Here is a 72,089-nt window from a genome sequence, read left to right as displayed (position 1 = left end):
GCAACAGTGATGGTTGATCCTGGAATGCTGTATGTCACCAATTTAGTCCAGAATACCTATATGTCACTGCTTTCTATGAGTACCTTAAAGTACCTTAAACATACACGAATTAGAATTATTTCAGTGGTAGGAAATTCTTTTGGTTTGTTGATGTGTAAGTACTACAAATACTGGTGAAAAGCCTGAATGCTCAAGTGTGAACATTGATTTGAAGGTTCTCTGCATTTGGTGCTGCTTGGGGCCATCACAGTATACAGAAATGTGTTCTACCTTTTTTTTTTTTTGCGATTTCTTTTTCCTTGCAACCTTTGCCTTTTTGGGCACAGGAAAGTGTTCTATTGGATTGGCAAGTGCAGCACGTACATGAGTGCCTAGTTCTGAGCTCCCCTAGCTTGTTTCCTGCAGTACAATAGGAAATGTTTACTCTCTTTGCTTCCTTACATCTACAGTGGATAGAGAACCTGGCTGCTACCAGGTTTAATACACAGGCTTAGGCAATTGAGTGTACTTTAGCTTTCTTCAATGCTTGGGATTAGCTTGGGGTTGCCTGAATCTGTTGCTTTGAAGAAAGTCTTCTCTGTGTACTTTCTACATTCTATTGAGTGAATTGCAATGTTTCCAATTTTAATGTGTAATACAAATAATCATTGTATCTTCCAACAGTACTTGCAGATATTTCTGACACCCTGGTGAGGAGCCAGGTTCGATGATGTTAGGGCTAAAATGAGTAGAAACAAGTTGGATTTGTGGCTCTGGTGCCTGGAGGTAGCACCATAGCTTGGACTGAGTATTGTAAAAGGAAAGATATGAAGATCAATGCCCAGAAGGTGATGTGAAGCATCCACTTTGCTTATTTCAGGTTCAAAGGTGATAGTTTCAGAGGACTTCCTGATGTACAAATAAATATCTACATATCTACAACTCTCCCTTCCTGAACTACAAAGAAACATCTTTCCACGTACTTCAGATGTTTTTTTAATAAGGATTTAATTTTATTGTCTGTGTTTTAGTGCTACAGCTGGTTCTTATGGCTGAGAATTTTTTTCTTCTCCCACTGAGTCTAATTTCCCCAATACTGCAACAGATCATATAACTCTCTCTATGATCATGCTGCAAGGATGTTGTCATATTTATTTTTATCTTTTCTTGTACAAGCCATATTAAATAGTGACTATTGTAAGGTTATTTAATTTAAACTTAATGGGCAATCCAAAACCTACCATTTTTTTGCCATTCATCGTAATGATTTTAAGGTGTACTCTGCCTAAATTCTGGGTCTAGTAAATAAGGAACAGAGTATAGATATAGAAAAAGAAGGAGACCTAAGGAAGAAAATAAAACATTTAGGTAGAACCTGTTTGAGATCCAACCGTGTTCCTGCAGTGAGGCAAGGCTGGGAATTTTGTTCCCCGGTGATAAATTGCAATGCTCAGTTCTAAAAAAATCTCTGGTGGACAGATGCGCTGGACAGACATGGTAAATGTTTGGGAGAATTTGTGGCATGTATCGAGAATGGACAAGAAACACGCTGCTGTGCAGGACCTTAGGGAAACCATATGTTCTCAATGTGTCTTGCTGTTTTCTTTGGTGAATGGGTTTATCTGTTTTCATAACTTAGTTACACTCAAGAGAGAGTATTTATGCCAGCTGAGCTAGGAACACTATATACAGGCTAGTAGTGCCATACCAGTACTCACTAGAAAAAAACATCAAACAGGATACAAATTCCTCTTCGGAAAATTTCTGTTTCTGAACTGTGCTTGAGCTCTTTTTTTCCAGAATTGCCCCTTTCTTGCTTTTCTGACTCCTCACCAGAGCTGAATTCTGTGCTTCCCATGCCAGCTCCTACTTGGCTCATAAGCCTTTGACTCTTGAGCTTCCATTCTGATTCTCTCTACATAAAATTAAATGCAGAGCTCAAGGCCAATCTGAAAAGCAATCAGGCTTGCATCTTGGATGGGCACATCTTCTTCTTTAAAAGTTCAAGACATTGTATAAACATGCATTGCCTGAAATATACGTATATATGTAATTTTTTAAATGTTTTACTATTTGGCCACAAGGCTCAGATCCTTCTTTACAGGCTCCTTATAGACTTTTTCAGCAAGCAGATTTTGCATTAGTTTGCTCAAAACCTGAAAGCAGCATCAAGGGCTAAAGAAATCTGAAATTTATCATCTACAGGCTCCTCAAGTGTGAATTTAATATGAGAGAAAGCTAACAGTATTATTGCTGCCAGGGTATATGGCTCTGAAACCATTCAGCAGGGCCAGAATGAATTAGGTTTCTATCTGAAAAGGATGCCTATTGACAAAAATGCATCAGCCCATTTCTCAAGGGAAAATCAAAACCATTCTTTTCCAGAATTCACATAGAGAACTTTGGAAAGCATTTATTTTACAAACAAAATGAGGCATACTGCTTCCTCTCTGTGCTGCACTCATCAACTCAGTATTCTAATAGATTCAACAAGAGGCACTAGTAAAAATCATGGTTTGAGCTGAGAAATTTATTTCTAATGAATACTTACAAATTAGATTTATTTAGTCTCATTTCTCTTAAAGCAATTGGTTTCCCTATGGAGGTGTTTCACCTGACCTTGTAAGCAGTCCCATTGCTAACCACAGAAAAGCTACTTTTGAGGACGGCTATGACTGACCAGCTCCATCAGAGTCACATTCAGATAGAGTTGTTCATCGCACTGCCTCCTCCTTCCTCCTATTGCTGTTGGAGTAGTTGCTGTAAAGTACTTGAGATTTTATTATATGAACTATGGGATCAGTTATAATTAATGTGAAATTGTTTGTTTCCTGGCAGAGTGATGCCACGTCTGGGGATGTGGCTAAACTGATCATGACGGCCATTTCTCCCTTTGGATGAGGAAAACTTGGAAGAAAAGTGGAGGAGGCCACATATGCTTTTATTTCCTCAGTAAATTCTAGCAATTTAAAGCCAGGTAGCAGAGAGAGTTACAGATCTTAAACCAATAATATTGCTTTTCCTTTCTGGAACACACAGCCCCTCTCCAAAGCGTTGTTCTGAGAAAAATATTATGCATCTGTTCCTATAGCTGTGCTTAGCAGAAGTATTAATGTTACTCTTAGACTGAATTAAGCAGGATGACATATAGTAAATACATAGGAATAATATGGTTTCCTGATTTGCATCATCACTACAGTGATTATTCTTCTAATTTTATACATACTGAAATTACAGAGATTTTACAGAGTCCTTAATATTGTCTCTTAAGATTTTAGAAGCTACTCTTGCAAATCTCAGAGTGTTTGCTTACACAGTGGTTTTATGTATGTTCCTGTCCATATTTTTGTAGATAAAAGTATTTTTATGCGTTTTTAAGAAACTGGATGGAAAAAAAAGAGTGTAGTAAAAGAGGACCCAATTTCTTTCTCCATTTGAGGGAACAGGGACAGGACCTACTGAGCTGTAATATGGGAAAGGATAACTACTGATCAAAGCAGCTGCAAAATTGCATGTAATCCAGAAAACACAGTTTCAAGGTCTCTGATATTTTTCATCTTCTTTTATCCTCTTTGGATAAGCTGAGGAGTACACAGAAGGGCATAGTCTCAAGAGCACCCTCAGCCAGTTTGCTGATGACACAAGCTGTGAAGAGTGGCAGACCCATCAGAAGGTCATGTTGCCATCCAGAGGGATCTGGATAGGCTGGAGAAATGGGCTGACAGGAATTTCAACACGGGTCCTGCACCCAGTGAGGAGCAACCCCAGGCACCACTATATGCTGAGCAATGCCCACTTGGAAAGCAGTTTTGCAGAACAAGACCTGGGTTGAACACAAGCCAGCAGTGCACCCTGGCCACTAAGGCAGCTAATTGTGTCCTGGGCTGCATTAGGCATCCTGGGCCATGTTGTCAAAAGGTCAAGGGAGGGATCCTTCCTCTCTGCTTGGCACTGGTGAGGCCACACCTTGAGTGCTGTGTCCAGGTCTGGGGATCCTCAGTACAAGAGTTTCTTAGACCTACTGGAGATAATCTAATGAAGGGCCACAAATATGATGAAGGGACTGGACTATCTCTCCTATGAGGAAGAGCTGAGAGAGCTGGAACTATTCATCCTGGTAAACAGAAGGCTCAGGTGGATTTTACCAACGTTGTGAGTACCCGAATGGAGGGTGCAAAGAGAATAGAGCCAGACTATCTCTTCAGTGGTGGCCAGCGACAGAACCAGAGGCAATGGGCACATACTAAAATACATGAGGTTCCCTCTGAACATCAGGAAACAGCTCTTCACTGTGAGGGTGACCAAGCACTGGCACAGACTGCCCAGGGGGGATGTGGAGTCTCCATTCTTGGAGATGTTCAAAAGCCATCTGGACCCAGTGATGAGCAACTGGGTGTCCCTGCTGGAGCATCAGGGGTTGGACCAAATGACCTCCAGAAGACCCTTCCAACCTTAGCCATTCAGTAATTCTGTGAGGATCACAGGACAGACTGGCCTAGTAAGGATGCCAAAACAGCCCCTTGTTACCATCTCATTTGAGCATGTGACTTCTGCTTCAGGGCCTATGGGTGGAGGCAGAATGGGAGGGAGGAGGAGATTGAAGACTGCATGAACATCTTTGTGTTCAAGACATTAAATGACCTGCTCTTGGAGTGAGAATGAAAATTGTAGGAACCTGGAAGAAATCCCAATTACTGCCAGCAACTCAAAAGAGTAGAGAAAAAGAACTGGGCAGAGCCTGCCCATAAGGCCTATTGCAAAACCACATTCTCTCATGCAGGTTGTTCTGTGAGATCAGGCACCACTTCTCTACACCTTCCCAAACAACATTGTCTGAAAGCTTGAGTGATCTCCTGGGGCTCACTGCCCTTAGACTGGCCATTTCTTCACTATATTCTCCACTAAGTAATCATAACAAAGGGAGTGGCAAGTGCCAGAGCAAAGAAAGACTTGTACTAAAGGAGAAGGTGGCAGCAACTCATAGCCCTTGAACACATTATGAGGGAGACACAAGATTTTCTTTGGATTAAAAAACACCGAGTGTTTGCCTAGGAAAACCCTTCATGATGATCTGAAACCATATTTAACAACAGATTTCAAAGGGGTTTCATGAAAAAGGTTCTGCAAACATGTGAGAAGATCTGTTTCAGTGGGATGATTAAGAGGAGTAAAATGAGAGGAGAAAAACAAAGTTTTTTTAATTTTGTCAGGAATATGAAAAGAAATTTTGCTGCAGATTTTCAGTGCTGCACAGCTTTTTCTGCTCAGGTTAGGCTTAGATGACTGGTAAAAGCATTTGATTTTCATTTTCATACTAATTTCCAGTTATCCTGCAACTGGGAGGAAACCTCTCTGGTGAAAGAGCTATGAGTGCAGCATATAGACCAAGCTTATCTCAGTCTTTACTGCCCATGTAAAATGCTGACATTGCAGAATGGTAGATTTTATATTCAATTCTTTTGATATAAGTGTGCCAAATGTGAAGAATTAATCCTTGAACTTTTACATACTAGAATCCACATATCAATTAGGATGTAATTTGACAGTAGAACATTCTTTTAGCATTAATAATTGTTGTACCTTTGGTGTTACGTGAGATGATACTGCTAGTCACAACATGAAGGTTCTGCAAGTCTTTCTCTAATGGGCAGAAGAGAAAACATGCCAGATTTTGAAGTCCATGACTTTTTGGGAAAGAAGTGAAGGGAATTGGAGAGGGCCTGTGAACTGCCTTTGGCAATTATAAGATTAAATGGAGACACATGTCTTAGTTCTGTACAGATTTTATCAGGGTACACAATAGCCTATCAGACTGCATTTTCCACCTTTTCACCAATCTTACACATCTTTTTGCAATTAACACATGGTTCAAAGACTGGAATAAAAAATCATTGATATTTTATGTCTATGTCATCTGGCATTCATCCATTATTTCTCGCAGAATTATTCCATGTTGTCTGGGAACAACGTTTGACAACAGCAGTTTTCAAAGGTTTAGTACTGCGGGAGCTGTGTAAAGGAGATTCTACAAACACTTACATGGATAGTCCTCTTTTAGTCAGATGATTAACAAGGAAAGCTGATCCAAAATGATTAAAGTCATGTAATGTCTTCTAATGATTTCAGGCTACTAGGCTGAAATACATAATGTTTTTAAACTCAGTGGTTTAATGCCTAAGAGGTAGGGGTTAATCAAACAACACAGGTTCTACAGCGTTCCAGGCAGCCATGTAACATATGTGCAGGTAAGCCTCTTCTATCTATAAGGGACCTTTCCAAAAAACTACGGTGTCTAAGAATGCAGGAGCAATGAAAGCTGCAATTTTTCTTAAGGTCAGTCACATTTAGATTTTCAGTGTATATTAGCTTTAGAGAGATTCTATATTAATACCAATTCTTGGTTGATATTTTTTCTAATGAATTTAGATTTCTTACCAACTATAGCAATCCAGGTTCTGATATTCCTAAGCCTGTTGAGTCAAATTTTATCTGTCAGTATTACCTAAAAAATAATGAAAAAAAACCAAAGGGGACCATTCTTAGAGAAATATCTACTCATTGAAATAGCAGAGATTTGGCTTTTCAAAAAGAAATAAAGATTGTTTATGCATTATTGAATGTTGTTACAATTATAATTCCTCTGGATTCTTACAGGAAGGAAGGAATTTCTGCCATGTAGAATTTTGATATTATGTTGCTGTTTTGCTAGTACTTTAGCTAAAAGCTATGGCAAATATGGACAGGACCAGTTCTACATCTGCCACATATAGCCATAATTCAAAATTTATGACAGTACATCGATTGATATCTGCCTCTGGCAGAACATTACTGATGTCAATGACTGTCTCACATAGCCTGGCACAGCAGCAAAACACTGGGTTAAGGCTTGGCCCACAGTCCATTATACAACTCTGCTGAAAATATTTGCACAAAATGATAATATGCATCAGCACAGTTACTTTTTTGTGCACCACCTTAGCATTGCAAGACAGTGTATTTCCAGAGGATTTACAGATATTTGTGCAACTGTGTGATACATTGCTTGTGTTTAATCTAAATGTACAATGAAGTCAAGATAGAAAAAATGCAAAAACTACACCCTCATAGATGTGGCAAACCTATGTGTTACAAGCAAAAGCTATGTCTGTATCTGAGGGTGTCTGCACTCTGTAGCTGACACAAGACTTCTAACCAGCTGGGCCACGCTGTATAAAGCAAACAGTGGTTGCATCACCTGCCTGGTGATGACAATGTGAAGCAAGTATGCAAGGGGAACTTCACAGGAGTAGCCTGATTCCCTATCAGGATAAGCCATGGGTCATATCTTTCCCATCCTGTATGTTTGCAAAGGCCCAGGAGTGCAACTAGGAAGGCAGATGCCACAACACCTCAGTCTGAACAAACGCTTGGACCAAGAACTGTGAGACAAAAGAGTAAGAAATCCAAACAATGAGATTGAAAAATTAGGGACAATTTTAGCCAATACTATGGCATTTGCCATCAGGTGTGCACTTAGGTCTCTTGAAAGGTTGAACAAACACAACACAAAGCATGTTCTCTCCTTGCCAGTCTGGGGTAAAGTAACAGTAACTCTGTCAGACGTAAGTCATGCCTTGTTACTCACAGTGTATGAGGTTTAAATTATGTCAGTGAAAGTAACAGGCAGAAGGTTTAAAATTAAACAAAAAGAAATACTTTTTTACACATGACTACACTGCAAATTTCAATAATTCTGCTTGGTGTCAGCTCCAATCTTCAAGTAGGTTGATGAGAGCCTTGGAAAAATCCATGAGTGACTTAGAAGCTGTCAGCTCTAGATGTAACCTCCAGCCTGAGAAACCCTTAGACAGGCCTTAAACAGCTCCCAGAAATTGGGAAACTGCAACGGAAGCATATACAAGGACTATGCATTAGTTTATATATGCCTTTTTTCTTAAGGTTAGACTGAGAGCATAAACCTAAATGAATCTTTAAGATTGTTGGAGATGCATTTGCCCACGACCCTGAGTACCAAACCAGCCAGTTAAAATGGATGTTAAGAGAGTTTACAATACTCAGCTACTTATCCATGGTTTTTTCAACATGCTTTTTTCCTAGTTTGCTATTTAAAACCTCAGTTAATGAGAATGTCATTGGTCCAAGAGGCATTTAGTATCTTTATTCTTACCCTTGGCAGGAAAGATTTCCCAAGGAACTAATTTGCAGTGTCTTGCAGCAGAATACCACTTGAATACCACTGGACCCTCATGGAACCATCCAAAACAAACATCCACATTCGCTATGTCTCTCAGAAGCCTCTGTCTCTGAGAATTGCTTTTCCAGTGTGGGTTATGACTGTTCTCATCTAGACTCATCTACATCATGTTTTCTATTTTGCTAAGAATTCCATGAACAACAGCATCAAAAGCCTTTCTAAAGTCAAAAAATACAATAGCAATTCCTTTTCCTTTGTCTGCAGCATCTGTTACCCATAATAGAATAAAAGTGGATTATTCTGATAAAATCTATCTCACCAAAAAAATTACATTGTTTTTTACTCACTCCTTGTTATCCTTCAGGAAGCCTGCTGGTTATTTGTTCCATTACTTCTGTTTCCAGAAACAGAGGTTTTGCTGACTGATCACATTTTCTTCCTGTCTTTTTAAAGCTCTCAAAATATTCACTGTTCCCATTAGCTGAAATGCCACCCATTCTCCATAAATTGTCAAAAAGATTTTTTAACAGCTCTGAAATTCGATCAGCTAGTTCAGTACATGTCCTAGGACAAACAGGTGCTATCCTTGTTGTGTGGCCCTGACCACTCCACTAACAAAACTAATTAATAGTAGTAAGTCAATCAACTGTCTGATGATGGAGGAGGTCTATAGAGCTACACTGAGGTTCATTTACTCACAGACTGGGGCATATCAAACAGAGGGTGATTTGGGAACACCACCATTGCACCTTTAACTTCCAAAATGCGCGCTCTACTATTCTGATCATTTGTGCTCTGTACAACATCTGTAGTTGTAAGTGACACTTTCCATATGGTGAAAGTTCTGGAAATTGACAGGCTAATTTGTACAAGCAGAAAGTACTCATGTAAATAATATTATACTAGGATCTTGGGGGCAAGGGAAATTTGCAATGCAATGTGTTAATTTCTGTGCCAGGTATAATGATTTTAATGAATAACCCACTGCAATTGTATGTGCTTTGTGCAGGAAAACGATACTCTTGATATTCTTTCTGCTGCATTTCTGAACTTCTCAGACAAAGAGAATGCGAATCTGTACTTGAATAAAATCTCCTCTATTATGTTAGTCTCCACGCTTGCTTGATTGATTACTTAGCATGCCACAACACCAGCTCTTGTACTGTTTGCTCTTTACTGACATTTGCCAAAGAGGATAATGCCAATTTAATAATTTAAGGGGGGGTTTTGGTATAACTGTTGGTAGAAGACAATCATAGTTTTGTGTATCTTGAATAATTTTTGGAAGGAAAGGAAAAAAACACGGCCGACAAATCAGCTGGCTGCAAACAGTAATGAGTTGTGCTTTTCACATAAAAAAATGCAACCTGTAAAATCTACCAAAAACAGAAGACAAGTAAAATAAGGGGTTCAGTGCCCTTCTTATTTTAATTTCATACTTGTTTCTTCTGCTGGGGAGTGGGAACTGTTCAGTAGGTAAGGTCTGTGTCTGCCCACCAGCTGCTGGTGAAGTTGTCTCTCCTACAGAGCTGGAGATGGTTCCAGACTCTGACCAGGCTACAGAAGTGGTAGCTGAGCAGTGAGCTACAAAGTTAGTATCAGTTAGACACTTGCAGAGAGGCTTGTATTAACAAAGCTCTCGTGCTTACATAGGGATCATCATCAAAGCTGATGTCCAGAACTGTGGTACAGCTCAGTGTCAGCACACATTTAGAATCATTGCTAATAAGCGTGAAGAAAATCCCACTCCTCCACAGCCAACATAGCTCCCACTCTTTACATTCTTGTCTTGTTCAGTGTCATCCTCTGGCACATTTCTACCAGTCTCATGTTTTCATCTCAGTAACAGTTTCTGGAAGATGCACCACCACGTAGAATGGCTGGAACTGTGGATTGCAAAATACCTGTATAAACAAAGAAACAGTTCCTCCTCAGAAGACATGAAAACATAAAAATATACAAACTAAGAATCCTATAGCTCTTTTGGCTAAATAAAACAAAACCAAACAAACAAACAAAGAAAAAAAAAAGAAACAAAAAACCCTCAATCAGTCAATCAACCAAAACAATCAACACAACTCCTACTCACCTTAAAGGATAACTCTAATGGGAATAGAAGTTTTATATTGAAATTTCCAGTCAGTTTCTAGTCCAAGCACTTTCCCACAGCCATTTTTCATGTATAAATGCAAATTCAAGAGGTATTAGTGTGGCCATGCTGTACAGTTTATACAACAAAGACTCAATTTTTTTGTTATAATGACGAATTGTGAAGGTGCAAGCAAGGTACTGTGAGAGCTTTTTGGACTCAGTATGTTAGATAGAGGAAGACAATTCTTTGATTCCATGAAGTTCTCACCATTAGCCCTCCCTGACAGCTGAGTATATGTGTACAGATATAAGGTTTGACAGGAAAGGAAATGCAGACTGACTCCTGTACTCTACGAGTACTGAGTATAACATAATTTTGGACACTGTCAGTGTCCCTGTTAAACATTTGAAAGTATTATTGAAGTCAAAGTAGGATATGTGATTCATTTTCCATGAAACACACAGATGAAGAAGTCTTCACAAAGTCAGTTTTGACAGTGAGTGTAAAAGCATCTGAAGAGAAGATTGTCAAGATGACTGAGACCCCCTGTAAATCATTGGTTTGCACACCTTCCTCTCCAGCTGGACACCTTCCAAAATTCCTCAGCTGGAAAGAATTATTTGATCAACTTGTTGTTTCCAGACTTGATTTCTTTTTTCAATGTAGCTGCAAATACAATAAATTCAAGTAGACTGAAATGAACTGGCACTTGAGATTAATGTCAACATCTGTGTGAAAATACTTCCCATCATTGGATAACACTATCAGCTATATCTAGTTTATTTATATAGCCATGTTTAGTACTGCAAATTTCTCTGCATTGCAGCTGCAGGCTATTAACCTAGAACATGACCTCTTTTAGTTATTACTTAAGGCAATAATAGTAGTGATACAGATTACAATGAAGATCCCATGAGAAAGAGTATAGTAATTAAAATCTATGTCACTAGCATGTCACTATGTCCTATAATGAAGCCAGTGTATTAATGAAAACTAAATAAATAAATATAGGAAAATCATGTGAAAACACTTAGTTGAAGGAATCTCATTTTTTGGATTGACTTTTCTCCTAAGTATCAAAGATGAGATTAAAGAATGGGTGGTTGAGAGCAATAAGAAGAGCAAACTCATATTAGAATGATTTCAGAAAGCAAATCTAATGCTTTAGGGTGCGAGCTGATCACCACTGTGACTAGCATTCAAACATATATTTCGGATAGGCTGGACCCAGTATGGAAATACACCACTTCAGTTTTCTTTGAAACATAATTAAAGACCATTGCCAGAGGCAGGACATTTCATCATTTAGACTCTTGATCCTTTCTGGCTTGTTGAAACATACATTCCTACGAATATCTGAAGTTACCACAGGCTCCTGTTCACATAGATGCCTTGTAATACCCTAGAGATTTTTATGCCGCGGTTTCATGTTTATTCATAATGCAATATCAAAATTGATAAAAATTCAATAATGGCAATTGGATAAGAATATATGCATGATAATTTTTGTTTGATTTGAAAGTTAATAGTGAATGTATATGGGTATGAGCAGATAAAGTACATAAACAGGCAGAAAGATCAGTTAGCCGGACTACTGAATTTTGTTCCCAGGATCTACAGCTTTAAAGTGCTAGTTAAGGTTAGCTGGTAATTTCTCGTAGCTTCATCAGCTGTGTAACTGGTAATGATTGCAAATTGGGTATACATCACAAGGGAACGTTTCTTATTAAAGATGCTAAAAGTCCTTTTCCCTGTGATTCAGATGAACGTGGCCCAGACACAAAAAGATAAAAAACACTGGGTATTACTATTTGCTCTGGACGAAATCATCCAACTCACTCTACACTCTGAATGACTCACTGCAATATTATCAAGAGAGAACTGGGAATGCTTATTATAAATAAGCAAGGATAGACCAATTTCAGAAGAGGTGATTCTATCAGGAGAGGCATCTATGAGAAGAAAATAGATACAGGGATGAAATTTAAGGTGGCATATTCAAATATCTTCCTTCAGGTTTTAATTAACACTCAGGCTTTCTATCTTTCAAGTAGTGCTATGCTTCCAGCACTTGGCTAAAAAGATATAGGAGGCTCTGGTACATGCAGAATTTGAAAAGCTTACAGCCAGTCATGGAAGCTTTATAAAAGCTGCCCTATTTCAGCTGTACATGCATTTTAATTCAATACGATAGCAATTAATTTATTGTATGCACAAATTAGGGATGCTTCCTTTTCTGTCTTGAGTGTATAAGGTACATCCTTACTGTAAATTATGAAAAAACCCTTTTGGTTAATCCTAAGACATCCTACAGATTGATTGCTTTGTAAGTATCCCTCATCTATTACAGCAGGTGAAAAAAAAACAGTGATATATGGTAGAATACTTCCGTACTGTGCCATACTTCCATTAATATATAACTCAGCTAGAGCAGCCTGTGGCTGCCTTTCAAACTAGTGAGAAAAGATACCGATTTCTATAGACTATGCTGGCCAAAAGTCACTTTCTTTCTTGCAATGGGAAAAGTTGGAAAAAGAACACTTTTCTAGTTAATTCTGCACCTTTCTTTTCACAACATGATTTGCTACTTACTGAACAGTTAGGATGGCTCCCTGAGAACAGCTGCCCTGCAGGGTCCTTTTACCCTTGGCAGCACAGCTCTTAAAGATGCTGTGCTGCTATTTGCGGCTTCCTACCGCAGCTGCACATCAAATATACAAAGCAGGAGCCAGGCATGCTTTGGCAGCAGAAACGAAATTAAAATGTGAGGACTGGAAGAGAAGTGACTTGTTTTTTATTGTTCTGATAAGAAATTAGTAATCAAATGTACAGAAGAAGGTAATTGCTTGCTGTTCTAAGCAATTGTTCCAGAAAGAAGTGTTTCTTACCAGGAGAACAAAGGTCATGTTCACTAATTGGATATTCATGATTAGCAATAGGCTTAATCTAGAAACATTTGGAAGTTGTATCCAGGATCTGTTCATCCAGTTTAGCATTTCTCACATATCTTTTTCCACCATCACCACCCCAAATGACAGAGAGAGAAGAGGAACTGTGACAAAACAGAAGTGGGAGTGGTAGTGCTTTAGTTCTTAAAAAGTCTAGAGAAATAGTGAGAGGCTGAGATGTGCTTAAATGCTTTGCCCCATTCCTATTTCTCTAGAGGGGATTGATTCATATTTCATTTAGCAGTATGCACATAGGTATTTGGTACCATTTTTAATGCCCTTAGGTATCCTGCTTTATCTCGACCTCCAGATGCTACTCCAGAAGAGCATGTATTTCCTACAGATCTTATGGCATATCTGCAAGCTCGGTGTGAATGTCTCAGAGGAATGTAATGATAGCTTGCATCCAGAGGACACAGATTTCAGATGTGCACACTTCAAATTTTTGTTGAAGTGTCTGCCACTGAGTCTGAAGCCACTCCTGTCCCAGCGCCTCCATGATGTCCAGTATAATTCAGGCAAGTTTCATTTTGCAGTTTTAGCAGTCAAGGAATGTTCAAACAGGTTGCAGCACAAACCTGCAGTCTATCCTTTTCCGGCAGCCATTCTTCAAAAGGATGACATGTAATTAGCACATGCCTTCATGTCTGCAGGAGATTTTATTCAACTCAGTGTTCAGGAACAGGTTTGCCGTCAGCTCAGTAACCTTACTGCACTGTAGGCATATCCATGGTTTCCTTTTCTGTCCTTGCCGTGTCCTACCTTGCTTTCAAAGTGTCACAGAGCCATAATTATCAAGTCATGTTAATGTTTTGGAATCACTTAGGAAGGAAAGTTTCATATCTGCAGGAGCTGGTCTCTTTTTCAGCAGTATATAACAGATAACTGACAACTTCCACAGGTCACTTCTGGCAGAGCCGCAAAACTCTCTGTCCAAAGAGAGTCAAACCTGGCAAAAAACCACAGGTTTTTCTCAGAAAACACTTACTAGATTAGGTAATTCTGTAAGTTACACTGATTCATTTTAGCTGTGACACGTTCTGTGGATTAGACCACACAGACAGTTTTACAACTGCTGCTGCTGCACATCAAGAGTGGAAGATGTGGTCTTTAGTTCAAATAACAGGGGCTTGTATTTTTAATTTCAGAATGCGATTGATCCCTTGAAGACAAAACAGTCAAGATCTGCCTATGGTGTGAGAAATAAGAAAAGCAGTGCTTATTCTAGCCAAGAATGAACTTCTCAAATCTTTTCCTTTCACCACATAAATAGCAGTAAACTATGTGAGCAAAATACCTATTTTGTTGCTCTTTGTAGTTTGGTTTATCAAGAAAAACATCCATTCATATTTAATGGGTATCTGAGTTGAGTTTTGACACCATGATGCAAGTATGACAAGCTCCAGCTCTGAACTTCACAAACTCTCTGTTGTGAAGAGAGTTCTGTGTGTTCTGTGCGTACTGAAGAGCTGACCACAGCAGGGTTCAGATCATGGTGGTATCCCCCGGAAGGTGTTTCCATAGAAGAAGCTGCATTTCACTGCCTTGATATAAATGTTAGCAGCTTTTTAGTTGTCAGACAGAATGGAACAAAGGCAAATGTGTAAGGATTTGGGAAGCTGTTACACTATTTTTGATGTCTCACCACTACTTTTCAAGGTTTGATCTTGTCTGCACTGCATATTACAGTCATTCTGGTGCTTACAGAAAAGGAAATCCAAGGAAAATTCTTTAAAAAAAATAAAATAAAAAGGGTTATTTTTCTTTTCTTTGTAAACATATGAAAAGGGATCTGTACAGCTGATACTAAACTAAATTCACTTTGGCCTTATACAGTAGGCTTTGTTCATATAACATGTAATGGAAAAGCTAATTGATGTTCTGTCATTTCTGTTTCAATAAACTGAACTCACTGATGCCGCCCTCTAGAATTTGTGACAGCTGATCTATTTCCAAAATAAACCAAGGAACTAAATTTATTTGCAAACAAAGATTACCTCATTCTGGAACCCATGCTAAGCCTTTTTTTCCTCCTCATCAACTTGTACAAGGAAAAATGTTAAACAAGTACTTTTAAACAGTTAAAAATCAAAGGGAGACTATATTTCACAGGAAGATCATTGTGGAGAAAAATTAATCATAGGTAGTTTCAAATGTTTTAAAAATAAATCAGCAGCTCTGAAGAAAAAAATATACTGGCAAGTAAGACAGGAATTTCACCAGGAAAACATGGCAATTATGAACGGTATGATACCATTTCCAGAAGAAAAAATATATAAAAAGAGAAATTTGGAACTTTTATATCATCATCCAGGTAAGCATCTGAAAGGACATTAAAATAATTAATAGATGCATGTTTTCATGCATCTCCTGTAAAAGGAAAAGGATGCCAATCACCATTTCTTGGAAAATGCAAAAGAAAAGGCCCTACAGAGTATCTGTCAGGGCACCACAGGCTCCTGTGCCAGGAGTGCTAGGGGTCCCCAAGTGGGTGATGGCAGGACCTGGCAGACAGGCCATCCATGGAGCACTGGGGCAGCCAGAGCCCTGGGGCGAGGCCAGGACTGGATGTGGACCCATGGGTAGGACCAAATTGGTGTGGCCATGATCAGGCATGGTAGGAGCTGTGTTTTAGGTTGGGGCCAAACAGCAGAGGCTCAGCTTAAAAACAGCTCCCACAGGCAGTGGGTGTCCCCAGACGTGGCTTCCCCAGCATCCTCAATCACAGGAGGAAAGGGATGTTTTCACGTTTCCTTCATGAAGGGGATGCACACACATACATGCCCCAACTTATATGAGAAATCCATGTGAAAGTTTGAGGAAGAAACATCAGTAGCTGCTGAGATTGGGCACTTCTGCCTATGTAGAGATGTATCAATGTTGAGCAATACTGGGTTGGATAGAAAACTAGGTATGCATTTCCGAAAAAGCAAGAGAGCAGTGTGAAAATAAAGATTTTCATTAGACAAAAGGTTTATGTCCGCATGAGATTTTGATTGGTTGACATAACAGTAAAAGCTCCCACTGCAGGATGAGTGTGTGTGTTCATAACAAAAATCATGCACAACCAGTGAACCAGCAAATCATACCCTGTCCCTAGCACGGTTATTAACCATCTGCATGGATCTTTTAGTGTAATAAAGCTGAACAAGGAAATTTGACAAATTGCTTTGTTACTCAGAAGAGCATTTTATGTTGCATTAAACATGTAAAACGCAATTCAAATTAAACTGAAACATTTACTTACAGCCAAAGTGCCTTATTTTTGTTTACAGGTGATCTCCACCAATCTGAGTTTTATTGCAAAAGGAACATATAGATGGTATTCAGTAAATAGAATTATGTGCCTGTATTATCATTTAAATAGATTTAACTTTCTACTATCTCAGTAGTATTTTGTTTCGAATGTAATACACAGGCAATTTTTCCCTTATTAATATTTTAGAACTAAATAATTTTGTTTTCGTCAGAGATATAGGAAGCAGCAGAAAGGAAAAAGCCCATCATTGAGCTATTCTGTTCCTCTATTTATGGTACAGGCCAATGTATTACGGAAACTTTTTGAGGAAAAAAAAGAAGAGCAATGGTTGGTTTTGCAATGTGCAGTAACACAATGCTTCCATTCCTACAACATCCCCCAAGTAGTTTGTTACCTGTATACCTTATTCTTGTGCAACCTCTTCTGTACATAAAAATTTACTTTAAGTGTTTATCTTGATGGATAATTTTAAAAAACAAACAAACAAACAAAAACAAAACAAAAAAAACCCAAACCAACCAAACAAAAAACTTTTCTGTCCACTCTCCAGCTGATCCTTCTCAGGTAAAAAAATTGATATGAGTTTCCATTATTTTATTTGGAGGAAAATATTGCACAGTGCTGAGCTGGCATAGTGGAGAAAAGAATGTACCTGGAGCAGAACTGAGAGGAAAATAGAGGAGAAACAGCTTTCCTCCGGGGTTACACTTCTGCCTTTTCCATTGCCTGCTGAAAATGCAATTCATTTCACTGTCCCACAGTCTTATTACCTCGGTGTTATTTTTATCCGTATCACTGTTCCTTATTATTTGTCTTGTTATAATGCCTAGATACCTTTACCAAAATCATGACTGTACAAATATGGCCTGAAACTGCCAGTAAAATATTGCATATTCTAATGGAAGAGGGAGAAATAAGAACAGAGAAAGCAAACATTATTATTTCAGTTTTATGTAGAGAATAAGACAGACTAAGGGAGTTGTGCTCGCATCTGGGAGTCTAGTGCCAGTTTGAATGTCCCACTGCTCCCAAAAGAGATGACAGATGTGATAGCCACAGTCCTGTGGAGGCTATTGGACACACGTCTGGGAGTACAAAAAGCTGCCCGTGTTTAAGTAACCAGATGCCTCTGTTCAGCCCACCTGAGGTCACTTTCTCAAGGTTGTTCAAGAAGTGCGTAGCAAAGCTGTGCTTGAATATAAATCCCATAAGCTCCAGTTCACTGTCTTAATCACAAATTAATTCTTCCTGGTTTCAGCTTCTCTTCTTTTCTTTCTCCCAACCACCTACACTACTGCTGTTGTGAAGCAGATTATCCTTTCCTGCTTTAAATTTTTCTCCTTTATGTTTCAATCTTTGATTTTGGCTCCAGGCCTCCTCTATAGCTCAGCAGAAGGTTGAATGCTACTTCGGTTGGAGGCTGTGTTACAGAATGTTCTCCACCCCTTCTGCTCTTTTATTGGCATCTCCTCCCACCCCCAGCATACTGAACAACTCCAATGTACTGTGAAACGCAGGGATTGACAGCCATTGCAATTCCATTTTAGCTAGCATGCCAGTAGCTGTTGGTAGACATGCAAACAGGTGATGTATTAAAAAACTCATGTCTGTGAAATACCCCCTCACAATCAGCACTCCAAGTTAATTACATATGTGTGAAAAAAAATTCTTCTGATTCTTATCAGATGTGTTTCCTTTTAAGAGTCATGCTATACTTTTATTTTGGTCAAGATTAAGTAGAAGAGATTGACCTTCTTAACGCACTCTATTATTCCTACAGTCACATCTTTCTTTCTTTTTCTGCCATTAGGAAGTCATTACATTTCTGCGTTGACATTTTTATCTTCTCTTTATAGCCTTTCCAGAAGCCATGTTACTTACTGAACTTTTGCTGACAAACAAAAGGAAGAGAAAGAAAAATGGCATAAACCTTCACATATAGCAAATGATAAAGCCCTTCTGTATTACTCAGAGTAACTTTTTAGCATTCATTTCTCACTTCACTACTTTAGTTTCACTGTCTTTTCCTTCTGGTTTAGCTTTAGTTCTTTTCTATGCAGTATTTTGGACTCATCTGTTTGTTCTGACATTTTCTTTTTTTTTTCCTCATTGTTTGTTGATTGCCTCTTCTTTCCTTACAATTACGCTATTTGATTAATTCTGTCTTCGATTCTGTTTAGCCTCTCTGACAACCCCTTCAGGCATTGCTTTGTATGAAAAAATTATATGTAGAGAATTTCTTAACTCCACGGCATCTGTAGTTCATCAAAATGTCACAGTCAATGTGCCATTTTTTGCTTTACAGTACCAAATCAGGATGAATCTATGTTATCTACCTACTTAACAACCACCTTGTGAACAAATATAATTTTAGGGTTGGAGCATCTTGTCCTAATACCAAGCGCTGGCTTAGCTAATGTAGAGTCAGAAGAACAAATATTTTCATGAAAATGGAAACTAGTGGATGATGAGAAAAGGTATAACAATACCTTTTATTCCACTATAGGAAGTCAATCTCCCAATATGCACTTTTTTAGTGCAATACTGTGAATAGCATTGGTGTTCTTTGTCCTTAATGTATCTATTGCATGGCCTCCATAAAAGATGCAGACTCTAGAGGGACTAAAATGGCTTTTGCCATATGGGGTTAATGCTTTTCTGCCGACAGCACATTGCCTGAGCTGGCCTCCAGCCAGGCCGAAAGGCTGGACCAGGTGTTTTGAATATGCTCTACAAGCCTTCCCAGAGAGCTTGAGAGCCACACAATGTCATGTGATTGTTGGCTGAGGAGTGCTAGTTTGGTTCTGTCTGCTGCTTTGGTCTTCTAATAACATGTCCACACCAAGAAAACCACTACTATCACAACACAGCTGGTGAAGGCAGTAGCTGAGCTCATCCTGGTGCTCTCTCATCTTGAGACTGTATATGAAATAGCCAATGAGGAAGAGGTGTGATTTCATCACACTTTGGATCTAAATGTGGACATGGAAGAGCATATGGCTTTGCAATTGTTTTTTGAGGTTTTATTTCTCTCTCTTTCCTCGTGCAGACAGTTGCTGTCATTTTCACGAGATCAAATGTGCGCTGGTGTCATACTTGATGCTGAAATTCACACCTACTTTCCTTCAGCAGCCCCAGCCAAACTTTAAAGAATTTCTAACTGCTGAGGTGTTTTTTTTTAGAAGATATTTGATCATGATGTTTTTAGCAGATTTAATTTTGAAAATGAGGTGATGTAATGAATTAAAAAAAAAAAAAGCCAGCCACAAAAGACTGGATAGAGCTACTGTTTCACACTCAAAGAACAACTGTTGAATATTCGTTCTGTCGAGCTTTTCCAGGTGCAACCTTCAACAGCCAAACCTCCGATAAAGTAGAAATAAGTCCCTCGAAGGGCCGCGTCCTCCACGGGGGTCCCGAGGTGGAGGAGCCCCGTGAGCGCTGAGGTGCCGGGCCGGGAGCAGGGCCGGGAGGTGCCGCGAAGGGAAGGGCGGGCAGTGCCCGTGGGGCGGGCCAGGGGACGCGGCCGCCGCGGTGCGGGGGCAGCTGGCGCTGAGGGGAGGGGGCGGGAGGGCAGGCAGAGCTTTTCGTCCCTGGAAGGGGCAGGGTTTTCGCCCGGCCCGGCGGGCGCAGGGGCGGTGGCTCCCCCGGAGCGGGTCTGACCGCGCCGGTGCGGGGGAGGCGGTGGCGGTGCCCGGTGCCGGACCTGCCCCTCCCTCCCTCGCTCTCTGCCTCCCTCCCCCGCCCCGCCCCGCCGCCCCCGGCCCCGCACACCGCCCGCCCGCTCCCTCGCACAGCGCCGGGCCCGGGAGGGAGGCGGCCGCGCCGGGTCACCTTCCCGGCCGCCGGCAGCCAGAGAGGCGCCCACGCCGCTCCTTCCCCCCCCGCCGCCGCCATCCGCCGCTCCGGGCCGTCCCCGCCCCGGTGAGCGGGTGCCCCGCGGTATGAGCTGCACCGGGGGGAGCGTCGTCCTCCCTGCCGGGGAGCCACCGCGGGCCCCCACCGCCCCGCTGGAGCTGCCGGCCGGGGCGGGGGAGGCGAGCGGGGACAGCCCGCAGGAAGGAGAGGGTGAGGGCCCGAGGGGCGGCTCGGAGAGCGGGCACGGCGGGGCCGGGGCTGCCGGCGGCGACAAGCCCGAGAGGCGCTCGGTGTGCAGCAGCAGCGAGAGCGGCAGCGGCGGCCACGCCGGCGGGGCCGGCCCCATCTGCAAGATCTGCTTCCAGGGCCCCGAGCAGGTGAGCAGAGCGGGCCGGGGGCGGGCGGGCCGGCACCGCGCACACCCCCCGTGCCCGGGGCCGAGCCCTGTCCCTGGTGCTGATCCCGGCGTCCCTGGTAGGGATAGCCCTCCTCGGCGTCGGCGGCGGTGCGAGCCCCGGCTGCTGCTGTACGAGGTGGTGCTGGCGAATGTCTGGGGCAAACCTGAGTCGGCGCAGAGCTCTGGGAAAATCCAGGGATTGTGCCGTGCCTGGCTTGCACGCTTTGTGTCTTCTGGCCATTGCGCTCGCTGGCTCATCCCGCAGTGACTTTAAACAATACGAAATTCTCCGGTTTCTGTCAGATTTTGAAATGAGAGTGTTAGCTTACAAGTAATGCTGAGAAGACCTCCAAATATCTTCTCTGCTGTGACGTTATTGGGCACAATATCAGCAATTGATCCATAACTAGCATTTTGTAGCTTGTCTTGGAAAGAAGAGAATAGCCAATTTATATAGCACAGAAATATGTGAACTATTGGGGGAGGTGCTTATTTACATTATTTGAGGTCCTGCCTGACAGCTGGCTGGCTGGGCAGCACAGAGCCCTGCTCCAAGAGCAAGGTTCTCTTGGAACTGTGATGTCACCCACTTCTTTTTGAGTGATGACTGCAAGTAGCTGCTAGAGAAATGTATCCAACCACTTTTGGTACCTTTTGAGCTATTTGAAAGGGCTAATGCTATTGTTGTTTGATGCGTGGTATTATTTCAGTTGTTTCACATAGCTACACACACGTGTAGGCAGCCTTCTGGCTTTTGACTCATAAGAAGCAGCTAGATATTTTTAAAACAGTTACATTTCTGAGGTTTTTATAGCCAAAAATACATGCTTTTTCACATACTGAAATTGAGACCAGGTCATTGTTACAGACCTCTAAATAGTTTAGTATTGAGTGTACATGTGCACGGAAGATTCCTTTTAAAGTTAATGTTTCTGTGTTACCTTTTCAGGGTGAATTGTTAAACCCTTGCCGCTGTGATGGGTCAGTACGATACACGCATCAGCTTTGCCTGTTAAAGTGGATAAGTGAAAGAGGGTCATGGACCTGTGAACTCTGCTGTTACAGATACCATGTTATAGCCATTAAAATGAAAAGGCCTTGCCAGGTAATTTGTTTTTTTAAAATATGTCTTTTTAAAAACAAAATTATTCTTGATTTTACTTCCAAGGTTTTTGGAAAATACAGCAGAAGATCCTGTATGCTTCACCAGCTAGCATTTGCACCCACTTGAAGTTAGTTTTTAAGACCAGTTACATATTAAAATGTGTAGTCATTTGATTCTGTTATGTTCTTCTAGTTCTTGGCTTGCCATAGAAGTGGTCTTCAGAGGTTGATAAATTCTGTAAGTAGTTAAATCACCCTGAGATGTGACAGAACAACTTGGATCTCCCTGATTCACTTTCTAAACTTTAAACATGTATCTATAGTCTGTTAAAGACTCAGTCAAAAGTTGATTTTGCTCACTTTTAAAGCTTGGAGTGCAGAGGAGAGAGGCAAAGAAAAATTCTGTTGCTTGTAAAAATGTAAAAGGAGGTGCCTTTCCAGTCTTGGCACAATCCAGAGTAGTAGAACACAAAGTTCTGTCCACCAGTAGCTGTTTCAGAAGCTGAAATGTGTAGTAACATTTTTCACAGCTCTGTTTTAGTGGCATCGAAACGTGCAGCTGGAAGTTAGAGAATTATAGTGGTAGCATGTTCAGGGAGAGGTGGGGGAGAAAGGCAAAGCTTCAGTAGATCTGTTAGGGAAGGCTTAATACCACTTTGCATATCAGAATTCTTTAGAGGCTTAAAATTCCCTCCTGGAAATTGTATTTCATAACATCTGAGGAACACATTTAGTAAGATAATTGTATCTTTTTTTAGTTTTGATCCTAAAAGCCTGGAGATGATGGAGCTCTCAAAGGCCAGAGCACTCAGGTCATTTTTCTGTGCCTGCATTTGATTGGAGTTTTATAGAAAAGACATGCTTGGATGGTAATGGCAGTTGTGTGAACATGATAAGCATTCCTTGGATATAGGATATCTTGACTATTTGCTTACAGCTGTTCAGATTAGGTTCAAGTACTTTCAGAGCCAGTTGACTTCAATTTTTTCTTTATAAATCCACAAAGGGAACTTTTTATAAAGATATTTAGAGAATAGCCTTTTCTAGACTGTCACTGTAATCTGCCATAAAATAGTATTACATTAGATATTTAATATATCCTGTTCATTAAAACATTATATTCTGGTACTTAGGTGAAATGGACCTGTTCTGAAAGTGATACAGTAGATTGATGTGCTAATTTAAGAGCCAAGTGCATGGCAATTCAACACACTTTCTGACATCAGGAAAATCACACAACAGTTATTTTAAAAAGTAAATGCTTACTTGTTAGGCCTGATTTCTTAATATAGAAAAAAAATAAGATTGTACTTAGTATTATTTAAGCAAGTATGTAGTTAATGGAGGTGAAATGTGCCTCATGAGTTCAGTGGTCTTCAGTGACCTGAATGGTGTTTATTACATTTGAGATAAAAAATTACTACACTCAACAGTTTTCTTGTGGCAATGGATCTATGGAAAAAGTCCTGCCAAAGATGGACTGGCGAATCAGAAGTTTTTAATGTTGTTTAAACATGTGTTAAGATGGCTCTTTGCAGAGCCACTGCTTTTCCCCTATACCTCCCCTGTATCCCCCTATCTCTCAGGTAGGAGTGTCCTGGGAAGATGTCCCAAGGTGCTCTCATTGGTCCTTTGTTAACCCTTTCCTTATTTGGCTGTAAACTCCTTACCTTGATTGTGACCCCTCACCTGTGATTGGTCCCCAAGGGCTATATAAGCCCCCTCCCAAAATAAACTTCCTCTTTCGTCCTCTCTCCCCTGATGGTCTGGTGAGTGCTCCATTGTGGGGTCCCAGGGCCACGTGGTGGGGGACAGGGTGGAAGGGCATACTCCTTCCAGGTAATGGACTGAAACGAGGCCTGAAGGATCTCCCCCATCCCAACACATCTACCGTAAATGGTGCCCCGTGTGAGGCAGTTCCAATTTTTCAAATCTTGTTAATGTGACTAATCCTCATTCAAGTAGCCTCACTGGCATCAACTAGATAAGCATGAGCAAGACTCTTCTGCATATGTGTGTATGCATGTTATATTAAAAAGTACAAAGTCAAACTCTTCAGATACTTCAATATGGAAGTGTAATAAAATTTACTAAAAGTTTTGCTAATGAGTATGCTCAGCTGGATGAAAACATTTAATTTTTGTAGGCATAACTAAGAAGGGAGAGGGCTCAAATTTCCAGTTATGCTTTCTAGACTGCACGATGAACTTAGAACAATCTACTGATGTCACTGCCTGTAATGAGGATCCAGGAGGACACACTATTCAGTGTGTAGGTGCATACTAGGAACAAAAAGGATTGTCTCAATCTTGGACAATTTACAAAGGAGTTTGAACAAGAGATAAGGGGAAAATCTATGGGTGTATATAAAACCAGTGGTCTTGGTATACTGACCATTGCTAACTATCGTTGAGTTTTTGACATCTCAAATGGGATGAGTTTCATGAACTGAATGGAGATGAGATTCAATGCCCGAGTAGTCATTAGAAGGTAATTAATATGTCAATAAATGCCTGAAAGGACTTGAAAAATCAAATCAAGTCTTTTTTGTTTTATGTGATGGGGAAGAGAGGAACCATCATAGTGGAGAAAGAAGGCCAGTAACGTGGTCAAAGTAGTGGACTAAAAAAAATTGTATTTGAAGCAGTCTTGTACTTGCTGAGAAAATGACTTTTGTCATGAACATAAAAGATGTGTTACAGTACTTGAGATGTAAGATAAAAGTGATGATGAGAAATCAATTATTTTCTATGAACAGTCTTATATATGCTACATAGAAAGCTCATGCAAGTTTTAGAAATATTGAGAACAGGAGGATCCAAACAGATATTTAAATTTAAGATAATTCCTGGGTAACAGAACAGATTCATGGTTAGAAGATAAATCTATACTGTTTGAGGAAGGCTGGGACATGAAAAAATTTTAATGAACTTAGATGTATGTACAAAAAGTGGTAGAAACAGACCAACACTTTAGTTTTGACACCAGAGAGAGAAACAGAAAAAAAACAGAAACAGAAAAAAAAAATGTCAGTCATCAGCATAGATATAGTAGTTGTATATCTCTCACTCATTCTTTTCCTAAGTGTCTGCTTTTGGTCACTTCTAGGGAGAATAGACTAGATAGACCTTTTGTTCTGATACACTCAGAGTCGTCTCAGTGACTGCACCGGGTAAATGGTGATTATGATTAGTTCTAAGTAGTGTGCTTAATGAATTTAGAAACAAAAGCATAGCAGAACTGTTGGAGAGGGCAGTTGTGGGGTTTTCTGTGGTGGGAAAGGCAAAATACATTTCCTGTGTAGTTTCTGGGAAAGATCTGAAGGTAAATGAGAGACTGAAAAAGAGAAATGTAGAAAGCAAGTGTCAGTAATGCAAATTATAGAGATTATACAAGAATAGGGGACAGTAAAAGTAAAGCACAGTGAAGTAAAGCACGGAAATGCAAAAAATAGAAGGCATCAGAGAAAAAATTCTAATGGGATAATGAATTCCATGTTGTATTTTCTTCGTTTCCTTGTAATTAATGCATAGAGAGACTTAGGAAAAAAAGGAGTTGGGAATTGGAAAATAAAGGTAGCAAAAAGGTGTGGAGCCAGAAGTCAGTTAAGCTTGAGAAATACATTTGGTTAGCCATTCAGATAAAAGAGCAAATTTTTCATGGAACAAGTGAGCAGGCCACTGGTGCCCTGCTACGATGCCAGGAGCTAAATATTTGGCTGTTAGCATAAAGAGTTGAAGGAGTGCAGGGTGGACATTACAGTGGAAAGGAGGAACAAAGCTGTAGAAGCTTTAGAAGGATGGATATAATTGATAACTCATGACAGGTGAGAAGGGAACAGGGGATGGAATAATATCATAAGTACCAATGATCTGAAAGTCATGAAATAATGAAGGATAATAGGTGAATAAATGAATTGATGATATCACAGTGAGAGTGTGGGGGGATAGAGAAGAACTAAAACCAAAAGACTAGATATTGACTACAAGTACCAAAGAATATTCGTAAGTGATGAGGAGAAATGAAATTCATCTAAGAGGTGAGTTCATCAAATGGGAGCTAAAACCATCAAGAAGGAATATGGGGAATTATAGAGAGAGTCAAGCAGTTCAGCAGTTCTGTTGGACTTCTAAAGTGTGTACCGAATTAATCAAGTAGAATAAAAAAAAAAAGCAGAGAATACTTTAAAAAAAAAAGCATTAAAGGTATGTGGGTGTGTGCCCCTCATATGTTACTCTTTTATTTCCTGTAGCTTATTAAAAAAAGCAATTGCTTTCTGGTTTTATTTTGTGAAATGCATAGATTGTGCCTAAGGCAGTTTGACTGCTAGAATGGTGTGAGACACCAGAGCAGTGTAAACTGTGAAAGATACTTGGAAATTAATTTTTAATTACAAGTGCCTTCCTGATCTACTGTTAAGATACATAATACAGATATGAAGAGCAGAATTATCTTTGTGTATTAAATAGGTGGGTTAAATACTTCAAGGGAAAAGGTGGATTCCTTTAGCCTAAGATTTTCATGGGGTGAAATGACTAGCATGAGACATGGTGCCACGTTGTTTTTCAGAGGAAATACATTGAATAACAGTTGTTGCTGGAATTATAATTAGTGATCAAAGATTTACGAGTTCTTTCAATACAAATTTTTGTCTTTTTGCCTTATGTCAAAAATCCCAGTCTTTGGGATTCAGATCTTTAATTCCTGTCAACAGAGATTGGTGATAACCAAGAAGTGGTTCTTTCAACATGATTCTTCTACTTCTTAATATGAAAAGTTGTTAATAAATGATAGTGTACTGCTTTTATACCTCTTGTCTATGATTCCTTAGTTGATGCCTATATTATAATGCAAGTAGCCTGCTTTGAGGACCAAATACTGTCATAACCTCCTGACTTCTCTACCAGTCATGCTGTGTTAACTCTGAAGTGTCCCTGTATTTTTTTCCACAACTGAAATTTGTCAGAGAAAGTTTTATTAAATTAATTTTGAAACTTCCTTTTAATACTTACTGGTTTTGAATGTCGGTCCGTCTGCATTGAAATGACTGGCAGTCGTGCCAACTTACTTCTTTCTTAATTTTCTCCACTAGGGAGACAGATTTTGCACCTATTGCACTTGGATTTTTTAAAATTTTTGTCCCATCCATACATAGATTCAAATTGAATGTTTGGTATTCATTCTGAAGATTCTTTCTTATTGCTTCAGCCATGTGCGGAGCATAGCCCCCTACCTCCTTTCATGCCTACAGTGCAACAGTGAAATAACGATTTGACCTCAGTTCTTTGGAAGTACTTGTCTGAGTCAGAGCACCCTCATTGTGTTTTGCCTGCATGACACTGTTTCCATGGGGTTCTTAGCTTTTTGTTTTAATTTGTTTCACCTTTCCTTTTTATATACTTTTATTTCTTAATTTCTTTTTTTCTGCTACTTTTGTTTACATTTCAACAACGCTCATGGAGAATGAGTATTCCAGTCTTAGCCACATGCTGTTTCCTTTCCCTCTACCCTGTATGTGTGTATGTGTGCCATTTTTGCATATTTTTTTGGCAGTGTCTTCCCTCCAGAGCAGTATTAAACTTCGCCATTTCTGTGACGAGCATATTCCCAGCACACGAATACATCATATTGTTACCCTCACAAACCATGTTGCTGGATGGAAGCTATTTCTTGAGCTAAGGCTCATTTTTGTTGTCTTTTATGGCCAAGGAATAGATACAATAAAACAAAATAATTCCCTGGTAGTTTCACAAAGTCATGAACCTTACCATCATGATGAAATACTTGCTAGCTTCATGTGTATTTAGCTACTTTGCTAACACTGGAAGAATATTATTCCAAGCACTATAGGGATCTTGAAAAAGGCAAATTCCATAAAACTGACATTCAGGAAACTGTATCTGGAGAAAACGAGAGTAAACTTCAGTATGCCTTCTCTTTTTTCATAAGGAAGTTCCCTCTGCCCACTGAGCAAGAACAGACAGACAGTCTACTTCTTAATGGAATACTTTATGTATCTCTCATTGCTTTATCTGAGCAATCTGCAATTTACAATCTATTATAGCTTGTGGTTACTCCCAGCACATTATGCTCCTCCTTGAATGACTAAATTCTGCATCTCAGTTTCAGGGCTGCTCTTTCATATGAGGAGAGCAATATGGCATATTTTACTTGAAGGAATGGGCATAACAGCTGATGTGAGCTCACTGGTTCACATCAGAATAACACAAATAGAATATAAGTGTCCTGCCATTGCAGCCTTTTCCTGCACCTGCAACACTGTCCTCCCCATAACCGCTTTCTTCAGTGACCACAAGAATCATCGTAAGCTCCAATCATTTGATGCCACCTTCCAAAAAGGACACTTTGCTGGTATTTGTACAATGCTGACTTAAAATCCTCCTGAGACCTAATAAAGAAGGTCGCTTCCTTCTCAAGCACCACTTACAGAGTATTGCATATCATCTCATTGCTTTCTGGATGTTTGTACCAAATAGAAATTTGATTAATTACCGAAGCCTTTCTGACATCTGTCAAACTTATGGAAAAGATCTTCATATCCTTCACTACTCCATATAAGCAGAGGAACCTTCAAATACATCTTGTAGAAGTGCATTCTTGGGGGGACCTCATCACTCTCTGCAACTGCCTGAAAGGAGGTTTTAATGAGTTGACTTCAGCCTCTTCTCCTAAGTAACTAACAAGCGATAGGACAAGAGCAAGTGGTCTAAAGTTGTGCCTGGGGAGGTTTAGATTGGATATTAGCAAAGATTGCTTCATCAAATGGGTGGTCAGGGAAGTGGTGGAATCGCCATCTCTAGAAGTGTTCAAATGGCATGTGGGTGTGGCACTTGGGGATTTGTTTAGTGCTGAATTGCAAGAGTGCTAAGTCAGTGGTTGGAGTTGATGATCGTAGACATCTTTTCCAACCTTAATGATTGATTCTATGATCTCTGGAATTTCAAAATCCTCTACTTCAGCCTGTCCTTTTCTTCCTATAGCCATGGGTTAAATCTAGAAAATACCTGAAATTGCTGGTTATTCTAGGGAAATGTGCCTACTTCAGAGTTTCTCCACTGACAGTTGATGCCATGTACTTGAATGTATTTGGAAGTTTGTGGAAAATCTGCTGTGCATTCAATGGGAAGAGTTTATGGGCTATGGCTGTTGGAATTTTAAAAACTTACCTTTCCCTTTGCCCTTTCCCTCATGCTTTTGTAGATCACACTGATGTAATTGCTGTGAACCTCGGTCCTGGTAATTAACACCTACAAGATCTAAGGACTTTAGTCTTCTAGTATAGATTATTTTAGAATAGAAAGCAGTTTCAGTAGTTTCAAGTTACTCCGAGATGTCTTGGTGTTCATCATGTTACACAAATGAATCTTTGTCTTCATGGCACAACTTTCATGCGTTAGGTCTTCATGATAACATCCAAAACGTTCCTTTCTTCCTTGTTTGCGTTCAAAGGTATAGGCTTCCAACCCATTTACTTAAAAATAATCTCAAATTTCCACAGTATTATGTCCGATGACCCTACATTAGCATATCTGAAGTGTGGATAAGAAGCCACATCTTTGTCCAAGTGTCACTTTCTCTTTCTTTTTCATCTTTCTCTAACTTTGCTGATGAATTGGCCAGGTTATCTAGGTACTGAACCACTGTTGCCTCTGACATATGAATCCCTAAGGATATGACCCTTGGTTGTGACGTAAATTTATGACTGTGTCTCTACTCCCCTCAGTAACTATGCTGATGACTCCTTTTCCATTGTTGTGACAGAAGTCAGAAAGATTGCTGGGACAGAGATGTGCTTCAGCAGGAGTTACACTGCCTTTTTTTTTCTTCTGGTAATGAAGGCCTAATTCCATTTACTTTAGGGGGATCACAGAATAATGGAATGGTTTGATGTTGGAAGGGACCTTAAAGATCAGCTAGTTCCAATGCCCCTGCTGTGGGCACAGACACCTTCCACTAGACCAGGTTGCTCGGAGCCCCATCCGGCCTGGCCTTGAACACTTCTCTGGGCCACCCGTTCCAGGGCCTCACCCCCCTCACTGTAAAGAATTTTTTCCTAATAGCTAATCTAAATCTGCCCTCTTACAATTTAAAGCTGCTAAACCTCATCCAATCACTACACTCCCTGATAAAGGCTCCCTCCCCATCTTTTCTGTAGGCCCTCTTAAGGGGGAAGAGGGTTGTGCAGAAAAAGTTTTATGAAAAGAAAATTACTTTAGAAAGTTAAATTTTATTTACAAACTCAAATATACGTGGGAATTTGCATTGCTCCAAAGGACGATTAATTTGCACGTCATCTTTATTTTCATTAATAAAGCAAAAGCACTTTCTGAAAATTTCTGCATGTGCTGGAAGACCACAGTCCTACTGCTTAGGCTCTTTAAGGCACTCAGCATCTCTGCAGGATGTTGTGAGTCCAAAGTAGCAGCTACTTAGCTTCCTCCTGGAGAATTCCACCACTGGACTCAATTATCGTGTTGGTTGAGAGCCTGGGCTGCTTCATCTTGGTCAACCAGGAGCAGGCAATCACAAATGCCATTCAAAAAGCTGTTCTATTGGAAAGTTGCCAAGGCTCGTTTTCATAGTCACAAGAAAATACAAACCTTTCTCCTTCAGCACAGGCTGTCCACTCATTCCAAGTTCCCTGACTGGAGAAATGATGCACTCCTTCCTTTGATCTCTCTTTTCCCTCAGAATCTTCTACAAGTTAAGGCCAATACAGCAGAAACAGTTCAGTACAGCATAGCAAAAAGCTGGTGTCAGTATACTGGTCATTTTACCAACTTTTTTTTTCATATCGTTTCCTGTCATATTGATTCATAGTCAGTATTCTCTACTTCACAGGTGGATCCTGGATAAGTTACTAACAGTCAGCCAGGTCTGACTGGGCAAACCTACCTGAAGAAAAGGCCCTCCCTCTACCAGATGTCTAAGCCACTTATCTCTTTGAGTGCTTTGAGCCATGAGATCCTACACTGTCTATTTCACAGTCCTGAGACATGTTCCATGAGCTCTGTCTGCACTCACCAGTCTTAGATCCTCTGTGCTTTCCCATCCTGCAGCCTAGATGTTTCCCAGAGCCTAATGAGTAAGTGAGAATTTCATTTTAGGTGGAAAAACCTTCCCTGCTTTTTTTACATTAGGCATCATCCTTGTAAGGGTAAGTTGCTCACAAACTTTGGATACCAAAATTTTTTCTCTGACTACAGTGGCAGAGCCAGGGCCTGTTTCTATCCATTCCAGAGAGGTCAAAAACAATCATAGGATCATAGAATGGTTCGAGTTGGAAGGAACCTTAAAGATCCCCTAGTTCCAACCTCCCTGCCAACCTGATCACTAGATCAGGTTGCTCAGGGCCCTGTCTAATCTGGCCTTGAACACTTCCAGGAATGGGGCATCCATAAAGCCCCTGGGCAACCTGTACCAGTGCTTCACCACCAACAGTAACGAATTTATTCCTAAGAAGAGCAGCAGTGTATGTGCAAAAAATTTTTCAAGGAGGTAGCAAGTTATTTCACGGCTTATATCCTCATTGGACCATTAAGCTGTTTTTCCAAGAGTGCGCTACACCAGTTTCATCGGAGCTCAAGTGTCACTGCTAATTTTGCTAAGGAATCCAGAAACAGTACTGACTGTAGGATAGAGCAATTTTATCTAATTAGTGAATGTAAAGAGGGAACTATTGTCTAGTAACAACAAAACATGACTGTGTTTATAGTAATAAACTTAAAACTGACAATTTGCAGAACAGTAAGTGGTTCTTTGACAATTGTGTTTTCCATATGAACAGCATGCACTTTCTTATCTTTTATTCTTTAGGTATTTGAGAGAAACTGAGGGTACTTTTATTTCACGTCTGTGTTTGTACTTGTATTTGTACTGCAAGAGATGGTACATATGTTATGTGTAAGTTGTATAAGCACCATTAAGCCAAGAACAATTTATAGTTTAGGAATTTTCAAACACAATTATTTGAATGAATATTGCAGTTTTTGATACTATAACCATTGCTTCTCGCAGCACTATGAATGCTGATGCACAACGTAACAAGTCAGAAAGACGGGTATTTTCAGTCTTCAAAAGCGTATTGTGCTATTTAATGTAATTACTCCAAGGGATTTCAGACATATTTATGATATAGTTAGAGGAAATACAGAGTTTCTGATGTAGTGTATACTATAGAGGCAACTATTTCCTTTTTTTACAGATAGAGCTATCATATTTGAAGATATGTAGTAATAGCCACTCTCTGTAATTAAGCACTACATCTTCTATGTTTCCATAAAGATGGAGTCTTATGTGGGTGATCAAAACCATGGCTACTCAAACTATTAGAAAAAGTGTAATATTGATTCAAACAACAGTACCTATTAGTGTATAGTAGTGGTTATTTAGCAGTACCTGAAAAAACTAATGCAACTTACTTTTAAAATTTTGCTGTTTAATATATGTTCAATTAATAACTTAAGAATAAAAATATTGTTAATAATTTTAATATGAATACATTATAATAATTCTTATAAATGTTTTAAAGCCTTCTAATTATTATACCTAATGTGTAATATATAAAACAATTATAATAAATAAATAAGTTAATATTCCATTAGGCCATATTTTCAAGCAGTACATTATTTACCATATTCATTTGCACAGTCTAAAATTTTATAATTATGACTAAATTCTCTTCAAGTGAAGATTTATCACAAAATTTAATTGACTACAGTATCAATTAGTAATTGATTTACTAATCTAATAAATTAAATACAAAATTACTTTTAGACCAGGCCCTCTCAGATTTCATACAAGCCTTCTTCCTGATTATATGCTAGTATATAATACCTTGGTATTCTTATCATCCTGCCTCTTAACCTTTGTCCAAGATAAATGTTATGTTGCTTAGGGATTAGACAAGGCAACAGCTTTACATCTTTTACATCTGAACTCAGAATATGTTTCCTTTCTTCATCCTTTTTGTTGTCCCTAAAATCTTAAGTTTCTTTTGTTTTATATCTTACAAAGAAGCACATGACATCATCTCTTCCCTCATGCTGAGCATCTTCCAGATTTCCACATGAAAATTCTGATCACAGTTTGTGAATCAGTGTTTGTTCACGGCTAAAAAGGCCAGAGGCCAATATTTGTACTGAGTTGTTTTCTGGTGAGGTTGTACCCTTCACTGCTGAAACACATCATTGCCAGTAGGAAGAAGACTGTACAGTGAAGGTGCATCTTCCTAACCAAAGGTGGGGAGTTGCATTGTGCCAGAACTATTCTTCACCTGTGAATAATGTTGCTACAGGATGTAGGGGAATCTGGTGACAATAGATGGCATGTCTTTGGATTCATAGACTGCCTAGAAGCAGATAGTGGAAAGCAGCAATTAGTGTGTACTTTATGCTGCTTTAACAACTTCTAAACTGTGCTTATCCAATTCAATTTGTTTGTACAGCTACATTCTTTGGGTCCTCTTTCACTCTTCTTTCAGTGAACTGGAAAATTTGAACCTTAAAATTCCAATTATCTGGCATTTCTTCCACCTTCACATAATTTCTATGGTTCTTTTCCAGCAAAGGCCTTTCCATGGCCTCTTTTTCTGCATCCAGAACCCACCGAAATATGCCAGTGTGAGAAAAAGTTCCTGGTGCTTTGTACCATATGAAAATCATTTCCCTACTCATCCTTATGGAGATGATGTGAATAAAGTTACCAATTTCATTTGTTTTCCCTTTCGATCAGTGAACATCTCTGTATTGTATGGGAACTGGAAGTGTTCCAATAAATTACTTGGAAGGAGTTCTACTACTGAATATCCTGAATAACTCATAAATCTCAGGTATTAAAATAGTGTCTTTAGAGGTAAAAGTTTCAAACCTTGCTTAAACTCAGGTAAACAATGGGTTTGAGTCAAGGTCTCTCACAAGGGAATGCACCAACCATTAGGTTGCTGAATAGTCTCAGATAAACCCTCTGCGCCTCCTCTTGCAGGGGTTGTAAAAGTTATTAAATTATTCATAGAGTCAAAAAGACAGGGAAAGAGAAGCCAGCACTTTTGGAAAGTTCAGCTAGCAGATGAAATATGAGTTTTAGTAAATGAACTGTAATTAATACTTGAATATTTTCAACATGATAGACAAGAAGGTATCAACAGAAATGATCAAGAGCAGATGGTCCCTCTATATAATGACTAGTGTCCAGGGCATTTTTGTGGAAGGGGTTTGTTCTGTCCCTCCATGCTCACCAATTTTTTTACATACATTTGGTGAGTGCATCAATATCATAATGAATGCACAATCTTACCCTTATGCTCAGCATTTTTTTTCATTTAAAAGTTGTCAACAGTTTTAGTTGGAATTTACAAACAGTTCCTTTCCCAGGAGAGAAAGAAAAAGCAACTCCAGAAACGTTTTTGATACTGTCTGCGTTTGAAGAGAAGTACAGAGTCGTACAGGCAAAATATGGTTAAGGTTCCTAAGTAACTAGATGGCATGAAAATTGTTAAAACCTCCTTCATATAGCTCATTTATAACGTTGCTGAGGCTTACTTCCTCTGTGCAATTAGAATGAATTTTTTTTCTTAGTGTTCTTCCAGGAATGTGTACCTAACCATAACATGACAGTCTATGCTTGAGCTAAGTTTTCATTTTAATTTTGCAGATCATCTTTAAGTTGCAGGGAATGCAACAACCATGGTAGGCTTTAACTGCCTCCATTCATTAATATTTAATTTGCAGATAATGCTATCAAGAGTACACCTAGGTTGCAATGAAACTCAGTATTTCCAGTAAAGCTGAAACAGAAATTGCATACTTCCTACTCTACAGTAGGAATAGCAATTATTCACATAGAATGGTAATTTCATTTTCACCAAATATACATGTCCATGGAATGTTCAAAATACCAATAAACTAAGCCACTAAACTAAACTTAATTAGTTAGAGTCTGATAGGAATTAGAAGCTAACTTGAGAATAGTTCACTTTAACCTCACAAGTTTCTCACAGATACACCTTTACAACACACCATGATGTTTAAGTATTCTGTCTATTTCCTTCTTGATGAATGTCGAGCCTTCCTGGGTTCCTCTGCCCTTCCGGACTGTCTCCCAAGGGAATCTTCCAACTTGTATCCTAAACAGGCCAAAGTCTGCCCTCCAGAACTCCAAGGTAGCAGTTCTGCTGACCTCAACCCTGGATTCTCCAAGAATCAAAAACTATCATTTCATGATCACTATGCCTAAAATGGCCTCCAGCCATCACATCACCCACCAGTTCTTCTCTGTTTGCAAACAGCAGGTTCAGTGAAGCACCTCCCCTATTTGGCTCACTCACCAGCTGTGTCAGGAAGTTATCTTCCAAGCACTCCAGGAACCTCCTAGACTGTTTCCTCTCTGCTGTGCTGTGTGTCAGTAGACATCCATTCTTGCTTGTTGAAGTCCCACATGAGAATAAGGGTTAGCAAGCATGAGACTTCTCCTGGCTTCTTATAGAATTTCATCTGTATCTTCATCCTGGTTGGGTGGCCTGTAACAAACTCTCACCAGGATATCTGCCTTGTTGGCCTTCTCCCTGATTCTTACTCATAAACACTCAATTTTATTGGCACCATCACTAAGCTCTAGACAATCATAACACTCCTAACGTACAGGACTACCCCACTGACTCTCCTTCCTTGCCTACCCCTTCTGAAAAGCTTACAGCCATCCACAGAAGCACTCAGGTTGTGCAAGCCAGACCACCATGTTTCCATGATGGCAACTATGTCATAGCTTTCCTGCTGCCCAGTGGCTTCCAGCTCCTGTTTGTTGCCCATGCTGGGTGCATTGGTGTAAATGCACTTCAGTTGGGCTATCGATCCCACCCACTGGAGTGTCAAAGTATTCCAACCAGAGCTGTGCCTCGGCAGCTGCCTCAACTGGTCACACAGTCCTGCAGCCTTGCCTCATTCCTTTCATTTTTTGGCCAGCAGCCAAAGATAACCACTGATAATCTCCCAGAGAAAGGATAAGGTAAGACTAATGCAGTTGTCACCACAGGTCTGCCTGTGGTCTCAGACCTTGATTCTAACACATTTAAAAAAATCATAAGATAAAACATTAAGCTGTTCTGCCTAATAAGTAGTAAGATTTTGAAAGGTGAATGTAATATAATGTAAAGATTTTGTACATTGACTAGGATGTCCAGGCTTCTAGGCAGTCAGAAATCCAAGATGCATCCACTGTACATGTAGATGTTCAACTCAGTTGTATACATGCAGTAAGCCAACACTTGCAGGAACTGTCAACTGAATTGCATATGTGGTGCACAGGTGGACAGGATCTCCACAGTAAATGTTATGCTTTCAGAATGTCCCAAGTAAAATTCTGGTGCAGCCATCCAAGCACACTGAGGAATTACATACAGCCCAAACCATGTGTATTGATGAGCTCTCTGACACAAGAAAAAATAATGGACATTATGACTACAGGCACTGTATGTGTTAATAATGTATCAAAATACGCAGGCATTAATGGTGAGCTGCAATTTTTGTGGTATTGATTCTTTTAAGAAAAAGACATAAAAATAGAAGCCTAGAGCAGAAAATGACATTTCAAATGTTTGTGTATGTGTGTAGTCAAAAATATGCATTTTCTCGTCCAGGCTGGTCATAAGTTAACAATATCACTGCATATTGAATCATGTAGTCAATGTGTGCTTACTGCAAAATATGTTAGAAACCCTAATTATCTAATCACATAGACCACTAACAAGATGAAGTAAGGAACAGACAAATCAAAAAAATGGTTTGTTGGACCTAAATCATTGTGTTCTTTTGCTTCTGTGTTTTATTCATATGTACACAGATTACAAATCCTACAGTGTATAATGAATGACAATAGGAAAGAACTTTTTCTTGTCAGAGTTTATTCCAGCAATTAGAGCAATCTGACAAAACGTTTTTGAAGCCACATAATTGATATGGCTTCAGGTTAATCATGTTATGTTATAATAGGTCACTGCCAGGTATTTTAATTTAATTTTATGTAAAATACGTGTTCCAGAATGACTGGAGGGAATGCGAGGTTTCAGTCAGCTGAATGCGAGGTTTCAGGATAAGCTGTGTTTCTGAGAGAATAGAGTGGTAACCCTATTACAGTGGTTTGGCTTAAGAAATTTTGGTGGATTATAAATTGGTACAGTTGAAGCTGGTATGCATTTGGGAAGCCATAAGGAAATTTCATATGTTCTTTATTAAGGATGTAGGAAAACCTATATGTTCTTTGCAGCCACTTTTCATGCAATGTCTTCTAAGTACAAGCACAGTCTCAGTACTTTTTAGATCATTTTTCTGCTGTGTATTTTACAATAATCAATGGGTTTTTACAAGGCATTATCAAAAAAAGCCAAGTTAATATCGATTTATCCCAAAGGTGACAGATCTTTGAATATTTTATCCATCTTTATCATAGTAGGGACATGCATATAACTGTACTAACTTTTTTCTTTAAAAATTAGTCTCTGAAAGCAATATGTTTCCTTCAACTTCAGAAAGTCTCAACCTCAAAAATAAGAAATTATGCAGTATTGCTGTTTGACAGAGCCCTTAGAAGAAAAGAGAAGCAATGTTTCTGGGGTCCGCATTTGAACTCTAATGTACCATTAGTGTACGAGACTCCCAAATGATTTATGAAAGGAAGACTAGTGGTAAATAGAAGATTATAAGAGCCAAACATAATGAAGTGCCAGTAAAAGTAAAAGTCTAGAAAGCTTTCAAGGGTGAGACAGTATAACATTAAAATCAGAAGCATTAATTATATTTTGTTTAAAGCACCATTTTCAAAGGAAGTTTTCACTATCATTGTATACTAAAGTAAAATTCATTATGTTCATGGGCAACAGAGATGGCATGGTACCTCATAACTACAGATATGATGGAAAGGAATATAAAATGGGATCTTATTTTATAGAATTTAAATGAAGTTTTTTTAATGATTATGTCTGAAAACCTACAGTGTTTTTATAATTATTTAGGTACAAAATATTTCACATTTTCTTTCAACTTCTAGTTCTTAAGCAAAAATGGTAATCTTTCTCATAATATTTATTGTTTAGGGTCATGTACTTTACAGAAGCTGACACTAAAAGCCCATGTAGATATTTTCTAACTTGGCAAAATATTTAGCTAAAATAACTGTTACTGATTATGGGATGTATAGTCAGCAAATAACAAAAATAAATCAGAAAGTCATAATATAATTTATAATCATGAGCAATTAAGATTTTTGAGACAAACTATGAAGAAAATGAGAAAAACATTAATGGAAATAATGGATTTAAATCATGACACATTCATAATGAGATAATTCAATTTACAATGTTAAATAATTCAGCCTATTATATTCTAAATGCAGTTTCTCAACATTAAATATCACTGAATTATTTTTACTATATTATTTTTGTAGCCTCTATTGTAAGCCATTAATTTGACATTAAAAGGCGATGTGATTATAAAAATATAACAGGGAATACAATAAGGTAAATGATGGTGAGAAATCAAAGGAGGTTTAACTGGCTTTTGATACTATAAAAAGAATCTTACTCTTAGAAAAAGAGTTTTCATTTCCCAAGTGTCTGTCAACACGTATACTCACATATATTAGCTATGCTGTGAGTAAGACTTCAGGTAGAAGAAAACAGTGTGACCACAACTCCAGTTCCTCTTCACAAGCAAATGAAATGCAAAGCAACCGAACAATACAGTCCTGTGCAGTTTATCTCATTGCCTAATGGCTAACGTTGCCCATGTCTAAGTAAAAAAGGACTGAACCTTCCAGACTTATTTACATGTGAATAACGTCGTAACTACAGAATACCACCTTCATTTGTAAAAAATATGCCTGTCTCAGCAACATCTGTTCACTTTTTATAATTTGTACCCAAACACAGTCAAATTTATGGGAAGAAAAAAATCAAGGCAATAATTTCCCAAGAAGCAATCTCAGACTCTTTGAATCAAAATTGATTGGAGAGGGGCAAGGAGGAGGAAATTCCAGTTGGGGTAAGTTACCCATCAGGAGCATCCACAATCTTCTTGCCTTTAGCACTAAGAACCAGCATACACTGAAGATGGGGTCCCCAAGCTGATCACATGTTAGAGCTTAATACCAGTCCATCCCATCCCATCACTCTTTGGGTGTTGGATTCTTGTGGCAGACTGCCTAGCACTAGGAGGCAAGTTAGCAGTTTCACATAAAACTTCCTAGGCCTCTTGAATGTCTTCTGTCTTACACACATAGTCCTTCCTCCTCCATCTACTGTGGAATGTCATCAGTTAGTTTAACTTGTAGATACACTAAAAGAGATGAAAATTTCAAAAAAAATTTAATTTCTCGGTTATTGCTGACCTTCATGCTGAGGGAGGTGGAGGACTACAGTTTATTCTGTAGAAGAAAGACAGTGAATACCACAAAGGCTAAAGTAAATGGGTAATAGAAGAAAATATCAAACCCTATTTTGGGGTTCTTGGTTGTTTTATTTTGCTGGGGGGTTGGGATTTTTTTTTTTTTTGAACTGTTCCTTGATTTTTAAAGGCCGAGGAGTTAGGAACTACAGCTCGTGCATTTTCTCAGTAATTATCTGATCAGGAGAAAAGCAAAATAACAAGAATATATTCTTTAGAAGAGGCTAGGAAAAGGTAACGATAATATCTATGATTCTTAGAACTTTTCAGGGTCAAGTTTTTCTAGAAAGAAAACATTTGGGAAAACCCAAAAAAAGCCCTCATGAAACAGAAAAATAGGTAGGAATAGCTGTCTCTGAGAAAGAGATGTTGGTTGTCAGACAACACCAGAATAAGGGATGAGTTTTATATATAGACTGCATGCTACTTACTTATCTCAGATGTTCGGATTACTTTTCCTTTTGTTCAGTGCTATCTTTGCAGAATAACTATGAGCAATCTAAGTTTTAAAGAAGAAAAGAAAATCAAAATAAGCTTAAGTGAGTTTAGGAACTTCTGCATTGTTGAAATTGCACTGTGAAAGATCTGCTGTTTATTTCAGTGATGTTTAAATGTATTACCAGCTTCTTCCATGAATTTGACAGTTTAATATTTTGTGACAGTTAAAGCTTTACTTCATATAAATGTACTTTGATTTCAGGCATTCTGAACAAATTTATTACAGGTCTGTTTCACACTGATAAAGAAAGAAGATAGAGATACATAACCAATAGTGGTTTTGACAGTTTTCTGCCAAGTCACACTATGCAGCTTCAGCTGAGAAACGAAAACTAATTTTGTTGAACAAAACATTATAGATTCTAAAGAGAGTTTTGTGAATTTCAATCCTGAACTTTAAATCCTGTATACAAGTAATATCTGAGTCATGGAAAGCTCACACCATTCTGTCATGCATCACTTATTAATGACCTTTCTTGACCTTATAAAAAAACTTTTAACAAAGGAAATGCATATCCATAGTTGCTTTACCATAAAAAGGTAGTATTTAATATGAATAGCCCCATTCCAAACCCTGAAGTTCCATGAATTATCTAGTATGAGTTTAATCGAGTTCATTATAAAAAGGTTAGTATTTCAAGATAGACAATTTACAAATTGCTATACATCTATCTTTTTGTACTATTATATTCAGGAGGTTGCAACAACAGAAGGCATGTAGCACCTGATGTGCAAATTAGGCTACAGTAGAAAAGTTTATGGAAAAAGCTGAAAGAGAAGAAAAGAAAGGGGCCGAGGACCCCATTGCTTGCCCAGGCTCTTCACAGTGGTACCTGATAGGAGAAAGAGAGTATAAGAAGATCAAAAGAGGATCAGACTGGATATAAGAAAAAATAGTTTTTAAGAAAAACATTTTTCAACCTGATTACAGTCAAGAAGTGGAACAGGTTGCACCGAGAGGCTGAACAGTCTCCATATTTGGAGGTTTTCAAGGTGTTACTGAATAAACCCCTGAGCGACCTGGTCTGATCTCATCACTGATCATGTTTTGAGCAGGAAGTTGAACTAGAGACCTCCCACAGCCCCTTGCAACCTGAATTATTCTATTATCCTATGATTATACAGTACTGGGTACCCAACTGCTGTAAAAAAAGAGAAGGCTTTCTTAAAGTAATAGGAAAAAGGAAACATTATTGTAGATGGGAAAAGAGGTAAGAAAGCTCTCACTGGAGTAGCTTTCTCCACTTGTTCCCTACTGCAACTGTAGAAGAGAGCATGTATGTCCAAAATTAGGAACAGGAAAGATGTCAGTCCACAAAGTCTGCACACTGGCTCTGTAATGAGCGATGAAGTGGAGAGTCTGCCAAGGTAATTTAGATAATTGTGGCCAAGAAAGACCATATACGGTAGGGGTAATATAGAATGATTCTTTCCTTATGCTGTGTTTTGCTTTTGTAACTCTGTTTTAATAGAATTTTACTTCTATTCTTACCCTGACAGAAGACAGTAAGCATACTGTTATATTTAAATCTTGTCACACCATAAATCAGTCACCTCACATACAGAAGATACAACCTAAGCTGGAAAGGTGGACATAAACTGGGGTTCACTGAAAAGAAATGTTTGTGCTATTTGTATTCAGGGCTCCTCCTGAGTCTTCAGGTTGCTTCCTCACTAGGTTGCAGGTGTCTTTTTGTACTGTTAACACTGGTTTATGCAGAGAAAGACAACTCCCTTGGTATGTCTGGAACTTCTTTGATGAGAAGCAGGAAAGTGAAAAATGCTTTCACACTTCTGGAGGGTGGGATGAGAAGGAAACTTGTCACACTAACAGAAAACATACTTGAAAAACTCTTCCCAACATTTTTTTTTATTCTGTTCCTTACCCTACAAAGATGAAAGACTGAGTTTCATTCCTAAGACCTAATCTGTTTTTTTGCCTATGTATTCAAAACAGAATTAAGACTATTAACTCTTCCGAAGTTCGCAGATAAATGGTATTGATAGTGATGCTGGAGGAGATGGGGAAACAACTATTTATCTTCACTTTAGCTGAAAGTGAAATAGAAAAAAAAGATATAAAATGTCAGTATCAAGGATACTAGTAAATATCTATGAAGATATGTATAAATATTAAAATAATTTCTGATTTCAGGAAACAAAAAGTGGAGTTGAATGTACAGTCATGGAAAATAACATTTTTATCTCATACTACTTTGTTTCTCTTTTAGTGGCAAAGCATTACTATAACACTGGTTGAGAAAGTGCAGATGGTTGCTGTAATCCTAGGATCTCTGTTCTTAGTAGCAAGTGTGACTTGGCTTCTATGGTCAGCCTTCAGCCCTTATGCAGTATGGCAAAGAAAGGACATCCTTTTTCAAATCTGCTATGGAATGTATGGTTTTATGGATCTAGTATGCATAGGTAAGCTCAAAATCTTTAAACAGCACAGACTGTGGTTTAAGACTGTGACTATATCTATTTTTCTACTTGGTCACACTAATCGATCACTCCAGTTCTTTCCAGATTTATTCTCAGCTGATACCTTTAGCAACTGCTGCTTTTTACAGTGTTACAAATACTGCAAAGAGAAAAGAATCAAAGTTTTACTCTCAGGTTCAAAGTGTCAAAGTGTCAAAGACATCCAAGTGTCTTCCCAAAATCTTAGTGGTGAGAACAGGATCAGTTTACATTTCTTGAAAAAATAAATGACTAGCAAAATTCGGGAAGTTAAAGAGATGAAAATAACAAAGACATTATTAAAATAATTAGTAAAATTATGCACTGTCAAGTCTTTTACTGATGCCGCTTTGCATTAGATTGTACCATCACGAAGCTCAGAAGAAGCCCGTAAGGATGTCATCAAACTGCACATCCAAAATTAAGTTGCACAGACTTATATAGGTCACTGTGCTAGTAATAGAGGAGAACAGAGAAGGCAGGTATGAGTTCTTTGTACAGTTATGAAACACTCACATACCTCTAACTACAGTAACTTCCTTTACTGTTAAAAAGTCTCAAGTCATTTAACTCTAGATGTAAAAGAAAATGTAGTTTACTGTAAAGCTCTTTTGACCACTTTTGAATTTTGTGAAAATGCACTGGACCCAGAAATATTTAAATAGAAATCCCTTTAGTACTTGGTAACAACCTTGAATTGATTATTAGAATAACTACAACTACCTGCAGAGAAAATTTACATTAAATATTGCACAATTAAATAATTTGCATAATTAAATCTACATAATTAACAACATTAGTTTACATTAAATCCCATGCTTAGAATTGTAAATCCAGAAGTCAAATGCCATCTGATGTTTGCTTTGAGATTTCTGAGAGATAATGTTATCCCAGTCTCATATATGGGAATTCAGGACAGTGCTGAATTCTGCTCAATAAGGGACAAAGAAACAGAGTGATTCCTAATATCAAGGCTTTTGCTCCAACTGTAAAGCCATACCATCTTTTATTGAAACCATCCAATTACTGTAAAAATATTTATACTTCAGCTAGATCAGCAGTTTCATTTTGTAATTTTTATTAGAGAAGCCCACTGGAATATTTTGGAACACAGGCTTTCATCTGTGAATTCAGATCTTCTCTGACAGAAAAGCGAGCAGAATCTTATACTTCGGACAAGTGCTCAGCTTTTAAATTAATAAAAAGGCTCAGCTACATATTCTCTTACATGCTGATTTCTGAATACCACATCTTCCAGCTTAACACTCAATATTGAAGGGTTTACTTTTGTTTAAAAAAACACTAAGTGAAGATAAAATGTGCTTCAGACACTCTGAATATCTGTGGGTGATCAGAAATGTTACTGTATTTATCTATAGAAGTAAACTGTTGGAAGGTGAGCTTTCCATAGATTGGTACATGCAGTTATGTAGCTGCCTTTCAAGCCAGCCAGGCTCAAGCCATCACTGAACAGGAAGCTACTGAATTAACATGCACCTCACATGGCTATGGAGCTTCTGGCCTAACTGGCATCATGTAGGAGCAAAGCAAACATGCTGTTGTCTGCCCCCACAAGATAAACTGACTTGCCTCTAATTAAATAAATACATATTTTATAATCCTATCATAAATAATATACAACAATTTTAATGTAAAACCGACTATAATTAAATGTATTTCAACACTGTTTTGTAGTTACGAAGTTCAGTGCAGACACAACTTAACAGTTTAATAGACTGTATCTGAAAATTCAGAAAACTGTATAAAGGAGGTTTGGTAATTGCAGAATTCTGATGATCCAGATTCATTCAGACCAACTTATTCTGCGTATAATTTCAAGTAATCTGCATACTGTAAGCTTGTAAGATCAGGAGCTCTTGTAATTCTTGTAAATATTTATTAATATAGTCAGCTTTATTCAATTTTATTTCAGCATAAAGTGAAGGGGGTTAGATTGATAGTTTTAATTTAAAACATTCAAAAAAAGTTCTCTAATAAATGTATATAATTATTACTCATGAATGATTTAAAAAACCCACTTTCCATTATGCTGATGACCTCCAAAGGCATTAACTTATGATTTTATCATTATTATATGCAATCTCTAAATCATAAAGCTTGTTATGGTTACAACCAGCCACAGTTCTCACTTAGTATCTCCTCTTCTCTCATTTGTGTTTAGTCATCCATTGCATTCTCTGAGTTTTCAACTGGACTTACAGTGAGTGAGTGCCTATACTCCCACTGATATCTGTCTTTATTTCAATGAAAAATCTATGCAGATATACAGGTTTTCCTGTGCAACACATATTTCAAGACAATGCTTGGTGGTATGACCAAAATTTATTCTCCCTGCCTTCAATTATGCCTCCTTATAGCTTTGCAGAAACAATATGCATATTTTTGGTCATTTGTGAAGTGTAAATATCTTCACACAGAAAGTGTGAAGCACTTTTTAAAATGTTTCGCTATAATTTTTAAAGGCAGTTTGCCTAAAGGTACTGACATATTTACATGACATCTTTGAAAACTTGCACATAATGATTCATTTTCCCAGTGACTGACTTACACATCATATGTAGCAGACCAGTCACTTTCTTATTAAGCAAATGACACGTAACTTCTATTTTACTTCTTAATTTTGTTTTACTTTTCACCAAAAGAAAGATCCCAAAGATTACAGATCACCAGTATAATATGTTCTATTCATTCCAGTGTACATATTTTATTGGTATCCATTGTTCTCCTTGTTCTACTCTGAATTTTTTCCAGAATTCTTCCTAACAAACAGGATTGTTTTTACTTTTCAGTATTGGTTTTAACCCTACAAGTCATTAGCTTGTACTTTTCTGCATCTAAGCTGGGTTTAAAGCTGTTCTCTTTGAAATCTGCTGGTGGTAGAAGTTTTCCCACAGCAGACCTTGAACACCTTAATCAAGTAGAATTACTGCCTGTGAAACCCAGAGCTATTGCAGTGATAGTGCTAGGTTCAGACCATCCATGTAGGGATTACCAAAGGGAGTGAATTCATGGGTTAATATGAAAGGAATGAATAATATAAATCCCTTATCTAGCCACCGAAGGACAGGACATCAAGCCTTTGTCATTCTACTTTGTAGACTTAAAAATTACTTCTCATAACAGAAAAGTCATAGAACTGGAAAATAGTCACAACTACTAGTTATAAATTATTCTAGCATGAACAAAATATCTCACAAATAATAACAGCTAACTTCCAATCACAGAAAAACAGTGCAGCTCCTTTACAGTGTGAAAAGAGGTTGTAACATTGCACTGGAAACATGACTATGGCAAGGGAGTAAGAGATGGGAGCCAATGCAAGGTGTGAGTAGCCCTCTGAAAGCCTCTTTATTCCGCACCAAGGAACCTGATGCCTTATGTAGCTCCTTAGTTGTAAAAATGTACAGGCTGAAGTTCCTTACAATGAATGCATCTAGCTGCATTTTATGTGTCTTTACTCAGAAAGTCTTTTTTTCCCCCCCTAGACCTAATCCTAAATAGTTTTTTATAAAGAGTTATATTACTATTTTTAGAGTGGACATGTTTCACTTCAATGCTTTGAGCAATTGATTGCTTTTTTTTATATATCTCTGGGCCTTTGGATAGTGTTAAGACATGCCATTTTGTCCAGAGATGAAGTCTGTTTAGAAGTCCAGAGAAAAAGGTCTTTTATTCCTTGGTAAGACCTTGTGATGTTTCTGGGAGGACCATTCCTAAATGACTCTAAGTAAGATTAGAGTGATAAATAAGATAAAGTTGTAACCTAATACCATCAAATCTGAATGATGTAAGACAAGTAGCCTACTTGTAAAGCCATTTAGTATGAAAAATTTCAAGTGATCTTGTAACTCAGGGTAAGAAATCCTTTAAATAGAGTGAATATCACAGTACTTGGAAAGAAAATAAAATTATGATTCTCCATAATCCTATTGTCTGGATCCCACTACAGTCTCTACATCTTAGAGATAAAACCTAAAGTTGTCTTAGAATCCACAGACATTTTGATGGGTCCATCATCCTAAAGTTCTGTTCCTTGTAGATATTAATTGGACAGAACATCAGAACAGCTAACAGTAGTGAATTCTGACACTTCTTCTTGGGATCATCTGAGTCAAAGAAGTAAATTTTTTTCCCTACAAGTGTGCAGTATGTCCTCTGCGCTGTTGAAATCATGGTATTTGGAACACATCAGTATTTTTTATGAATTTATCCTTGCTGTGGAACTTCTACAGAAAGCCATTCTCTTACAGCTCCACTTCAGTGACTAAGTACTTATATTTTGAGCATCAGAACTTCTCTGGACCTGGAAAATCTCCAGCATTTAAACCTTATCCAGATTTCTTCTTGTTTGTGGTCTTGGAACTGTTGTTGCTGAGAGCTTTCTTCCCTGCCTCACCTCCCAGTTCTTTTGCCTTTTCTGCATAGGTCTTTTTCAATCTGTAGTTCTATCAGAAGGGAAATAAAACTTTTTATGAGAGGAATTATGAAAGTGCTCCTTTTCTCCTTTAGCATTGCCAAATCTGACAACTTTATTTCAAGCCTTGCAATAGTTGATCCTTTGTTCGGTAACTCTTTTAAAGTATACGTGACTAACAGCTTCCATGGTACGGAAAATTCCCTTTCCTTGCCAAAGTTGAAAAACTTTGAAAACATAATTTCAATAAATCCTGAAAGATCCAAAACAGTAAAAAAGATCTCTCTGAAAGAAGTTGTCCTATGACTTTTTCTGTTGTAATTTTGGTAGGATACTTTTGACTGTTTCAATGTACTTCATGTACCTCAATGATGCTTTTTCAAATGCTTCCCTCTCTATTCTGAAATATCTTGTTCCAATGGAGTGCAGGCATGTATCTTCACATTGGAGTAAATAGATTCTTCTAATTTTCCTTTATCATAGTCTTGAGAGAAATTGGGCCAAATAATGCTATGTTACACTGACAGGTAGAGGAAGATTATTCTCATCTCCTCTATCATTTTATAGGAAATCCAACAGGAATAAAAAAGGGTGTATCTTTGTCCCAGCAGTAAAGCCATGGCTTATTTGGTTCGTAGATTCTGTACATGATCAAACACATTTATTCTTTTTAAGACAATCTAGCCAGTCTTGAAGGTGCATTTATGTATTTAGTAGATTATTATTGATATGTTAAATTTTTAGGACAGATTGCTTTATCTATACCTGAGAAGATGAAGATAAAAATCTTGCAATCAAGAAAAAATTCCACTAAAAGGCTATTCTGTTACAAAATACATTTAGACTGTTTGCTATTTAATTAAGCTTATATTGTGTTACTTTTTCTGCATTGAATGGTTCAATGAATTCTGGGCAAGTTGAAAGCCTTACAGAGATGTTGCATTTGCTATCATATCCTTCTGAAAGAAATTTTTGCGTTTCTCCATCTTGTAGTGTAATGATCTTTAAAAATGTATAAGAATAGGCATTGCTATCTGAAAATCATTGCACTTGAATCTGAGGTTTTCTGTTCATGTAAATATTTTTATCCCTTTTTGCCTGTGTCATCTTTCTTTGAACAACTCCTTTCTGGTGTTGGTTAACCAAGCTAAAGGACCTCAGACACTTAGATCACAATTTTGTTGTGCAGAAACAGGTAATATACAATCGCTTGGCATAAAGGACTATAGCCTGTGACCCCACAAATCATATAGATGTGGCCACATATAGGAAAATTTTAGACAAGAATCGCAGGGGACAAAAGATTTATAGATTTTTTGGCTAGGCAGATTGCTCTCCTCCCAAAGCAGGTAGCCAGAGAAAACATGAGACATTGCTTAGAACCATGTAAGTTACCTGACTGGTTGAGGAAAAAACTAGTAAGAAGGCTGAAGTAGTAAGACTAGAAGTGTCTCTCCAGTAGATCCATATTTGAACTACTTACACATAAAGAGTATAAGTATAAATATATATATACATACAAAAAATGAAGAGCTTAATTTCTTTAAAAAAATTGCTTGAATGCATATAATAGGCATAAATATTAGCTACATGGAAATTCATAAGCGGATTGGTCTGTTGAGGACTCCAGAAAAATCTGTATTTTCCTTGAAGAACCTTTTAAAAGATTTCCTGGGTCTCAACAAAAAGATGATTCTCAACTTTTTCCTGCTGAACATTGAAGAGAAAGAAGAAAGCTTATCATCCTTACCATGCTCATCATAGTCAATAATAAAATTTAATCTCTTCTTGTTCTACTGAAGCAAGACAGGAAAGTCTTTCTACTTACAGCTATTTCAGGTTTTCACAAATCTTCTGTGCTCCTGAGTTGAAAAAAGAATCTGAAAGCATTTAAATTTCTCTGTATCTGTACTGAATTCTACAATACACTCAAGCAAATTTAAGGCCATCCTGTTCCTTACAGAAGGTCTAACCTACTTAAAGATCTACTTAAACCAGTATAAATCTCAGTAAATAAATAGTACTTACCATGAACAAGGGCAGTAGTAGCATAAACAGTCAATTTCCAAATCTGCCAGTTTTGCATGGGTTTACTTAAATCTAACTAATTTATTTAGTTAGGCATGCTCAGATTATTCCAGTATTGATTATGTTGAGCTTTTATTCAGAACAATTTTATTTCCTCTGCATGTTCCTGCCTCCCAAACACATAAATAACCAGTTACATTGCATATGTACAGTTTGTTTGAATTATTAATGTTACAAGTAATTTAATAGCCTTTGGAAATTACCAGTCATTACAATGTGTTAGTTCTCTATTTACTCTCAAAATGGTATCAATTGACATTTTGTACAAACTCTTTTTTTCCTTTTCCTTAATTTCAGGACTGATAGTACATGAAGGTGCATCTGTTTATCGAGTGTTTAAGCGCTGGAGGGCTGTGAATCTGCACTGGGATGTGTTAAATTATGATAAAGCCACGGACATAGAGGAGAGCAATCGAGGAGAATCCTCAGCAGGAAGGACATTGTGGTTACCACTGACTGCATTTAGAAACAGGAGTTTAGTTCATCCAACACAGTTAACCTCACCAAGATTTCAGTGTGGCTATGTGTTCTTACATCTGTTCAACCGCATGAGACCTCAGGAAGATTCATCAGAGGATAACTGCTCTGGGGAAGTAGTGATGAGAGTTACCTCAGTGTAAAGATTATGCTCACTGTGCTACACAGATAAGGATAATGTGCCCTGGTGTTACAGGACTTTGGAATGTAGTTATGATGAATGGGGAAACCATTAACACTTGAAAAAATAGATACACTTTTTTTAAAAATTTAATGCTTTTTATATGATCAGATAAAACACAAATACATTTTTCTGGGGAAAAAAAAAGTCTCTTGCTTTTTATATAGTCTGATTTGTTGGATCTTTTCTCACTTTGTACCTGAGGTGTATATAACATAACTCTTAGGTCTTTGAATGATGAAGAAAGTAATTTTTAAGTAAAAAGATATATTTAAATGTATTTTCTTAAACTCTGGCTTTAATCCACTACTGTTATTTTTTCCACTTTCATGAGGATTAAACTGGACAATATTCTTCCAAAAAGAAGGAGAATGTTGACACAAGTCAAGTATTTTTCCTTTTCTGTCTTTTTTTTTTTGTTGTTTGTAGCACAGTTCAGGTGTGTGAAAGTAAGTAAGGGATATATTGTCCTTTGCCTTTAAGAAGGAAGTCCAGTGGCTGCTCCACAAAACCTAAGGGAAGATGGGAAATCTTCTTTTCTTTTAGCTCTCCCAGATGTCCGTGCAAGATGTCAGGCACAAATATGACACAGACAGAGGAAGAGTCTTGCACTGCCTCTTGGGTCTCTAAGATCTGCAGAGTGCTGGTGCTGTGTCTGTGCACAGAAATGATGTTACCTTCCAAGCAGTGGTGCTGAAATTAGCAACCTGTGAATTTTTAGTACCATTCTGACTCTAGGTCATTGATATCCCTTTTTACAAATTAAAAAAAAAAGTGCATTACAGCTTCTGGAATAATAATAAATCCAAATAGAAACTGAAGTAGAAATAATGCAGAGCCTTAATTTTGCCAGGTAACAAATCATACTAAAATGAGCCAATATCATGATAGATAACCAACACTGTGAAGTGTGCTTCTCTTGTTTCTGTTTCATGGCATAAATTCCAATATAATTTAATCAAATTGAAATGGAAATAATTTTCAAGTTAATTAAGCCTGTTGAAGATCAAGACAGAAAAGTAGGGCTGAAATTACTCTGAGAGCACTAGCTTATTTAAAACAGTTTCATAGAATCATAGAATCACAGAACACGCTGAGTTGGAAGGGACCCACAAGGATCATTGAATCCAACTCTTGGCTCTGCACAGGACTCCCCAAAAATCACACCTTGTGCCTAAAAGTTTTGTCCAAATACTTTCTGACCTCAGACAGGCTTGGTGCTGTGACCACTTCCCCAGGGAGCCTGTGCCACTGCCCAACCAGTCTCTGGGTGAAAAACCTTTTCCTGATATCCAACCTAAACCTCCCCTGACTCAGCTTCGTGCCATTTCCTCGAGTCCTGTCACTGGTCATGACAGTGAAGAGATCAGTGTCTGCCCTGCCCCTCTGCTTCCCCTCATGAGGAAGTTGTAGACTGCAGTGAGGTCTCTGCTCAGTCTCCTCTTCTCCAGGCTGAACAGACCAATTAACTTCAGCCACTCCACATACGGCTTCCCCTTCAGACCCTTTACCATCCTTGTGGCCCTCCTTTGGATGCTCTCTAAGGGCTTTCTTACTTTGCAGTGCCCAAAACTGCACACAATACTCAAGGTGAGGCCACACCAGTGCAGAGCAGAGCAGGACAATCCTCTCCCTTGACCGGCTGGTGATGCTTTGACTGATGCCCCCCAGGACATGGTTGGTCCTCCCGGCTGCCAGGGCACTGCAGGTCCCTTTCCACAGTGCTGCTCTCCAAGCTCTGGTTCCCCAGTCTGCACCACACATCCAGGGCTGCCCCATCCCAGGAGCAGAATCCAGAACTTGCCCTGATTAAACTTCATGGGTTGGTGACTGCCCATCTCTCTAATTTGTTGAGGTCTCTGCAGGGCCTCTCTGCCCTTAAGGGAATCAACAGCTCCTCCCAATTTAGTGTCATTGGCAAACTTACTCAGTATTCCTTCGAGTCCTGTGTCCAAGTTGTTAATGAAGATGTTGAAGAGAACTGGGTCAAGGATGGAGTGGTAGGTTGACCTTGTCCGGCTGTTAGATCCCCATGCAGTTTCTCTCTCCCCCTTCTCAACAGAAGAGAGGGGGAAAATATGAAAAATCTTGTAAGTCAAGACAAAGACAAGAGCATCACTTACCAATTATTGCCTCAAGCAAAAAAGAGACAGCAAGGGGAAAATGACTTTCATTTATTGCCAACTAGAAAAAAATTGGATCGTGAGAAACAAAGAAAAAACCTAAAACACCTTACTTTCATCCACCCCTCTTCTTCACAGGGTCAGCTTCCTCCCCTCGCTCTCAACTCCTCTACCTCCTCCCCACTGAGTAGCGCAGGGGGATGAGGAGCAGCAGTCTGCATTCTGTCTATAACAGCTCCTCTCTGCCGCTCCTTCCTCCTCCCCACACTGCTCCAGCCTGGGGCCTCTCCAGGGGCTGCAGTCTGTCAGTAGGAACCTCCTCTAGCATGGGTTCTCCATAGGCAACAGTTCCTTCAGGGCATGCCCACCTGCTGTGGTGTGTCCTTCAGGGACTTCGGTGTGGATGTCTGCTCCAGTAGGCTCCTCTCCATGGGCTGCTGCACCAGGATCTCTCCAGGGTCACAGGGAAATCTCTACTTGGGATACGCTGTGTCTGGCATAGTCCCAGGCTATCCTCACAGAGGTCACCCCTCCCCCTCCCATCCCCACGTGTCCCCAGCCACCTACACCCAGTACACAGGTAAACATCCTTCTGCTCCAAAATAACTTTATCCAATGGTTGAAGAATTTTATTTTGTGCAGGAGATGGAGTGCTGAGGCTGGAAAATTCCCTGTCATGGATCAACAGGATGGTGCTGCAATCAGTGCATGCCTTGCCTTTATAAGAGGCTTACGTGCCAAGATCAGACACAGGAGGCCTCTGTAACTACACTCGGAAGGGAGTTAGTTAGAAATAATTTAAGCATTGGCACTAAAAGCTCCTTATATATTCATAAATATTTATCCAATGAACTCCACACAGGCCTCAGAATTCTGTGTTATAGTCTCACAAGCTCTAATTTAGACTTACTAAATCTACAGATGCCTTACTGCTCTCACAATTCATGTGAAAAGCAGTACATAAGACACGAACAGCAAAATGTTATCTCAAAAAAGCCAGTTTGTCTCATGCATGGCAAATTACCAGTGTACGACAGGCAATCTCCTTGAGAAACTATGAGAATTAAGTTCTAGATTATCTTTAAACAATTTCCCAAAGGAGGAATTTGTGGAGAAATAGCAGATGAAACTATGACTTGGGAAACCTGCTATATCACTGGGAATTATTTTATTACTACTTAAATGAGGGCTGCTTTCCCAGAAGGACCACAGTTCCACTTGACCAAATTGAGATCGGAATTAGTATCTCAAAGCACTTTTAATACAAGTATAATAAGGTATTCTGTGATCAATATACTTAAAGGTTATGTTTCACACATTTTAGGTACTTGTGATCTCTGGGATTTAAAGAACATTTCAGTGGTCCTTTTACAGGATCCTATGAACAAAATTAAAAACTACATGAAAATGTTTTCCTGTAAAGAAATCTTTTCATTTACATAAGTAGGGTACTGGGGGGGGAAAAAAGACTCACCAGAAAAGATCAATAGACGTAATTTAAGAGACGATAAAGTTTTTGTGTACAAATATTTGAAAGACACCTGGGTCTAGAACACTTAAAAGCTTCTGAGGGAAAAAAAAATGGTCCAAGTAAGAGTAATGAAAATTGCTAGTAAGAGAAATGTTCAAGGCCAATATCAGAAAAGCCTTTATAATACCAGGATTACTCATTATTAACTTCTATGGCACAATAATTTTGCATATGTCTGCATTTATGTATTTCTGTATGTAGAAACAAAGACCAGGAAATTATAAACAGTGACAGGATTAGTATGGGCAGGGTGCAGTTGTTAAAAAATAATGAAATTGTGTTGTCCTGCAAAATGTTTTCAGTAGTAAGAGTGCCTAGTGCAGGATATGAACATTTCATTAACCTTGTATTTGGATTATGTAGTGCTGTTATCACCTAAATGCAAGAAGATGAATTCAAATCAGAGCAGGTGCAGAGAGGGGATATTAGGATGAAAAAGGAGCAGGGACTCTATTCCAGTCCCTACTGCGGAAGGTGGGGGGTGTGAGGAATTAGAAGAGCATGGCTTGTTCTGATCAACAGAAGTTGAGAGCGAATGTTTTTGTTCTCAGTTAATACATTGCAGAATAAAACTTATTTTAGGCAAAGGACAAGCCTAAGACAGCAGAAGAACTCAAGGACACAAATAGATCAGAAATAAATTTAGCTAGAAGTTCAAGGTAGTATTAAAATATTCATGGAATGAATCACAGACAACAATTTGAGTTGGAAGGACCCATGGGAGGACATCTAGTCCAAGCTGCAGAGTCAGCTCTGAGGTCAGACCAGGCTGCTCAGGAATTTAAGCTGTCAGGTTTTAAAAATCTCCAAGGATGGAAATTGCACAGCCTCTCTGGGAAGCCAGCTCCAGTTCTTGACTGTCCCCAGAGTGAAAAAGTATTTCCCTCTATCCCACCTCTTTTCCTGTTACAGCTTACATCCACTGTTTCTCATTCTCCCATAAAATGCCACTGGGAAGTGCGTGGCTCTGTCTTCTTGATAACCCCTTGTAGGGGGTCTTGTCAGGCTGCCCTGAAGCCATCTCTTGTCCAAGGCCAACCAAAACCTCAACCCTCAGTCTCCCCTCACAGGGCAGGTGCTTCTACTGAATTTTTTCCAGCTGCTTCATGTCTTTCCTGTACTGGGTTGCCCAGATAGCCCAGGGCACTGCAAAGCACCAAAGGATGTAAGAACTTTGTGATGAAGACAGAGACAAAGAAGACATTAGGGACATTGGCCTTCTCTGTGTCCACTGGCACAAAAGCACTCACCACACTAAGCAGTGAGCACACCGCTCCTTGTTTGGTCTTTTACTGCTCATGCAGAGGCTGAAGCTGTTTGTCTTGCCCTTGATGTCCCTTCCAGTTCCAGCTGATATTTGGCTTTCCTAACCCCAACCCTGCAAGTCTGGGCGATATTTCTAAAGTCCTCCTTTCAGAATGATCACAGAATATTCTGAGTTGGAAGGGACCCAAAATGATCATTGAGTCCAACTGTTAAGTGGATGGCCCATACAGTCACCAAACCCATGACCTTTGTGTTATTAGCACCATGCTCTAACCAACTGAGCTAATCTCAGGGTCTTCTGCCTCCTCTATGTGGTCATTTTCCAGAGGAGGTCTGTCATGAGTCCTTGGCTTAGCTGAGCTGGGCTGCTGATACACCTGGTTGTTTTCCAAGGTATCAGCAGTTCCCCTCATCTCCTTCACCCTTCAGAGCTGCTCCTGTGTGATTTCAGCTGCCCACTTCCTGCACAGGCTTCCAGCTGCTTGCCTGGTTGCCCCATGTCTGGGCTCTGCAAGACTCCTCCCTCCCTCCCTTACTCACTCTCTCCCTCTCTCCCTCCCCTTTAGAATCTTCATTTCCTGGGCCATGACTGCCATGGGTCACCACCTCCCTTGGTGGTGCCTCCCTGGAAGGGACAGCAGATCCATCAGTGTGACTCCATGGGATGGCCCAATTAGGCCTTGTATCAAGAAGTTGTCCTTGACACCCTCCCGAAACATCCTTCTGCATGTGTCCTGACATGCTGCCCTTCCAGCAGGTGACAGGGAGGTTCACAGCCCCAAGCAGCAACAGGCTCTGCCTTCCCCAAACTCCCTTGACGCATTTCAGTAAGTCCCCTCCCTCACCCTGACCTCACGGTCAGTAATGTGGTCCCCCCCACGCTGTTGCCCTTACCTCATGTCAGACCTGCATTTCAGTCACCATCCTGTTTGAATATTAAAACAACAAGCCAGAGAGAATCAAGGTGTAGCACAAGCTGAAGGCTTGCATCACCACCTCTGGAAAGTCAGGTTTTTTCCATTTCCCTTGCATTATTCCCCATTGATGACAGTAAGACGACAGACCACAGGCAGCGTAAGGGCAACTTTTGACTTTCTGTTTTGGGACACAGTAGAAATAGTAAGAATTGTACATGGAACAGGCCATGCCCTCATATCACCTTGAAAGCAAGGAGGAATCCAATTCTGCTCATTCAGTGAAGTATGTTGGTTGCTTAAACTAAAGATCACTATCCCAAAACTCTAAGTGCTGAAACACAGTTTTTCCAAGACTCTCCAGGAAAAACCATTTCCGGTCTCTACTGTACATATAAGGTTCAAAAATGTTTAAAGTAAAAAACAAAAACAAAACAAACAACCCATACCTTATAACAAATAGATTTACCTTATAACATACAACATACCTTATAACAAATAACCTTATAACAAATAGATTAATAGTAGAGGTATATAGTTTGGGGAGACAAACTCAGCAGAGGTCCCTGGACTACACACATTCAACAATTCTTTTGAATATCAATAAGAAAACCAATAGAAACAAAATAAGTCTGCTTCATAAACAGATTTTTGACAACAGAAGGCTAATATGATGGGAGCTCTGCAGAACAGCTCCCTAGGTTCTCATTTCTTTCCTTTGGAATTATATTTAAAATTCAACTTATTCTTAAAACAAATCATGTAATATTTAAATCATGTAATATTAAATAAAACTTTTCACATATTCTCATCTTGAAACTAGGCATCATCGGCATTATCCTGGTCTGGTGTGTAAATCACATTCAGCAATTCAAACAGCACTGCGAAGAAACAAGAAGCATGTTTATTGAACTCTGCCAGTCTGATGACACTCCAGACCAAGCCACAGCAGTTTGACAGGAATTTTTTTAGTCCCTTCATAAGGTATCACGGAACCATCATGATTGCAAAGGAAACTGTTATTAGCTCCTCAGGAATTGCGTTGCAACTTGGACTCTCCACTGCAAGATGTCACCAGAGGAGCAAGAGTTACGGTGAAAGAATGGGGCTTGGACAATGATGGCAAGGTGTCCCAGAGAACTTCCTTCAGCATCCACTGCTCCTTTCCAGCCCGAAACCTCACTTTGTCTTACACATGATGCCGGAAGAGATCAGCCAAACTTCTGAAAGCAAAAACTATGTTGAATAATTGATCCAAGAGTCTTATTTTCTAGGCCTGACCACTAGTTCTCGAGGAAAGAGTATTTCTGCCTTCCCTTGTTTTTAACTTTTGCCCTGCCAGTATTGAAAAAAAAATTCTAATTAATTAATTTGAATTAATTAGTGTCTCCTATTTGAAAAAAAATGAGGGGAAAAATACAACCCAAACCAGGAAACTTTGTTTTCTAAGGGAGCATATCAAAGCAACCACATGCACCTCATCCAAATTGTGCTAGAATTCAAAATGTTGAGCTGGAGCAGCTAAGTCTTTGAAGAGGGGAAAACTGAACTGCACCGTAGGAGACAAACTGAATGTAAATGATGTTTCCCCTTGCCATGCCCATGAAGTGAGGCTTCACCTGGCAGCACTGACTCTCAGCTCAGCTGCCTGGGGACTGACTTAGTCTGTGGAAGCCTAGGAAGCCTTGGAAGCCTCAGCAGGCACTGTCATTGCTGGGGGTGACTTTGGCTCTGCTCTCTGCTGCAGGCAGGGGCCTCTGGTAAGTCCCTGCTGGCATGCCTGCAGCAGGTCTCAGCCCCTCTTCACCTTTCTGCTCCATTTCACACATCCCTGTCAGCTGAGCTGCCCCTGAGGAAGGTGTGTCCCTTCCTTCCCCTAGGGTCAGCTCAGCCAGAGGTGGTGAGGGGCTTGACAAACAGGCAGCCATCCTCCCTCCTGCCCACCACAACCCATACAGTGCACAGTAACCTGAATAAGAAAAACAGTTTTAACATAGGGCACAAATGTATGAACTCCTCTGTGTAGATGCACAGACACACTTGGATTCGTTTTTTCTTATGCAACCAGTCAAAACGAATAGTAGCAAGAGTCTGGGGCAGGGACAGAAATTCAGTATCAGCTGCATTTCTCCTATCCAGGAGCATCCCTGAATAAAACTCTTTCATGTCTCTTATAAAGAAAGCAATTAAATCTAAAAAAGGCACAAAAAATTTTAATATAATATGTTTTGTGCAATAGGTCCCTGATCTACTGATCTAACAAGACATGGAAATCTATCATCCAGGCACAGACTGGCTGCATCTGGGTAGTGTTACTTGTTAGACTTTGCTGTCTCTCGTCCCAGGCAGAATCAGCTTCTATTCATGAACTTTAGAATGAGAATTTACACTTTGAAACGGAAAGTCTTCTGTACATGGGCTGATATTAGCAATACATTTCAAGTTACATTCAGCACACACTGGGATGGGACATTTGTTCCCGCTAAACACATCTGGGCTACCATTCACTCCCAGACATTAAGGTAATTTATCCACATCTCACTTTGCTGCTAATGACAACTTGGCATTTGTCCATGAAACAAGAGTTTCTGAGAAACAGAAACAAATGTTTCTGTTCAACATTTACCCTCACATCAACTGTTTATCACCTTCGTAAGATATTAATTTGGGTGTTACATATTTAATAAAACCACCATTTACTCCTGTGGAGAAAGTGGGCTTCATTTTGTTTATCAATTAAAACACTTTTTAAACAATGCAAACACAGACTCTGCAAGTAACGACCCCTAATGATCCATCCACCATTTCCAGTCATTCATAAAGATTAATTAGTTTTCCTGTGCTTTTCCCAAATTCTCATGCTTTCTGTGGCAGTTTCTAATCCATCACTCAAGCAAAGCCCCAGACACTCCATGCTTCACTTATTGAAAGGTGTATCTTAGCATGGTAGGACAACCCTAAACTCACTGTTTAGCACTCAGCTCTTGTGCTGTCACCCTGTCGGTGGAAGTGGTAGGGGTCAGACAGTCTCTTCCCAAGCACCCCATAGATGGGCTAAATGCTGTGGTTAGGGGACTGCATGCCAGCACTGTCCTCAGCTGACATGGACTCTACTCATGCCACAGCAACCTCAAGAGCTGAGACACACTGGGCCCTACAAACACCATCAGAGGCCAGCAGCTGTCCCCTCATAGGCACTGAAAACATGACCACCCGCTGCACAGTTCAGCTGAACAGGCTTTGTACTTTTTCTTCATCTCTCCATTCTGCCTTTCCCTTCTCATCACCACACCTTGTTCATCTTGGAAAAATGTAGTGGCCCCACCAGAAGGAAAAAGGAAAGTTACTTGTAACCAGATTTCTCGGAGACAGAAGTTGTACCCTCCCCTGCCCAGAACCATTGTTATGTGCTGCCCTTCAGCAGCAGCAGTGAGCTGTGACAGTTGCAGTGCTGCATCCTTCAACTGCTACACTCCGGGGACTCAAAAACAGCTTGTGAGGATGATGTTCGCCAGGAGAGGGACTGCATGCAAAGCCCAGTCCTCAGGGTGTTGCTGGATCTGATGGGATCACTGCCACCAGCCAGAGACAGGCTTGCTCTGCAAGGAAGGACATACTGAGCTCCTGTGTCGCGACACTGACGATGGACAGACTGCTTTCTTACTCCACTAGTGACTTCAAGACTAAGGATGCCCAAATACTCCCTCACTCTCTCCATGCACAGGCCAGTAAGTTGACAGTTTCAATCAACCAGCTGAAGAAATTACAGATAAGGCTCAAAGTCTCTTCAGTTGAGCTGAGAAGTAGCCAAGTTAGCACAGAAAAAACAGTTATTGATGGAAAGGGACAACGGCAAACAGGAAACTAGGCTTTCACCCTGGTTGTAGTGAGGACTTTTTATTCACTTTCCTACTCTGTGTCAGATCCCCCTCACCCTTTATGTAGTTAGAGTTTAGATTCTTATATCTTTTTATTTTAATATACAGCTTCCTCTCTCTGCATACATTGCATATCACAAGGAGCTTCTGCTCTCGATCAGGGCCTTTTAAAGCCTACCTGAAAGTAACATAATGTAATGCTATATAGCAGCATCCTCACTTAAAATTTCTGGGATAATACTAAACTTGTACTAAACATTAATCCAGAAATTTATGCTGGCTTGAACACAGTTAATTTGATAAATAAAGATACAGTGTAGAAAAACATAACCAGATTCAGTAGTACAGATTTTATAGTAACACACAGGTGTATTGAAATTCTGGTTCTAATGCACACATTCAAATGTAATCATTTTGATCAAGAAGGAAATTTAAAAAGAAAATATAAAGCCAGTGATCAAGACTTTGAGGATGGATTTGGTAAGGAGAAAACCCTAAACATTTTTATAGAGCCTTCCTTTATAAAAGAAAGGCATATTTCTGAACAAAAGATTTTACAAAGATACTTTAGACCCTGTATCATTTTAGCTTTTGCCAGCTTGGGCCTCTCTGCTTACATGAAGTCTCTTTCAAGCTGAGCTGTCATTTGCTCTTTCTGATTTTTGTTTTTTCCTTTTGCCCCGTGCAAATCAAATTCTCAAGTGATTTCACAATGACAAAACAGTTCTACTCAGCCAAAGTGGAAGACAGCCAAAATACTCAGATAAAGAGATTTTCAGATGAGCTGAGGGAAATTCATTATGCTGAAGGTACATCATTATTTTCAGCAGCATTTGGTAAAGTGGAAAAGGCAGCAGGTGATTATTAATCATAGAAACATTAGCACTTTGACTCCTCTATGCAACCTTTCACGTTTGCTCTGGGCTATTAGTCTCGGACTTACATTGTACCTACTATCACAGCATCAGCAGCGATGGAGAAGTTTCCTCTGCAAAATTAAAGCCAGAGATGCTGCTGTTATACAAAAGCAAGCAATAATGCTATTTTAACGCAGAACACTGAGAATGCTACAACACACAGAGCAGAAGCATGCTATGATTACATTTTTTTTCCACTTGTATAAACAAAAAATCATAGAATAGCTTGGGTTGGAAGCGACCTTAAAGATCATCTAGTTCCAACGCCTGTGCCATGGACAGGGACAACATTCACTAGCTTGCTCAGAGAGCCATCCAATCTGGCCTTGAACAATGCCAGAGATGGGGCATCCACAGCTTTTCTGGGCAATCCATTCACACTTACGGTCTAATCTTTCCTTGGTCGCATCTGCAAGTTAGATAAATCTGCCTGGATGGTATCTGGAAAAGGGGATAACTAAATCTATTTGTGAGCAGTCATTTGTCCTATTCTGCACTATAAAGTCCACAGATTAACTGCAGTGAATTGCATACTGCTGTTTAAAGGATAAATTAAAGCAGAAGAGAGAAATACTACAAAGGAGAAGTTTGATTTTTCTAGAGAGCATTCATTAAATCACAGTATATTTAAGTGCAACTTTTATTTAAAGAGGACCAAGAAATACAGAAATCCACCTGTAGGAACCTGAGCTCAGAGCCAGACTCTGACCATGAAAAAAGAAGAGCAGAAGCATCTCATGAAAGTTTCCCTATGTGAGCACTCCAGATCCACCAGTAATTGCTGGCCATCATTTCTGAAGGAAGATAGAAGATTAAAAAACCTGAATGGTGGCACGTACCAAAAAGGAAAAAAGTGACTTTCAATAGTGACAACCAGGGCTCAACTCTTGCTTAATTAACCCAGAAAAGGCTCCCATGTGCCTTACTTAGTAAAAGCCATGTCAGTCATCTCTCTCTAATCAGAGAAAGCATCTGTTGCCCCTGTTGAAATGAGCTTGGGTCTTAACAAGTTTTACCAAGCAACAACTGTGAAACTTGAACCACCTCTATACCAGCTACTTTGGGACAGTAGCACAGAAATACTTGTGCCACATCAAATATACTATGCTTTTTAGGCTGTTTCAACCTATATATATTAAATCTCTAGAAATTGGAATTATTAGACCTAGACTGTAACTGCTTTTCTGGTATCGAAAATCTATTCTTCTTTCATGTATATGAGTCAGAGACCAGTTTGTCTAACAGAGCTCACATTTCAGGAGAGGAAGAGACAAACTAGCAGACAGCAACAGATGACAATGTGCTAAGTGATGTGCTGCAGCCTTCCTTCCCTGCCCCCATAAACCAAGTGTTTCAAAGAGACATTTGAGCTCTAGGTAGTGTAGATATGAGGTTTGCTACAGATGACAGGAGAATGGGTAATTTGCCACAAAGGAGCTCCCTTCATTGATGTTATTTCTGAATCCAAGCTCAGGCTCTGCAGTCTGCAAGCAGATTGAGTTACCTGATGACTAAGAGGTTCCTTATGAAATCTGGACTGGGCTCCCAGTGTCTATGCCCACATCTGTTTATCCCTGAAATCTGAAAAAGAATCTAACCTTGACAATTACACATTCTACAGTCATTTTGCCTGAAAAGAAGAATTCTATCATTATTGGCAGTGACAAAAACCATGGAGAAGCAGCACCAGGTGAGGTGGTCCATAAAGTAAAAGAAAGTATATATGTGCCAAGCTTCTGCATAATACAAGGACTGGAACCTAAAGTAGATTTAGACTTTCTCAAATCACAGCAGGATCATCTCAGGTAAGACACAGAATTCATTTCCCATCACCAAGAAAAGGGAAGGGTAAGTTTTGGGTTTTTTCAAATGATGCTTCTGGATGACAACAGTGTCTGCTCTCTCCATTGTGAAAGCACTGATGCAAAGACCTGTAAGAAAAACTGCTCCCCTTTCCCCTGTGTCCCCAATTCCTCTTGCATTTCAGAAGTAGGCAAAGTGATACCCAATTTGTCTGATAGGTGTTTTCTCCTCTAGAACCAGATGTAATTGAATATTGGATGCATAAGAAGCCCGCTATCTAAACTGCATACAATTTCTTCTTTAAAAATAAGAAAATTTATTCAATTCTACTTTTGTGCAATGGCCTCTTTAAGTTAGGTTAATTAAGCCTGTACCATTAGTTGCAAGGGGATGAGATATCTTGTGTTCCAAATAAGCAAGGCTGGAAGACTTGGGCCTTATATCTTGAGATGATCAGTTAGAGCTGTAAAATCACAAAGGCATTTAGTGCTTGTCTGCTGTGACTGAGCTTAGCTTGACAGCTGGCCAGCCTAATGGTAAATGTGCTAATCATGATAAAAGCAGTGCAATTAATCAGAGCATGGCAAGGACATGCTGTTAACAGTGCTGAAAGTAACCAAAGGAAACCCTCCCACATTACAATACATACTTTTCTTCCCTAGAGAGCTTTTGGGATACCTATTATGGAAATGTTTACTTGGGTAACACTAGGGGGGAAATGGTGCAGTGACGCTGCTAATGGTTATAGCCTTGACGTTTTACAGGGGAAGCAAGCAGTTACCTACACTGAGGGACAACAGTAAAAGGATTTCCTACCTTTTCTGTGATGGGTCTCATAAGAAACCTTAAACCAGAAAAGAATACACAGTATAATTCATAAACTGACCTGATATAGCAAGGAAAGGCCTTTTCCTATTAAAACTCAGAGTGAACTGCATTGTAGTTAATAATTAAGAGGCATCTTTTGGTCAGCTGCAATAATACATGGAGTTAAAAGGATTGCTGTTAAGGCACAAGAGATTCCTATTAATACTTCAGGTAAAAAGCTACCACTTTTATGCATCAACCATGGCTGCTCACCAGGTTTTTATTTTTATTTTTGGTAGAAATACATTATCTACTTGAAGGAATAAAAATTCTCTTGGAAGAACGGCCTGGGAAACCTCATTTTGGTATCCATCTCTTGAGTAAGTCACCAATGCGCTCAGAGAAATATCTGGATGGAAATGCAAGACACGTTGCAGCCCTTTACACACCCCCGAAAGCAAACACTGGCTTGGTCCCTCTGTGTACACGTGGAACTCTGCTCCTTGACGACCAGTGGCTGGCAGGAGGCCACGTGCAGCATCAGCAGACCAGCCAGCAACTAGCTGAGTGACGAAGAAGAGCAGCACAGCCTCCTAGAAAAGGGACAGGGAGTCTGTCTGGGTTTTTAAGGGCTTGCTCTACTCAGCTGGCACAGCACCAGCTACGAGAATGTGGTTTGAAAACTGAACATCCTGTGTGTAATCAGTTGTGCTAGCTCTGGATTTTGCCGCCTGTGGCTATAAGGATACTGACTTGATAGGTTTGTTGTGTTTTGGTTTTTTTTTTTAATAAAAAGTTATGCAGACTGAGACAGCAAATTACAGCACTGTTTCATGTTTCACCTAGAGTCACTGGACCTTGGGCTCATGCTAAACCATTTACCAAGTTATAGGAGGATTCCTATGTAAAGAGATCACTGGATTCATAGCCTCTAAAGCCCAAAGGAATCATTTTTACAAACTAAAAGTGGGTATTCTGTGAAGCCTAGACTGCAAAATGCAGGTCCTTGTGTGGGGACCTTGAACAAAACATGCTCTTATCAATGAGCTGAGCTCAGATCTTTGACAGAAAAAAAAAGCCCATTAAGACCATCCAACATGGTAATGGATGGGTCCTTTCACTAGCTGATGAGAGAAATAACAGAAAACAGCTATGGAGTGGAGGTTTCTGCCTGCAGAAATGAAACACCATTGTTTTCATAATGGCAGAAGATACCCCAGCTATCAGTGAGCTACATTTCTCCTCTGCTGAACAGCGGGATTGCACTTGGCCATATGTTAACTCAGAAGATGACAGCTCTCAGAAAAATTGCATGAGGTAGTAAAAAAAAAAAGTAACAGGGAACTGCCTGCTGGATTGTTATGAAGAATTGCTGTGAGAAAATGTTCACCCTGCTAGGCATTTCCAGGAGCATTGACATTCAGCTGGTCTCCCACTGTAAAACTGTCTAGGAACGCCAGCTGCCACTGCCGCTGAGTGACATTGGACAGATTCAGCCATGGTAGGGGTCACGTACAGAAGACACGTTCCTTCTGACAGGTACAATACGAAATGCCCATGCTTTGCATGTATGGCAACAGCAAAATCTAAAAAAAAAATAGAGTGGGAATGCAGACAGAAGGGGAGAACAAGAACAGGAGCATTCCTAGTTTGCTCTTACACATGAAATGCTCAGATAACCTATACAGGTACTGGTTCGAGGCAAGCCCTAAAGATGTAGTAACTCAACATCAGAGAAAGGAAAATCCTTCCCCACCAGCATCACCGCTGTGGCAGCAGCTGGTTTGCTTAGCTCACTACTGGAACACAGATTCAGAGTTAATTTTTCTATGTGGGTTTTGTAGGCAACGTGTTTTAGCCCAACAGTAATTCACAGTGCATTTGGAGAAGGAATAAACCTGAAGGCTTTCCTCTTCTTTTTTACAAGAAGGTAAGATACAGGAATGGATGCGGGTCCTTTCCCACAGATGGAGCCCTTGCCCCAGCGAGCAGCAGTGCCTTGGTTGAGCCCCGGCCCAGGTTTCAGCTGCTCCTTCTCTCGGTTTTATCAGACTGGGATTTTATTTTCATTTCGGGACATTTGTATTAAATGAGCTGGTTTTATGAGCTAGTTCCAGGAGAAGCCAGGATGGTGAGCAATTGTAAAGAGGGACTGGTAGCTCAGTGCTAGCCTAACAGAGGATCACAAGGGAAACTGAAAAGATATCAGAAGTATGAAGGCACAGTTGTCAAGTAACCATGGCTGTTTGTTGGGTTTTGTTTTGCCATGAAAAAATCCCATTCTGCAGGAACCTGTAAAATCTGACATTGGCTTGATCCCCTTTCCTATAGTTGCCTGTGATTTGCCCCTGACTTTTCTGGAAGATTCATTTATGGATCACTCTGTGCTTGCCCAGGTGAGGGGTGTGTGTGTGTGTGTGTGTGCACTCGTGTGTGTGTGTGTGCAGTGTGTGTGTGTGTGTTTGCCATTCATGAAAGAGGAGCACTGAGTGGCTGAGCACAGCAAGCCATGTCTCCTGGAAAGAGCCAACACAAATCTGCTAATGCCATTTTCCCTAAAACACTGTAGATTTCAAATTTTGTTTTATCCTGAATTAGGAGAAAACAATTTTTAAAAGTGTTCACAGAATAGAGCTATACATCCAAATGAATCATACTAAACCCAGTAATGTGATACATGTTGATGAACTCCAAATGTTTTATTTGGAAGCTGCTGTCATTTCATTGAATTGTTTTTAAGTGGTTTTGTTCGAGCAGTGAATGGAGACATTTTAGAAGGGAAGCTGGTCAGGTTGGTCAGAGAAAGGTCAGACTTGGAAGGAAAGGAACATAACACAGATTTTATCCAAGCCAAAATGGAAAGTCCAGCATGTGAAAAAAGTTTTAAAATAATTTTGAAAATATTTTAGTTTTGTGTCAGTGAAACTGATCTCTTTTCACAATTCACGGGGAATTAAATAGTTTCATCTGAAAAAAAACTTTTTCAAGGACAAACCCAGTAATATTTTTGATCCTGAAGCATTTCTTGGCTGCCAGTGCAGCAGAGAACGAGATTATAGTACTGAGACATATGTTATCAATAATAGTAGGCCAAGAAGTAACTACATGTCTCAGTATAAGAGATTCATCAGTATTCTGAATCTGGTCAGGCTATGAGGAAACAGAAGAGCATTCCAGGAAAATCAAGAGCCGTTACATTAACTAATGTCAATACTCAGAAAATGTGATGAAGGTAAATGCATGTACTGAATGTGCTGCTTTCACGCTGGGCGAGCAATGAAGTCCAAACCCCCACAACTGTAAAACTTTGTGTGCTACTACAAAAATATTTAGTTATTTACAATACAGAACCACAATCTCAGTTGGTTAGAGCATGGTGTTAATAACACCAAGGTTGCGCGTTCAATCCCTGTATGGGCCATACCCTTAAGAGTTGGACTCGATGATCCTTGTGGGTCCCTTCCAACTCAGAATATTCTATGCAATCTGTGAAATCATTTGGAACTGAACCTCCCAAGTTCTCACCCAAACATTGTCTTGAATCAATCTGACAAAACCCATGTATTCCTTTCCTTCAAAACCTGACAAATTCAAACGAACCATTGTATGCCATCTGCAGCAGAGAAAAGGTTGTTCAGATTGCAAGTATCTGCTCAAGGATCACTACCTCCAGACAGCAGGTCTTTGGAAGAAGTCTCCCTTGCACTCAGAGGTGCTGTCTTTCTCAGCAAGACACAGACATCAGAAGGTCCTCAGACCAAGATAAAAGAAATATAAACAGTAGAATCTAATTTTCAAAATTGTCATGAACACTTAGGAGCCATGCAACCAGAAGAGTTCTTATATCTATTATATTTGCTATTTGACACTTGTATAATTTGGTATTTTAAATATAAAGTATCTTTTCATTGATACTTTTGTACCAATGTAAATAATTATTGTATCAAAATAATTGATATTATTTTTCCTACTGATTTAAACTTCCCAATATGAGAATGGACTGTCATAAGAACCATAGCTTTTGATCTAACACTGTTGTGACAATATGTGGCTTTATTTAGGGTAATATCTACTATTTAACTGAAATATAAATTTGACCACTTTGTTCATTAAGAGAATTTAATCTTATTAGAAAGGATGAAGAAGGAGAGATGTGAAATTTTCTCTTTAGAATAAACCCATTAGCACCTTTTTCTTACAAAATAAACCAGGATAATCTTTCTTCATATTATAAGGATAGAAAAGGCATCCCTACCTTTTATTTTAATAGGCAGTGTTGCTTAGCAATGAGAACTGATCTTGCCTTCAATGAGTATCCTAAACAGCCCAATTCAGCACGAACATTTATCATTTTCACATAAATCGTTCAGCTTGGTTAATGATCCGGGATGACTCTTCTGCAGTAAAACATTCATGCACAAAAGTAAATTAATTTCATGTTGTCATCAGCTGCCAGATTTTTCCACACAAACCAGCCTTTACTTGCAAAGGATATATCAACCGTTTTAGCTACCAGAAAAAAAAAATTCAAAACATTTGGAGAATAAATTTCAGCATTTAATAGTCTGAAATCATGGAAAGCAAGGCCCTAGCTCCTCTTTTATACATGCAGTTAATGCTTTATTTATTTTATTTATTTTATTTTTGAATTTTCCTAGTTCAGCGTTTTGAGGGAAAAGTTGAAAAAAAAATGAAGGATTTTTGAGAGACCTTCAGGGCATCTGCTAGGTGGAGAGAAAATATTCTGATTTTAAATCATAATGAAGCAGGTAGGGTGTAAAAGCCACCACAGAGGTAGGGAAGATGAGGTGGGAAAATAACCAACAAAGCAAAAATACCTAGGGAACAAACAACAGACAGAACAAAGAGACTATCTAATAACAAATTATTTTGTGCTGATAAACAGGCAGCAGTGTAAATTGCCATTACCATATAGAACATAATGTAGAAAAAGAAACCCAGGACAACACCTGCAACACCTCAAAGTGTCTGGGTATGCTGCAAACAGATGTTATGCAGCCACTGGCCACAAAGGTCCCTCAACATTGGAGCCTGTGCTGTGGTCCCTACTCAAGGACTCAGCTGGGCTTCAGGTCTTCATCTTTCTCTCCCTCCCTCTGATTGTCACTCACATCTGGGATGCGTAGAAGAAGGAAGAGAGGAAGAAGAGGACACAAAGACTAGGCTCTAGGACAAGCCCTGCAGGTCTTGCTTGACATCCCATTCCTCGCAGCACCCTTGGCAAAGCATACTGAGCTATGCACCATCCCCTGCATAGGGCTGAAAAGGAGCCCAAATGTAACTGCAAAGTGCAACTGGTTCCCGTGACTCTGGGGCCCAAAATGAAGTGCTGTTTCTTTGGCAGCTAAATGGTAGAACCAAAAGCTGAGCAGGGTTGTATCCCCACAACTATTTTAGGTGTTAGGATGTTTTCAGTGATTCCTAGACTGTGACGCTACATCCCTGCTCCTTCAGCTGGGGATAGAGCCAGTGCTGTAGTTTGAGATGATTCTTCCTTCAAATCTCAGAGACCCTCAGCAGACCCTAGGCAGTAAGAGCTAATATGTCTCAGATTTTTTCTTTCTTTTTTTTTTAAACATCAGAAACATTTCGGTTTTGAAAAGGAAGTTCAAACTGTCCTTTCTTCAAGAATAAATATTTGCACAAAAATTGCCACAGCCAGCCTTACAAAATGATCATATCCTCACATGACAGTCATTTCTATATTTGCCTGCATAGTCAATCATTTGAGGTTTATTTTTTGTGTGTTTGTGGCCAAGTGAACAGCCTGCCTGACCTTAACCACAAACATTTTCCCAATAAGTGTCAGAAGCATGTTTGCCTAAGTAAGGACAACCAAAGGCATTTGAGATGCCTGATGGCATCTTTCTGGCCTCCCTCTGCCAATGCAAAAGAGCACAAGTCTTTCTCAGTGACTTACATCCCTGCCAGCGTTCTGTGGATGTCTCGGATACCCTTGTGCATCTCTAATGGCATCCAATACCTCTGTTCTGACAATTAAATTGAGCCTTTGGTGTAAGAGATTTCCTGAAACTCGGACTCTAATAAGGAATAAATGTAGGCCAGCAAATGTGTCAGGAATCCACAAATGTGTAGACTGCTTCATAGTGACAAGAGTCCCTGCAAACTGCAGCTCTACACTAATATGGTTTTCCCCAATATGAGTCTACATTTACATTAATCTGTAAGGGTATCACTGGCAGAACACATTATTAAAAAAAGAAAGCCAGGCTGAGATCACACAGCAAGGAGTAGCTATTGATGACCCTAGAGAAGACCCAGAATATGTTTAAATATCAGTGGTATTGTTTCTACTATTCTAGTGCACTGTGCACTAAAGGGGCAAATTAAGCAAAGCTCATAAAGACATGAAGTATTGCAGCACTGTAGGCAAATTTCATGAAGAAAATTAGGTGAAGTCCAGGAGCATTTCAAATAGTGTCTTAGTGCTCCAAGGTCAGCACAGTAATTCTGTATGCACTATTTTTTCCATTTTCTTGGTTTACCATGGATGACTTCAGTCCTTCCACAAAGCAAGGACTTGATCCTCATACAGTGCCATAGTTTCCTCCTCCTGCTTTGCTTCCAGGCATTGTCGATGCTCTGAGCCCTACAGAATAACAACCCAAGCAATCAAACAGGTCTATTAGCCTCGAAAAACAGTAAGAAAATAGTAAGAAAAAGACATGATGTTTTCTTAATTCTACTTTTAACTTAGATTGATAATGGTCTTGCTTTTCCTATTTTTCTCCAGGTTTCCCTAAAAACAATATTAAAGAAAGAGTTAAGTTTTCCAACCCTCATGTCTTGGTTCAGCTGTGCACTTTTGGGGCATTTGTCTAAAAACCTGGGTGTACCTTGACATCCAGCCATGAAGAGAAGGGACTAATTTTTTCCAATCTTGGCAAGACGAGCACTCTTAAATCAAAACAACTTAGTCATATTATGAAAGCTGAGATCCTTGAAAATTTATATTCCTCGCTGTGTTCGAGTATTTGTGTGGGCCCAGGGCCAGAAGCAGGCAAAGGGTTTGAAGAAGAAGAGAAGGGACTTCGCATTGCTGATTTGGACAGCATTTCTGCCTCCTCCAGATGATTCTGGGAATCACATATATGAACTGGCACTTGGTGATGGTATAGTTTCTATCAAGTCTATATTCACTGGTGGTGCCCTGCCTTCCAGGCATCTAAAGGAAATTTAATTTTGATGCCAAGCATCTCAGCCAGTTGTTTAACCTGACTGAGCCGTCAACTGCCCTTACACAGCTGCTTGCGTCTGACACCTGGTAGGCCTTGTTAAAAATTAATAAAGGGAAGTAGAGATGCTTAAACTTCTTTGACTGACCAGAGGCTCCAGGCAAATTCTGGTCTTGGTTACAAAGATGTAGCACAGTTGTCTAACAGAAATCAAGAGGTTCCCTGATTTCCAAAATTCTCCCTGTAGATGGGAGGAGTGAGAGAGACCTGGAAAAGGAGTGGTCAAGTGACCAGCTTCCCAACTTGCAGGAGTTTGAAGGAGCACAAAATTCTCTCCTTCCCCTGCTCTCTCTTCCAAATACAAATAATACTTTTGTTGCAGCCTGCAGCAATAGGGCCTAAATATGCAGAGTACCAAGCCCCCGGCAGTTTCAAGTGCCTACTCTCATGACAGTGAAATGATGAGGATGTTAGCTCCTGACTAGATGGATTTTCCACTCTGAAGCATAAGGATTTCAGAAAAGAGGGTGTTGAAAACATTTGAGTTGGACAACCTTGAGTAACTCTGAATAACAGCATTGTAAGCAAGAAATGAACATGTGCTCCGTGTCAGGGACCTGCTGAGACAAACACCAAAACATGAAAACAGCTGCAAAGGTCCACGTAGCTGAACAGTTTGTCTGGCTGTAGCCAAACCCAGATGCCTAGAGAGAAGCACAAGAATAGAGCAAGCGTATTTTCCCAGCATAGCCTGCCAGGCTCCAACACTTGGTGCCTCAGGCATTTCCTGAGCCAGAGGTTGTCTGTTGTATTTAATAGCTGCACACAGACTTTTCCTCCACAACCTAGTCCAGTCTTTTCTTAAATGATGTGAACATCTAGCATCCACAACACACTGTGGCAAGGGTCCAAGGCTTTAACACATTGCAACCAAAAACTACTTTAATTTGCTATGGATCTGTTACCTACGGGTTTCACTTGATGCCCCCCAACCTTTTTTTTTTCTTTTTAAATTATTAGTCATGGTAAACATTCAGTACCTTCATCCATTAAGCCATCCATGATTACATGACCTTTGTCATATGTGTCATATCTCACTTTAGTTAACTCTTTTCCAGATGAAGCATCCTAGGCCACCCTGTGATGCCAGACACAGAAGCCATTCTCAAGCCTTTTCCAGTGTCCTCAGCACCCCAGCCTGACAGGTCCCCCCAGGTGTTTACTGACCCTTTGGATTTCTTGTAGAAAAACTGTGTTGATTCTTCCCTACAGCCACATTTATACATGTTCTCATTACAGGTAACCTTTATGATAACTTTCAATTTACCCTCCAGCTTCACAGAAGCACATTTTACTCCCATGACAAAAAGTATCTTTTAAGCAAGAGATTACACATTACCACTTGCAGTTCAGCTTTCAGTCCTGAATTCCTTTACTCTCTTTATTGGGCATTTTGATGCAATTTTCCCTTACCTTTTTTTTTTTTTTTTGACAGGAGAAAGGAAGGCTGCTTTATCATGCTTTCAAATTTAACCTGCCAGAAGTTTATGAACTTCAAAGTTCAGGCTGCAAGGCTGTCTTGTGTCTTCATTGATTTATCTTACAAAAAATAGACCAATGTTCAGAAATTAGACATGCCTCTGATCTGAAGATAAGCCAGTCTCAGTTTTTGAATGAGGTTCCCCTATAGATGGTAAATACAAAGCAACTCTAAAAGACTATTACTTAAAAAAAACCCAAACCAACAAAAATCCCACCCTCCCCTTCTCATTTTACAAAAACAGGCTGAAGAGCCTGGAGTCTCTCTTATCACGTACCTGTGTTGCATCTTTAAACAACCTCCCCTCAGTTTATCAGGACATAGTCACCTCTGCCCTGTCACAGCTCCCTTTTCTGCTTCTGAGGAGTCCCTTCCCCAATGCAGGTGTAGTAGTTAAGAGTTTGTTCCTGTAATTGATACTAAAGAAAACAGAAGATGATACATGCAGTTAAGGAATAAATCACTACAAAAGTACCACAAAAGACCCACAGCAGCCACTCACCCATGAAATCCAGTCTCTGACAACTGTTACATGTCACATACATTATGTGTTAGGCAATTCTATTTCCATGCTGAAATGCAGGTAATCACTCTGCAGTGTCATGTCACAAAAGTCACATCAACAACCGGAATACCACATGAGATACATGACCATAAAGTAATCAAATAG

At 39.4% G+C, this 72,089-nt stretch overlaps 1 protein-coding gene across 1 annotated transcript; it reads left to right on the top strand.

Annotated features, from left to right (window-relative positions):
* The first annotated feature begins 20,121 nt into the window (after nt 1-20,121).
* On the top strand, nt 20,122-49,814 carry MARCH11 (membrane associated ring-CH-type finger 11). The gene is made up of 4 exons (XM_027681757.1): nt 20,122-20,707; nt 21,677-21,832; nt 42,014-42,206; nt 49,063-49,814. The coding sequence occupies exons 1-4, from the start codon at nt 20,417-20,419 to the stop codon at nt 49,383-49,385; spliced, it is 963 nt and encodes a 320-aa protein (XP_027537558.1). The 5' UTR covers nt 20,122-20,416; the 3' UTR covers nt 49,386-49,814.
* Nucleotides 49,815-72,089: the final 22,275 nt, after the last annotated feature.

This window comes from Neopelma chrysocephalum, unplaced genomic scaffold, assembly GCF_003984885.1.
Source record: "Neopelma chrysocephalum unplaced genomic scaffold, ASM398488v2 Primary Assembly neopelma1_22b, whole genome shotgun sequence".
Classification (NCBI taxonomy): domain Eukaryota; kingdom Metazoa; phylum Chordata; class Aves; order Passeriformes; family Pipridae; genus Neopelma; species Neopelma chrysocephalum.
The sequence above is the reverse complement of the archived record's forward strand: the minus strand, read 5'-3'. Positions and strand labels throughout refer to the sequence as shown.

What these genes read in the sequence shown, in the direction of transcription:
- MARCH11 (XM_027681757.1), top strand. Translation starts at nt 20,417, where the DNA reads ATGAGCTGCACCGGGGGGAGCGTCGTCCTCCCTGCCGGGGAGCCACCG. An exon ending in AAATGAAAAGGCCTTGCCAG is followed by an intron (nt 21,833 to 42,013) that starts GTAATTTGTTTT and finishes TTTCTCTTTTAG; the next exon opens with TGGCAAAGCATTACTATAAC. An exon ending in TATGGATCTAGTATGCATAG is followed by an intron (nt 42,207 to 49,062) that starts GTAAGCTCAAAA and finishes CCTTAATTTCAG; the next exon opens with GACTGATAGTACATGAAGGT.